General features: G+C 31.1%; 9 protein-coding genes and 1 pseudogene across 14 annotated transcripts; 6 read left to right on the forward strand and 4 right to left on the reverse strand.

The window, feature by feature from the left end:
* Positions 1–1,744: 1,744 nt before the first annotated feature.
* LOC149512006 (uncharacterized) lies at positions 1,745–3,144 on the forward strand (annotated as a pseudogene).
* A 591-nt stretch (positions 3,145–3,735) lies between these two features.
* On the forward strand, positions 3,736–8,035 carry LOC111316163 (agamous-like MADS-box protein AGL29). 3 transcript variants are annotated; one of them, XM_022918175.2, is made up of 2 exons: positions 3,736–4,012; positions 7,257–8,035. In XM_022918175.2, exon 2 carries the CDS (start codon positions 7,267–7,269, stop codon positions 7,867–7,869), a length of 603 nt encoding a protein of 200 aa, XP_022773910.1. In that variant the 5' UTR covers positions 3,736–4,012; positions 7,257–7,266; the 3' UTR covers positions 7,870–8,035. The 3 variants fall into 3 exon arrangements, with proteins under 3 accessions (XP_022773910.1, XP_022773911.1, XP_022773909.1); XM_022918176.2 differs by having other exon boundaries at positions 3,738–4,012; positions 7,260–8,035; XM_022918174.2 differs by having other exon boundaries at positions 3,739–4,012; positions 6,989–8,035.
* Positions 8,036–8,840: 805 nt separating this feature from the next.
* LOC111317030 (cytochrome c oxidase subunit 6a, mitochondrial-like) lies at positions 8,841–11,336 on the forward strand. Its single transcript, XM_022919333.2, has 4 exons — positions 8,841–9,037; positions 9,382–9,488; positions 9,613–9,655; positions 11,063–11,336. Exons 1-4 carry the CDS (start codon positions 8,923–8,925, stop codon positions 11,095–11,097), a joined length of 300 nt encoding a protein of 99 aa, XP_022775068.1. The 5' UTR covers positions 8,841–8,922; the 3' UTR covers positions 11,098–11,336.
* Positions 11,337–12,449: 1,113 nt separating this feature from the next.
* On the reverse strand, positions 12,450–16,069 carry LOC111317027 (uncharacterized). Of its 2 annotated transcripts, none has more exons than XM_022919330.2 (2): positions 15,695–16,069; positions 12,450–14,862 (listed from the first exon to the last, which is right to left on the reverse strand). In XM_022919330.2, exon 2 carries the CDS (start codon positions 14,839–14,841, stop codon positions 12,667–12,669), a length of 2,175 nt encoding a protein of 724 aa, XP_022775065.1. In that variant the 5' UTR covers positions 14,842–14,862; positions 15,695–16,069; the 3' UTR covers positions 12,450–12,666. The 2 variants fall into 2 exon arrangements, with proteins under 2 accessions (XP_022775065.1, XP_022775066.1); XM_022919331.2 differs by having other exon boundaries at positions 12,450–14,857; positions 15,695–15,930.
* A 97-nt stretch (positions 16,070–16,166) lies between these two features.
* Positions 16,167–19,447, forward strand: LOC149512007 (cysteine desulfurase, mitochondrial-like). The gene is made up of 2 exons (XM_089753325.1): positions 16,167–16,794; positions 18,700–19,447. The coding sequence occupies exons 1-2, from the start codon at positions 16,465–16,467 to the stop codon at positions 18,709–18,711; spliced, it is 342 nt and encodes a 113-aa protein (XP_089609451.1). The 5' UTR covers positions 16,167–16,464; the 3' UTR covers positions 18,712–19,447.
* LOC111317029 (cysteine desulfurase, mitochondrial-like) lies at positions 16,789–18,095 on the forward strand. The gene has a single exon (XM_089753324.1). It carries the CDS (start codon positions 17,209–17,211, stop codon positions 17,647–17,649), a length of 441 nt encoding a protein of 146 aa, XP_089609450.1. The 5' UTR covers positions 16,789–17,208; the 3' UTR covers positions 17,650–18,095.
* Positions 19,448–22,336: 2,889 nt separating the features above from the next.
* LOC111316164 (EPIDERMAL PATTERNING FACTOR-like protein 2) lies at positions 22,337–23,868 on the reverse strand. The gene is made up of 3 exons (XM_022918177.2): positions 23,075–23,868; positions 22,938–22,972; positions 22,337–22,862 (listed from the first exon to the last, which is right to left on the reverse strand). The coding sequence occupies exons 1-3, from the start codon at positions 23,175–23,177 to the stop codon at positions 22,614–22,616; spliced, it is 387 nt and encodes a 128-aa protein (XP_022773912.1). The 5' UTR covers positions 23,178–23,868; the 3' UTR covers positions 22,337–22,613.
* A 7,876-nt stretch (positions 23,869–31,744) lies between these two features.
* Positions 31,745–33,509, forward strand: LOC111316166 (putative xyloglucan endotransglucosylase/hydrolase protein 6). The gene is made up of 4 exons (XM_022918178.2): positions 31,745–31,989; positions 32,149–32,249; positions 32,353–32,549; positions 32,821–33,509. Exons 1-4 carry the CDS (start codon positions 31,815–31,817, stop codon positions 33,209–33,211), a joined length of 864 nt encoding a protein of 287 aa, XP_022773913.1. The 5' UTR covers positions 31,745–31,814; the 3' UTR covers positions 33,212–33,509.
* A 1,097-nt stretch (positions 33,510–34,606) lies between these two features.
* LOC111316167 (zinc ion binding protein) lies at positions 34,607–39,102 on the reverse strand. Of its 3 annotated transcripts, XM_022918180.2 has the most exons (12): positions 38,894–39,097; positions 38,588–38,659; positions 38,422–38,492; positions 37,526–37,604; positions 37,371–37,445; positions 37,133–37,247; positions 36,978–37,035; positions 36,820–36,891; positions 36,260–36,390; positions 36,066–36,189; positions 35,452–35,498; positions 34,607–35,143 (listed from the first exon to the last, which is right to left on the reverse strand). In XM_022918180.2, exons 1-11 carry the CDS (start codon positions 38,894–38,896, stop codon positions 35,495–35,497), a joined length of 804 nt encoding a protein of 267 aa, XP_022773915.1. In that variant the 5' UTR covers positions 38,897–39,097; the 3' UTR covers positions 34,607–35,143; positions 35,452–35,494. The 3 variants fall into 3 exon arrangements, with proteins under 3 accessions (XP_022773915.1, XP_022773914.1, XP_089609608.1); XM_022918179.2 differs by lacking the exon at positions 35,452–35,498 and having other exon boundaries at positions 38,894–39,102; XM_089753482.1 differs by lacking the exons at positions 34,607–35,143; positions 35,452–35,498 and adding an exon at positions 35,624–35,765 and having other exon boundaries at positions 38,894–39,068.
* A 10,707-nt stretch (positions 39,103–49,809) lies between these two features.
* LOC111317031 (homeobox-leucine zipper protein HAT22-like) lies at positions 49,810–51,799 on the reverse strand. The gene is made up of 3 exons (XM_022919336.2): positions 50,882–51,799; positions 50,686–50,765; positions 49,810–50,380 (listed from the first exon to the last, which is right to left on the reverse strand). The coding sequence occupies exons 1-3, from the start codon at positions 51,359–51,361 to the stop codon at positions 50,101–50,103; spliced, it is 840 nt and encodes a 279-aa protein (XP_022775071.1). The 5' UTR covers positions 51,362–51,799; the 3' UTR covers positions 49,810–50,100.
* Between the last annotated feature and the right edge of the window lie 18,519 nt (positions 51,800–70,318).

The following is a 70,318-nucleotide window of genomic DNA, read 5'->3' on the forward strand; positions in this document are numbered from 1 at the left end:
ACTCTTGTGAAGCATTATAAGTACAGAACCATGGGCCGTTGAATCATAAAATCGAGGCAGAGGGAAAGAATTATAAAAATTTAGCTAAGATTGCCAACATTTATATAACTTTGAGAAGTGTTGAAATGAACAAAAACTGTGTCATGTTCTGGTGCGACCAATTCTGCTCTTTATGTATGGTGGGTTATTTATTATTAAAATCAATCTGTTAGAAGACAATTAAAATTCGTTTAGGCAAGATAAGGATTGAAACCTTATATCTTTAAGTAGCTATCATAAGAAAAGCTGGTTCCCATAATTAATCACATGCTTAAAATATCTTTATTATTTTTTATCAAACGACATTATAATTAAAAATAAAATACAAACGATAAATTTTAAAATTTAAATTTATTAAATATTATATTTTAAAAATAATTACATGAATTAACCATATCGAATTCTTTAATTCTTAATCAACCTGCAATCTTTCATTGCATTTTATTTATTGTGTTACTATACTTTTAACTTCAAGTCCATACTAAATTTTGTTTCAATTTAGCTTTAAAAAAATATCAATCATTATAAAATTTAAGAGTGAGCAAAAGTCGGCTTAAATTGATTAAATCAATCGAAATCGAGTGAATTTAGTTAAATCGGTTCGATTTATTCGGTTTTAGTTATAATCAATTTTTTAAATCGATTAAATTAGTTAATTCGATCGGTTTTCGATTTTTAAAATTAATAACTGCACTAACCAAATTAACCGATTTTTTAATAATTAAAAATAAAAAAAAACTAAGATAAATATTTTTATTTATTTATTTTTGTAAATATTGTTAAAATTATTAAATTTTTTAGTAATTTAATTTGAATGATATTAGAATTTAAATTTTATTGAATTGAATTTATGGTTAAATAATTATTAATAATAGGAAGAAAAATGATAAAAAAATCAATTATTTAACCGAATCAAACCGATTTTGATCGGTTCGATTATGATCGGTTGGTTCGATTATTTATTAAATGAAAATCGATTAAATCGATTATTAATTTTTTCAAACCAAACTGATTGAACTGATTATTTACTCACCCTTAATAAAACTAAAGTCCCTTTTATCTAAATAATTATGTTTGCAACTTCCTTGCCAAAGTTGCCAATCAAATACTCACATTCATATTTGGAGACATAATCTCAATTGCACGAAAACTTATTAGGCTTAACAGAACTAGTTCAAGTGATTGTGATATTTATATATATATATATATATATATATATAGAAACCTTAAATTTGAATCGTAATATATATATACAAAAACAATGTTTTTGACCGTTTCTGTTTTCTAGGTAAGAAATAAAAGACTGAGACTGAGTACCTTATTTTAGTTTTTGTTGTATACAAATTAAAAAATAATAATTTATTTGAGTATTATAAAAATTTAATGGCTTATTTAAAAAAAATAATTTATGAACTTTTTAATATTTTAACCTTTTTCATCACCTAATTGAAGAAAAAACAAAAAAGTATATGCAATTGCAAGGTGATGATGGTTATATACATAGTGTTAGTGTTTATGAACATTGATTAAGAATAATTAAATTAATATTTAAAAAGGTTTTTTACATTTAATGTATTATTTTTATTAAAATTTTAAAAATAATGAATTAATTATATATATTTAAATGTCATTTTAATAGATAAAAGTTAACATTATTTATATATAAATATAATAAATAATATTATCAACAAAATCAACCGCGTGATTTATTAATAAAAGGTTAAATTTTTAATTTTAATGATAAAAACCCAAATTGGAGAGTGAAATTTGCTTGTACGAGTAACGAGAGTTCCCATTATTCTCATCCATCACATTCTTAATTCCATTTATTTCTCCCTTGAGTAACCCATCACTTGGCGCCTGCAGTTGCCACCCATGAGAGACGTTAACAATTCCTCTCAGCCAATTTTCAGTCAAACTCTTTCTCAATTCCCCTGATCATCTCCTTTAACCCCGCCCTTCGAAAATATCCAAACCTCTCAATTTCTTAAGCTTAATTTCAAAAATGGCTGCAACGGTAACAACAACGCAAACCCAACCTCCAAACCCTTTACTGAAAGCACCCAAAGGACCACCAAGAGAATCAAAGCTTGTTTATTTCTCTTTTGCTGCATATTCCAAAACCCTTATCGACCATCTTAATTCTCTTGATATTCCGATCCTTGCAGGCCTAACTGACCAGGAATTCTCTTCCATTGCAGCTTTGGCTTTGGTCAAAAACTTATTACAAAAAGCGCCTCTTTTGTTCCTACATGTATAAACTGTTATGTCCCTTCGACGCCAAACATGGCGGGAAACCCTGTTTTTTACGTTGATGGGGAAGAAGTTAGAATGTTGAACTTTGATATTACTAGATTTTTTCAAGAAGTTGAATTCTTGAGAAGAGGTGAGGTTTTTAAGGGTTTCATGAGGAAGAAAACCAATAGTGTTACTAACAACGTGCCAGCTTGGGCGGCGACTGCAGCGCGGATGATTGAGTTTTTGGACGGACTTCGCGGAAAGAGGGAGGGGTGTGGTGGCGCGTGCTGCAGTGGTCGTGTAAGGGTGAGGTGGAGGGGAACTCGAGGTTAGGTGGATGTTTGGAGGAAGTGTTTTGGAGATTGAGAGAGGGAGGGTGGAGAGAGGAGGAGGTGAGGTAGATGATGATGATGGACAGCTGCGATCATAAAGAGAACAAAGAGAAAAAGTGGGACCCAATTGGTGATGGACGGAGAGGGTGCGGCGTGGCACGTGAGGCTTTTGTCGCTTGTGTTATTACATGCCAGATGGACTAGGGAAGATGTGGTGTACTCGCTTGATTTCCACGATGTTATAGATAACGACGAGGATGATGACGATGATGAAAAGCCTTGTTTTGAACTTGGAACACTTGTTGCGTTGAGGATAATGATGATGATCAAGACAGCCGCGTCAAAAGGTTGATTCAAGTGCAGACACTTGAAGTATTGGGATCTCACTTCAGCTTACTCGTTTATCCTACACAAAGCAATGCAAATAAAGATGATGGTTATAAATAACAATTTTGTAGCATTGACCTTTTCTGAGTAGTCGAATTGTCGGACATTTTATTCTTTCCCTCACAAAATAATATTCATTATCCAAAGATTTAAATTATTTTGTAAATAAAATTTTTGCATGTGAATAAGGATACACATATTTTTTTATCAAATTAATATATAATTTTTATTAAAATATTAAATTATATTATTTTTATATTTTTTAATCATATAATTGTATCATATTTAAAATTTATATATATATATATATATAGCTGTAAAGTTTGGAACATGGGAATGATGACAATAAGTCGATTTTGTTGATCCTTTTGATTTTGTGGTCCAAAATGAGGAGAATTACTAGCTTGTGTGGTTGGCATGGGCTTAGTTAAAGCTATGACTTGAACATGTTATTGGGCTTTATTTACTAGCTTAGCTTGTGTGGTCGGTATGGAACCAAGGATAGATATATATTTCAAGCTCCATTTAAGAGTTAAACTTTAGGCCCACTTTTAAAATTGCACATGTCCTCATCCTCCGTCCTCCCTCTTGTGAGTAGGCCATGACTCAACACTAATGCCATGTTTGGAGAAGGTAAAAGGGGTGAAAAAATGTGGCGAGAAAAATATAAAAATATGGCGTAAATTTTACATTTTTTGTTCCCTTTCTTATTGTCCTTTTATTATGAAGGAAAAGAAAGGTAGGGACAGCAATTACACATGCATTATTTACAAAGCATTTTTCCTTTTTTTCCAAATAAACACGGCCCAACAAAATCTTTGTCTGGTATACAACAAAAACATACGAGCCTTTTCAAGTTAAAACTAACACCGGTCTGAAAACTTGGTTTTGGTGTGGCATGTTGTAGCTATCATGATTCTTTTTATGGGTTTTTTTTTTTTTTTTTTTTGGTTTGGGGGTTTCATGCAAGGCTTCTCTTTGCTGTGATGCACGTTGGAGATCACTGACAAAACGAGGTTTGGGATCTTTCAACTGGTTATGTCTGTTAACATTCAATTAGTTCTTTGCTGCCATATCATGACTTTGCATCATTTTTTTAACACTTGTCTTCAATTTATGTTTTCTTGGGTCTTGATAAGATTTTACTCTGATATTTGATTGTAGAAAATAATGGTACTCCAAAATTTTCAACAATAAGTTTGAGAAGGAATTTTGGAAGCAGTTGTTGTTTAAATGCAAGAACAGTTAGTTAATTATGGTCAGATTAGATATAGCAAGAGAGAAACTCATCATAAACTGAGGGGAATTAGAAATAACTCCCTACTGTTGATATCTCTATATGAATGGCTGACCATTTATTTGAGATGGTAGAGTTAAATTCAACTTTTGGTTTCAAAACCATAAATTTGGTTTCATTCTCTTGTTGCCTGATTCTGACTGCTAAATGACAGTGAAATGAAGACCACCTAGTTGGATTTTTTTGTTAATGAGAATATATTTTGATTCTTTGTATTTGTTATCATAATAGGTTGAGAATTAAATGTTAAAACTCATTTTGATATCTTCTTATCAAATGAACAGATACTGTGACTTGAGGCTTTAAAATAGGAAAAGGTTAAGGAAACTGCCTAATTGTATAAATTATATTTGGTAAACAAGTTCTCTTATTATTACTTTAATAAACAATCAAACATATAAGAGTAGCGTAGTTCCCATTCATGGAGCTGTAACATGTCAGACCCTAAGATAATGGTCAGGATTTGGTCAGTTTGTTCTAAATTTAAACTGAATAGGCTTAGATATTAACTAAATAATCCAGTTAATAATGTCTCAAATATGCAGCATATTCTAGTTGCGTAATTGTATAGACTGCATTTGCTATCTCTCTTTGTAATATGTTTCTCTGAATTTAGTCTACAATATTATTTCTTGGCAATGATGCATATACCTAATGGAGAAGTTGATATTGGGCTAGTTGAACATTTTGGCCATAAAAGATGAATATGTAGAAGTTATCCCAAGAATCATGCTAAGATTGAAATATAAACTACTCTTGAAATCAAGACATAAAAATATAAAATTTACTACCAAGCTAGTCTAGAATCATACTATCAAATATCTTAACAATAAGTGCACGCTTATGTGAAACTGATGGTAGCATTTTAGTTTTATCACGGTCTAGTGCTACCTAACCTTATCTATAAGCTTGTATTTAGAAATATTGAAATTTCTTATCCCATTTCAGCAGTAGATGTAACTGACTTCAAGCATTCAAATGTTTAATTAAGAGGAAAAGAGGGGGTTGGGGGAGGGGAGGGAAGGCATATAATGATATAAATATCCAAAGTTATTGAGATTGACAGATGTTCTGGAAGATTTTTTTTCTTCCTTCTATTAATTCTTAGTAAGGGTACTGCACATTATTCCCAAATATCTGTTTTTTTTTTTGTCTGTTCAATTTGTGCCTCATTTCCAACCAATTTTAAGAAGTGCAAGGAGGAAGAAATAATTTTTCCTTAGAATGAAATTATTGACTGCATTATGATTAGTCTGAACATTTGAAACCAGTTAGATCCTTGGTTTCTAATCTTAAGTTTTCTCAATACTAAATGACCTTGACATAATTTTTTTTCAAAAATATCTTAGCACTGTTATAAATATTGCAGTCTTTTTCTAAGTTGCAGTGCATGACACATGCTAGGAAGGTTAATGAAGTTTGTCTGATAGAAATTGTGGCAGAAATGACTTAAAAATGTTTGATGAGGAAGGCAAAAGGATTTACTATTAATTGTAAGATCTAGAGTTGCAGATGTTCAATTTGAGAATATAATAGCATATGTATGAGCAAAGGCTGTTACACTCATCCATTAAGCTTAGGCTGTAGAATAAATAACAGATACAAAATCTTTAGACACTTCTCAAACTCACAAGTGTAGCATCTGTTGCAAGGGCAGGAATTTTTTGCTTATGCATATGCTTTAAGTGGAAAAACAAGTTGTAAATCTTTAATATGTATTTTGTTCTGAGAAAATGCAAACAGAACTTTTAACTTGGTTGCAACCTCTGCAACCTCTCTACGCAAAAAGTTACTTGCTTTTTTTTTTTTTTTTGTAGTTGAATTAAGTGGTTTATTATCAAGCTTGATTAATATGAATAGAAAACTAGCAAGTTTCTGACTATTTACAACAACCACAGCTCCATTGAATTTTGATGTTATTGCTGTCATCTATCTCATCATTACTATTAAAAATGAACTAATCTTTTAAATATTATACATTAATAGTTTATTTTGCTGTTGGAGAAAATATTTCTGTGTGCACATGTGTTTGTATCATTAAATATTGCTTTGTTTATAAGAATCTGTTTTCTATTAGACTTGACCGGCTTAAGTCACACCATTTGCACCTATCCTCATGATAACTCCTGACCCTAAGAGGAAAGTTTTTGTAAACTAAGGAAAGGAATTTAATTATACTCAGATAAATTAGTTTCACGTTATTGTAGTCCTTCAAAATTCAGGTTTATGCTTTTGTGATTGACAATGAAATCTGCCATAACATTAGCATAATCAGTCTGATGAAAAGGATCGTTTGTCATGCTTGTGTCTGCATTTCAGATAGAAAAGTTACAATTAGTAATAATTTAATGTAACTAATAGAGGTCATAAATTACTACCTATCGTAATGTGGTAATTGTATTTTTCCCAATTCTTAAGTTTATATTATGTTACTTGCTTTTCTTGATGGAAAATCTCCAGCCAGGTTGCACTGTATATGAACTGTATGGTTCTAGTTGCACTTTTGGGTCCTAGGGTAATTTGAGTCAATTGGACAACCATACACCGAAGATTAATGAATCTTTTATCTTGATAAAAAGCTTTAAATTATGAAGTAATTGAGGGAATTTACATGTCTTGAAACGTTTAAGGCCGTTACATTTCTTCCTGTAGACAAATTTGGTATGCTTATTATATATTTTTGCGGCTATGGCAGGCATATCCTGGAATTTAACTTCCTTTTGCATCTAAAAGCTACCAGTCAGATTTGGTTTAAGTATGCCAACTAAGGATGTTCCAGAATTGTCATTTAGCAATAAGTAGCAGAAAAAAAATATTTATTTTGATTACGTGACCGCCAAGGTAATATATGGCAGGAAATAGAGGTGACCAAGCTTAGGCATCAAAGTCCTATAAATAAGGTGTATTTGTCCTCCAAACTTCACATGTCCATCTTCTAAAACTTTTCTTCATTGCTCTTCTAGTAGTTTCTCAATGGCAGGATTGTCAAGCAAGGGTCGCAGAAGGACTCAAATGTGGATGATTCAAGGAGCAGATGCTCGGCAGGTTGCTTTCTCCAAACGTCGATCTGGTCTTTTCAAGAAGGCCAGTGAACTCTGTACTTTATGTGCTGTTGAGACTGCCCTTGTCGTTTTCTATGCTCGTGACCAGGCTTTCTACTTTGGCCATCCCGGTGTTGGCACTGTTATGAATACACTTTCCAACTGTAGGAAGCCAAATTTTGATGCAATCCACCAGGCTGAGGCTGAGCAAGAGGCCAATCTACTTGAAAAACTGGAAGCTGAAAAAATTCAAGGTGAGCGAATCATCGAACGGTTTTGTATGGGGAGCCAAAAGCATGGCGAAGACTTTGTGAAAAGACTAGTTGATAAACTCAACTGGGAGCAGCTGCTGACATTGAAATCATTGATGGAGGAGTATAAGGAGAAGCTGAGGAAGCGTATGCAGGAACTTTCAGTCGAGCTTGCTGCTCCAACTCTAATATCGGCTGGAGAAAGTAATGCTTCTCTCAGTGGTTCCACTGAGGGTGATTCTTCTGCTGATCCTCATTACCATGTTATCAGTCATGAACATTGATTTTCCCCCAATCAGTCAGTGGGAGAGGGTTTGTCTGAGGAGTCTTTCCAAAGTTGCTTCAATTTTGTGAACTGATGTAGTCATTCCCTCTCTGTCTTTGTCTGTTGGCTTGAAGAATAGAAACAGAATAAATTGAAAATCAATAATAATAAACTGGTTTCTCCTATGTCTAGCATTTTTTATGTGACTTCAGAATGTGGGATGATGGAATATCTTCTTTTTTTTTTTTTGGTTATTGGTATGCTTCAATTCATCAAACTATAGCTTTGTGATTGGGTGAGAATCCATAACAATGCTGAGCATCTATAATCTACAAAAAAAAAAAAAATGGTGAGAAACAGTAACTGTTTGCAGATTTTGAGGATGAAATTTCTCTTTTCGCTGAATTAGCTTGTAGTGAAGGAGGGATTATCTTTGTAATGAATTTTCAGTGTTTGTTTGTTTGCATTTTGAAAAAAAAAAAAAATTGCATGCTAATTTGAAGTTAAGAATGTGAGGCTTGCATCTTGTTCTCACGCCAATTGCTCCCTTTAATTCACACAACTTAACTTAAATTTTCAAGGAAAATAATAAAATAAAAAGGAAGTGCCCAATTAACTTAAAAAGAATCACAATTTAATTCAAAACGTAATTTAATTGATTATGTAATTATTTATTAACTTAAAAAGAATCATAACTGATTTCGAAACAAAATTTAATTGATTATACAATTATTTTTTATAAGTACTATTAAATTTGTAAATATTTTTTTATTTTTAGACTGCCACCTCCTTTCATTTATTTCCTAATATGATATTTTTTAATATTTTTCTCCATCCTCACATTTATTTTAGGGAAAGAAATTTATGTATTTTTTCATGGTTTTTATAATTTATTCACCAAAAGAAAGGAATAGAGAAAAAAGGGAAAAAAACAAAAAAAAAAAGGGTAGCGGCAAGAGCCACGCATTTCGCACGTGCTTAACGCTTCTCCTCTAGTCGCTAGAGTTACAAAATAAGAAGAGTAAAATAAGCGTTTTCCCGTCGCATTTCAACAGAGGAAAATCGAACAAAAATGGCGATGGCGAGCGTACGATCTGGTCTCCTCCGAACTGCCCTTCGCGGCGGATCTCGTCCTTCTGCTCCTCCCAAGAGAGGTTTCGCTTCTTCTTCCCATCACGACGATGCTTGTATGCGACCTTTTCTCTGTCCTTTTATTTTTCGTTTCTTCTTACAAATTTTAAATTTTTGTATCCAGTTTCAATCAGTTTTCTTTTATTCATCTGTTTGATTGCTTATGGTTTGATTTTTTTCCGTTGTTTGGTATGTTAGGGTTTTATTGTTTAGTTTGCCCTTGAGATTTTGATGGATTCTATCTTAGAAATAGAAGAACTAAAACCGAATTTAGATTACAAAAAGAGAAGGTTGAAATTTGGAACCTCAGAAAATATTCTTATCGTTAAAAGTTCATATTGCTTTAAAAAAAAAATCAGAGCTAATTATTTTTTTAACATTAATTTATATATTTTTTCAGATGAAACGGCGAAATGGGAGAAGATTACATATTTAGGCATTGCTACCTGCACTGTATTAGCGATTTATAACCTATCAAAGGGTCATCCCCACCATGAAGAGCCTCCTGTGATCTTAAATTCTTTTTGTTTAATTTTATTTTTTTAAATAGTGTTTTTATTTGTAAAGCTATGTTTACATTATTTTTTCATAACCGATTGTTGGATGCGATATGTTGTGTGAATGTTTGCAGCCGTACCCATATCTGCATATTCGCAGCAAGGAGTTCCCATGGGGTATGTTATCCTAGTCGTTATGCATTTCAATTTACTTAGGTTCTATTTGAATGTTGTTTTTGGTGTTTAGATTTTTCTGTTTAGGCTTTATTGGGTCTTTCCATGGTAATTAATAACATAGCTGGATTTGTTTTCTTTTTCCCCCATTTGGTTAAAAGTCCATGAATGGAACCAGAACCAAATGGAATTCTATTGGCTTTGGTTATTGGGAAATAAATTCAATTCCTTTTGTTCAAATCAATTGCTTTTTTGAGCATCCAAAACACTATCTTAGGTGATTTATATGGAGACTTAAAAGTCGCCAGCTCATAGTGACGTTTTGCACGTTATATAATGTGGAAATGTGCTAACTGCCAACCAATTATGGTCGGCTTTTTTTAACTTAATTTGGATACTGGTGATTATTAGTTTTCCAAGTTCTACCCATAAAAAAATGGCTAAGTGTTTTTTCTTTTTCCTCTCTCTCTCTCTCTCCTCTCTTTGCAGTTCTATGCAAGTTAGAAGTGGAAATGGTGTATGTTGAATGTATACCTCCTAGTTTATGTTAGATTATACTTTACAAACTATAACACAAGTTGAAAATTTTCTCCTATATGGAACACTAGGTGAAATTCCCTTTCCGCCTATCTTACATTGGTAGTTTTTAGATATACAACTGAGCAATTTAAATTGTCTTACCATTCCTAAGTCCTTAATAAATAGCTAAGATTGGGATTCAACATAAGGCCTGGTTTGATATTCATTTCATTTAATGGTATTACAATTGCACCAGTGGCTTTAGCTGTCACTAAGTTTATCTTTCTTTAACTAACCTGAGTCCTTAGGATCCTATAAACCAGAGAATTTAAGTTTTTGTTTTGTTCCATTTTGTGTTTTCAAATTTCATAAAGTATTAATGGATGTCTTTCTATCATTTTTCTAGGTAATAGAAAATTTTTTTTTCATCAGAAGAAAATAGAAAGTTTAATTACTGCTACTTGCCGGGTGGGGAGTTTCACAATCTAATTGCATATGAACTGTCAAAAATCAACATAGTTCTTATTCATAAGTATAGTTCTTATTCTTAATTATTATGCCTAGGCAATTGCGTATGGAAAATAACTGGAGATTGTTTTAGCCTTGTTGATATCATTAGTTGCTGGGTTGTCCCTCCTTAAGTGAATCTCAGAAAATATTAGCATGGATTTTGTTCTTGTTATTGATGAGCCTATTTAAAAGAAACATGCTGATGAGTGATCAATAAATCTAGTTATAAAGTTTAGTGTTTATCATTTGTAATATCTAATGATGCTTTTCAATATTCGAAGTGGATGTATGTTTGGTCATGGGCGGTATAAATTAAGTTATTATTAACATTTCTTTATTGATTTATATTGGTGGATTCAATCATTTTATCATGGTATTCAGGTCCAGATGGTCTATTTGAGGTGAAGCATCACTAGGACAATGGACTGCCCGTTGGACACATATCGTTCCTGAGTTTAGCACATTTTCTTCATCTGTCAGACAGATCAATCAGATAATTGTGAATCTTTTCTTGGATGTTAATTTTAGCACTTCTATTTTTCTTTCTGGATTTCAAGACTTGCATCATTGCAAGTTCATCAGGCATTCTACATGGTTGTGTATACCATGCTCTGTTTCGAAATAAGATTAATGTATGGTTTGGCCGTTTTCTTTACACCTCATTTTCTTAGATATTGTTGTATTCAGGCTCACATAAACTATTTGGAAACAAAATTTTCTTTTTCAACTCCATTAAAGCATCAAATTACCATGGCTGCCAAAAGGGGTTGTATTTTGGAGATTTTCATCAATTTTTACTTCGTTAACCTAAATTATTGGTGAGATTAAAATGGGATGCTGGGGTGTCGGTAAATGTTGTCAGCATGATTGCCAAATGCCCTTGTGAAGTTGGCAATGTAGTTAGGCCGCTTTTCGGAAATACAAAAGGAGAATGATTCTAGAGTTGAGACTATCCACCGGAAAAGGAGGATAATTACTAAGACTATGACAAGAAAATGATTTGAGAGTAAAACACTAACCATTGAGATAGGGGGCTATTGGTAAGGTTAGGACAAACAACTCGAGACCTTTCTTATGCAAGTGATTATTATTTTCACGGTATAATGATTGATGGAAGGTCTTTTCATGTGCAATAATGGTTACTAAAGATTTAATTTCACTCGTGAATTTAGTGATTGTTATGTGAAAACACTGCAATTGTAACTCAGTGCATCAATTATTAATTGTCAACTCACTACAGATTATATGCATGTGACATTGCTTTTCTATCCAAGTTTTGGTTTTGAATATTTAACTAAAATTTAAGATGAAGACGAAAGACAACTAATGCTGAAACTAAAGCAACTAATATTGATTACCAAGGGACCCTTATACACCAGAGAAGTGAATATAGGATCGTTAGCATATCAGCTTGAGATATTCATAAATGGCAATAGCCAAGGGATAATCCGAGCGGATGTTGGGATGTCAAAGATTAAGGTTGAGAGTTGGGTTTTCAGATAGATTTTAGGTCTTGGGGCACTGTCAGGTTTACTGCTTTGCCAACCCCACGGGTCCTTGCAAGTTAAGATTCAAATTCATGGATTCGATAGAAGAAAAAGAAAAAAAAAAAAGAGCTGGTGTTCCATTTAAAGATGATGATTTGTGCTGCAACTAGACACACTTGCGGAAAAACTTAAATGGGATTTTCTCTTCCTTTTTAAACGGAATCCTTCAGAAAGATATTCTGTTGAATCAAACCTATGACTTTCGTTTTTGCCAGACGGTATAACACAATTTAAACCTTCATATTTGGCTTATGACAACTTGGAATGTCAATCATTATAAGTAGAAATCTACAAGTATAAGAATAATTTTGCAGCAGTAATTTCACAATAAAGCACAAGAAATACCCAGGAACTTACAGTTGCCTGATCATCTCAGGAAGAAGAAAACAAAATTAATGACAGTAATAATCATATAGTGAACAACAACCATCAGGAATTTCACTCTGCAGCTGCCTTCTCACCGTTATTCCCCTCGGTCATAGTAGCTGGCAAAAACCCCAAATCCTTTTGAGCTTCTTTCACTTCTCGAGGAGTAGAAGCATCAGAAGAAACATTGAGATTATTCTGGGTTGCATCAGTGTTTCCATCTGTATTTGATGATGTATCTGATGAATTTGAAGAATTGACTGATTCCTTTTGGTCTGAATTTACATCATAATTAGCATTTCTGTCGTTGTTCGTGTAGCTCTGAGGATAATTACTGTTCTCATTCTCACTCTGATTTCCATTCTTGTCATTGTAGCTCTGAGCAGCATTGTTGTCGTCATTCTGACCCGCATTTTCATTACTGTAGGTCTGAGCAGCATTGTTCTCATTCTGACTTGAGTTTTCATTGTTGCGGATGTTGCTCTGACCAGCATCCTTGGTCTCATTCTGACTTTCTTTCTCGTTATTGTCATTGTAGCTCTGAGCAGCATTATTCTCATTCTGACCTCCATTTTCGTTGTTGGTATAGCTCTGAGCAGCATTGCTCTCATTATGATCTGCATTTTCATTGTTGGTGTTGCTCTGAGCAGTATTTACATTTACATTCGAATTGTTGTCCTTTTGAGTAACATCTTCGTTTGCATTTGCATTGTCATTGGTGTTGCTCTGATTGTCAGTGCTGCTGTCATTCCCATTTGCATTTCCATCATTATTGGTATTGCCACTATCATTCTTATTCTGACCTGCACCAGCATTATCATTTGTGTTCGAGGATGTTTCACTCTTTTTGGCAATTGAAGAATCAGAAGAACTAACTTCTTCGTTCTGACCAGCATTTGAATTATCATTTGTGTTTAATGACAGAACATTATCTCGTGTCCCCTCCCCTGCAGAATTATTGTTGGATTCTTCACTCTGAACTCTGTTATCAGTTAGGCTTGAAACTGAATGTGCAGAATTGCTGTTAGATCCTGTCCATGCATTGGGGTTCTCAGTCTGTCCATTCGATTCAACAGATTCAGAGTTACTGGTAGAGCTTGTAGAACCTCCATTAGCTCCATCCCCATTCTCAGTTGAAGTTGGAGTTGAATTTGAATCCGATTGCTCGGCATTGCCACCTGAGTCAGATTGCTCAGATTGTTGTACTACATCACTTTCATTCTGAGTTGTATCGGGTGTTTTATGATCGGTCCCATTCTGGTGCTCATTCGATTCTGTAGATGTCACGAAATCAGGATTGGAATCTTCTTTTGACTCAGCCTGATTGTTCTCATTATCATTCTCTAGATTGTTTTCAGTTTTTTCATTTTCTTGCACATTTGACTCATCATGATGTGCTTCACTGCTATCTGTTTTGTTCTTCTGGTCAAATTCATTTGTATCTTTGTTTTCCAACTGCTCTGACTCATTGGAATTTTCTGAACCACTTGTCTCACTCCCAACAGCTACATTTTGGGTATCATGGGCTACTTCGCTGGAAGCATCATCCCCCTTGTAATGTTTTTCTCTTGCTTCTTCATTTTTCCTGTCAACTCCATCCCGGACCCGATCATCTGAAGTACCTGAATTCTCTATCTCACTTTCACTCTTTTCTGTCTCTTTCTTGCCGCTTCCCATTTCGTAAATCTCTTCCCCAATCTGTTTATTTTCCTTTTCATAACTCTCCCCGGTGTTTTCTTTCTCTTCATTATTGATCTCTTGTGTCTCCTCGCTAACATTCTCGTCACTCTCCATGTTTCCACTTTCCTTCACTTTAGTCTCCTTCTCTTCGCTATCATTGTTCCTACTTTCTTCATGTTCCTTCTCTCCATCTATTGAAACTTCTCTAATCTCAGTTTCGTGTTCACGTTTTTTGTTTTCATGCTCACGCATTGCATCATCATCCCCATTCGCTCTTGCTTCATTTTCAGTTTCCTCAGCCTTGTTCTCTTCTTCTTCTTCATTCTTGCTTTCTTCCTTCTCCTGCCTTGTATCCTCGACAGTTGTTTCCTCTGCTTGAGGAAGGTCCTTTCTCCCCAGCTTTATGACTTCATTCCCAGATTTCTCATCAACTGTTTGCTTCTCACTAGAGTGCCTAACTTGGTAAAGCAGCCAGAGGCAAACACCAACCAGAAGACATATTTGTAGAGCATGCTTTACCTTGAACCCTTTGGATCTTTGGTTCCGACAAGGTGAAAGCCTGAACATGATGAACTTCCTTCAACTAACCTGCCGGAAAGACACCACAAAACATCAGATTTCTTCAAAACATGTATAATTAGATATAGTTATATAACTCAACCTTACAAGGCTACAACATTTCATCAACAAGAAGTTCAATATAAAACAATAACAAATGAATGCGAAAAGCCAAACAGACAATGTTTCTATTCTTAAAACAAAATATATTCAATGAAAATCCAGATCATCCCATGAACTAAACCTCTAATGCTAGTTTTTACCATGAACAAAACACAAAATTCACAAGCTTTCACAAGTCATAAATGAATAAAGCATAGATATTCAATTCAACTTTCCGCTTTCCATAAGAGAATATAGCTGAACACACCAATACTAAAAATTATAACTGATCTCATCCGAAGGAAAGAGAGAACATAAAGAAGAAGAAGAAGAATGATGATAAAATATTGTTGAAGACATCAACGACACCATTTGAACAAGTAGAGATCAAACCTTAAAACTTACAATAACAAAAATCAGTGCATCAATGACACCAGAATCCAGTGCATTTAACTTTTTAACCAAGACATAAAATTCAACTCTTTTGTCTTTTTAGGTAAAAAGGACACAAAAAAACTTTAAAAAATAGATTAAAACTTTGAAAACTCCACTATTTGGCTCATTGAATCACTAATATCAAAGAACAATGAAACCCAATCACGTTTTTCATCCAGTTTTTCTATAAAAAAAAAAAAAAAGGTAAAAGTAGTATTAAAGAAATAAAATGCATTACAAGAAGCAGATCAACCACTTGCGTTTCAAAGAAAACCCATTTACAACACTTGAAAATTAAATTAAAACAGCTTTGATAGAGACTTACCCAGAATCCAAATGATCACAAAGAAACTAACAAAGGAAACTTTTTTATTTCTTAAAGTGGGAATTCCGAGAATGGTTATATTTCCAGGAATTTGGACTAAATAAAAAAAGAAAAGACTTGATTTCAAGATTTAAAGCTATGGTGTCGGTGGTGGGATCGGATCTGGTAATGGAAAAACAGTGTTTCAAACACGTACATATCGTGCTTCTTAATACGATCAATCTCAAGCAAATGAATCTCTGCAATTCTCATTCTTACTTTTTGTGTTCACTCTCCTAATAGCGCGTGACTGCATATAACAATTAAACCACGTCGTTTTATGAAAGTTGGCCGATTCAATCGCTATCGTTTCGGAAGATAACTCAACATCTGGAGGTGGTAAGTATTATAAACTCCTAATCGAAACATCATCATTAAACTAAAAGAATTCACTTCTGTGCTTAAGAATTAAGACGGCAGACAACTTGCCACGTGTCGACACGAGATATTGAAAGTGGGTGATCAGTAGTTTTATCAAAACCCCCTTAACCCGCACGGAAGCTTCTTTTTCTTCACTGTGACGCCGCAAGAAAAAGGGGTAAAAGGTCCCAAGAAGAAAGGAAAAAAATGGCCTCGAAGCTTCTTCGCCAAAGCCAAACCAAAACCAAACCAACAAACATTTACGCCGCTTCTACACCGCGGCCTCGGTGGTTTCCCCACCAGAGTATGAGGACCCAACAGGAATTACCATGAAAGGCGTGAAAATCGCGGGCCGTTCGCTTTAACGCGACATGCAAGCGACTTCACCAGTGGACCCTAGGGTTTTGGATTCGATGCTTCCGTTTTACCTCTCACGTTATGGCAATCCTCACTCCCGCACTCACCTCCACGGTTGGGAATCGGAAACCGCCGTTGAAACCGCCCGCTCACAAGTAGCCGCCCTTATTGGAGCTTCCCGGAAAGAAATCGGCTTGACTTCCGGCGCCACCGAATCGAACAACATCTCAATCAAAGGCTTCATGCATTTCTACAAAGACAAGAAGCGCCACACCATCACGACGCAAACGGAGCACAAATGCGTTTTGGATTCTCGCCGGCATCTTCAACAGGAAGGTTTTGAGGTAACTTATTTGCCTGTTGGGTATGATAGGCTTATTGATTTGGATAGATTAAGAAAAGAAATCCGTCCCGATACTGGGTTAGTTTCTGTTATGGCTGTTATAATGAAATTGGGGTTGTTCAATCGTTGCGGAAATTGGTAAAATTTGTAAAGAGTTTAATGTCCCTTTTCACAGTGATGCTGCTCGAGCTTTAGGGAAGATTAAGATTGATGTGGAGAAATGGAATGTTAGTTTAATGAGTTTAAGTGGGCATAAGATTTATGGACCTAAAGGAGTTGGGGCTTTGTATTTGAGAAGGCGGCCGCGGATGAGAGTTGAGCCGCAAATGAATGGAGGTGGGGAAGAGAGAGGGATAAGGAGTGGGACTGTGCCTACTCCCCTTGTTGTTGGGATGGGGGCTGCGTTGAGTTGGCGATGAAGGAAATGGAGTATGATGAGAAGAGAATTAAAGGTTTGCAAGAGAGGTTGTTGAATGGGATTAGGAAGAAGATTGATGGGGTGGTGGTGAATGGGAGTATGGATATGAGGTATGTTGGTAATTTGAACTTGTCCTTTGCATATGTGGAAGGGGAGAGTTCGTTGATGGGGTTGAAAGAAGTGGCAGTGTCTAGTGAGAGTGCTTGTACTAGTGCAAGTTTGGAGCCTTCTTATGTGTTGAGAGCATTGGGTGTGGGTGAGGATATGGCACTTACTTCAATTAGGTTTGGGATTGGGAGGTTTACTACAGAGGAGGAGATTGAGAGGGCAGTTGAGCTTACTGTGAAACAGGTTGAGAAATTGAGGGAAATGAGTCCGCTTTATGAGATGGTAAAGGAAGGGATTGATATTAAGCAGATTCAATGGGCGCAGCATTGATCATGTTTTGAATATTGGTGAGATTGTTTTGGATACGGATTGCATGTCAAACGAATATTGCCTGCCTGCTAGAGTTGATTAAGCAGAGCGGATATTGTGTCACTTAATCCTGGATTTCATCTGTTATCCTAGCAAAATTTTTTTGTGAGCTTTCATAGTTAATTTATATGGTTAGCAATTGGTATCATGAATATTGGGCTGGTGTTAGAGTAAACCTTACTCGTTCTCTTAAAAAATAAGCATGTCCTATTTTGATATAGGAACAATAAGGGGCGTTTTCGCATTAGTAGCAAAGTTGTTGAATAACGTGTTTTTAACCTTTGAGCTTACTCTGTTGTATAGGAAATAATAGCTAGTTTATGTTGTTTTTACCTGGTGAATGAAGAATTTGGATGATTTTGGTATTTAGTACTTATAATAATACTCCAATTCTGCTAGCAATGAAATGATTTCAAAGTCTTAGATCAAATCAAGCATTGCAGAGCTGCTCATGAGACCAAATATGTAAGGGAACATTGTTGTCCATTGGATTCACTCATTGAACCTTTTTGCAACGGTGTCTACTGCTTTGAATACATCAAAAAAGTTTTCTTAGTTTTGCATCTTCCTCTTTTCCTCAGCAATTAGGTGATTTGCTTTCACTACTAATGCATACTGCCTCTTGTTACCCATGTTTGGCAGTCTTGAATTAAATTTTGTGAGGTAAGGTGGAGACAATGCTTTTACTTACAATGTTCTGATACTGGTGTAGCTTAATACCAGTCTCTAGGATGAATAATTATAGTAGATTGGATCTTAATGGTCATTCTCCCAATATTGGTGTTATTTTAAATTGCGGGTATAACTAGGAGGATATTTTCCAGCTGATTGGGGAACCATTCGTTCTTCAATCTTGACGGGCTTAGTTTTATGCTGATCTTTATATGTGGACTTATCCTATTTCTTTATGTTCCTCACGTTTTATGGTGTTTTAACTTAAAAAGATAGATGTTTAAATGCTATGATTATTGGATATGGCTCAAGAATTTCATTTGTTCTCTCGTATTTCAGGAGATTACCTAAATATATTGCTCTTTTATTTTTTCTTATAAGAAGAGGGCACTACTGCTCAAATAGCTATTGGCTGATTGATAGAAGTGAAGAGTACGTCAATATCATTTGCTTTGCAAGTTTAGATTAATGGGTGGACCAAAAATCATTGTTACTATACCTGATAAACGGATGTTCCCTGTTCGAATAAATACAGCAAGCAATTGGTGCATGGTACAGTATGCCTTGTTTCTGTTAAATATTCAGCCCAATTTGTGGAATCTTATCTTCAATCAATCTTTCCCAAGGTCAATTTGGTTGAGAAAAAAAAAAACCCAATTTCAAATGGCCCCTGGAAAATGTCCTAACATAGAATTCTCTGTTTACTGGAGAATCCCATTCTGATTCCTGGAGCCTATCCACATCATCTGGGAATCGTAAGGGTGACTCGTGGCCCTGTTGCTGTTTCTGAAAAGTTTCAGTTATTTTGTCCATGAGTTAAGTGGGGATAGAGAAATTTCAATGCCTGCAGGCATACAAGCACAAAAAACTTGGTAGAAAAAGAGAGGTTTTGGGAATCAGCTCTTTCTTTTTTCTTTTTTTCTTTTTTTTTTTCTGTTGTCTTGCACCAAACATTCTCTTTAAGCTTTGGACTTTTTATTTTTAGGCTTTGAGAACATGGAGGAGATGGTGCCCCATGTCTCTGATGCACCAAATGTACCTTCATATTCTTTCTCAATGGATAAAAATTGCGGAGCTTTATGGATAACCCAAGACTGAAACAGATGGCATATGTTATTTGTCCCTATTCAGTTCAAAAAAGAATGGGATCACTTATTTCTATTTAAAATTGGATAGTTATTTGATAAATCATTTAAACTTTTTGGCAGAACTGTTAAGTTTTTTAATTATCTGAGAGAGTTATTTGTCAGCCAGGGATCATCAATGTTTTTACTAACAAAAACTGAAAGAATTATTAGCTATGACAGTTTAGAAATCATAGTTGTCCAACAGATCTAGGCTCAGCTGCTTGATTCATAGATGTGCTGCTGTAGCTTTGCTATATCAGTTTCTGTTTCTAACTTTGGATCTAAAATCCTGCAATTTCCGAAAATGAAAAATTTTCCTGTTTGTATAGTTCAGACTTCAGAGCCTGAAACTGAAGCGTAGGCAAAGGACCAAGGGCTTCAGTGACTGAATGCCTTCATTGCACAAAACAATTAGGTCTGATTATCCTTTCTTTTTATTGTATTCTTTAACTCAATAATTGATACTTGTTTCTTTATACAAAGAGCAAATAACAAAAAAAAAAAAAAATCTTACAAATTCAAGCAACTTCCGTTAATTATTTTGTGATATGTAGGGCATTTATAAACATAATGAAAAACTCTATCTCATGAAAAGGTCTATAATTACACAATCTATAGCAAAAGCTTTATAATTACACAATCTATAGCAAAAGCTAAAGAATAAAGTTAAGAATAAAACAAATGCTGTTGAATGGCGACAAATCCATTTGGTCTAACAGTTTTTGTCTTCCCATCATGACCACCCTGCAACTTTGTGCAGATTGTTAACACGTTATGAAACTTACAAAAATAATCAAAAATGGTTATTTTCAAAATTTTTAATACATTTAAGAAAAATACTAACAAAATTAACTATTAATAATACCCAACTGGTTGAATACAAAATCAAAATTAGAAAATCAACCATTCTGGATAAATATATACTGTAATTGAAGCAAACAATTTCTCGGAAGACAAATGCTACTATTATTAATGTGTTAGATATGAACTTGGTCCCAAGTCCAACTGTAGTGTGCGTGTGTGCGCCCTTTTTTTTACATGCTATTCTGAATTCTTAAACATGAAAAGATCAGAAATTTTATTTTTTACTGAGAAGTAAGGAGGTGAAAACTGACCAGATTGTATACAGTATACACCTTAAGTAGGCATGACCCCACGACTTTCGGTTCTAGCAGCTGTGTCTGCCTTTCTCTTAGCTGCTGTCGTTCAGGAATTTGTTAGCGAACTATTTATTTAATTGATTTAAACAACATAAATTCGTACGTATGGGAAGGTGGTCTTGTTTAGTCATGTCTACTTGAAAGATTCATGAGTTTTGTAGTACAATAATATGGCAAACTAGAGAAAGAGATAGACCATAGATGGAAATATGGCAATGAAATATCCCATCAACTTTCATCTTACATTTCTTTTTTAAAAGAATACAGTCTCCTTTCTTTTCTCTTCTATCTTTTCATTTCTTCTTACGTAAAAGCAGGTATCTTTCCTAATACATGTTCTTGAGGATTTACTCCTTCAAATGAAAGACCTTTTTTGCTTGATTTTTGCTCATAATTAGTTAGCTGGCATGGCATGGATTATTAATATTCTCATCTTTGAGAATTCATTGATTGAAGCCATGAGAAGCAAAAGCTTTTATCCTTCTGAAGGATTAGTAGTTCCCAAGTGAAAGATCTTTGGGAACTTAATTGGAAGCAATCTCAGCTTAATTAAATTCGTATATCGAAAACTTAATTTGATTAAGAGCCATATTTTGGCTTTGTTGATAAGACCACTTTTGACAATCCTGGTGATCTCTTAAAAGTGTTATCATGTATTTTCTTCCACGCCAAGAAATAATGGGAAGATGACCAAAAACAACCGGAATCTGCCATAGAGTTTGAGACTCGAGCTTAGAGCGCCCTGCTAGTGAGAAGTCAACTGTTTTTAAGCAGAAGGCATACGGGTTAAAAAAAAAAATCTCAAACAAAAATTTAATAATTATTTAAGTAATTAATATTTTATTACAATCAATTAAACCTTGAATTTCTATCCATTAAATTTTTAAACATTTAATTTTATTTAATTGAATTTTTATAGATATATTTTCATTCAATTAAACACTTAGTTGAACGGAAACAACTAATTATTTTTTCTCTAACAAAGGTTCAGTTAATGAAAATAAATATCTTAAGATTTAATTAATTAAAAAAATAAAATTTAGATGATTAATGAATTTTAATTCAAAAAATTTTTGACCCTTTTATCTAAATAGAATTATAAATCTACTTTTTTTACTATGATCACTTCAATTTCTGAATTTCTTATTTATATATTTTGGAAGGCAAAACAACAATTCTTGAGAAGATGGGAAATGAAGGCACAAATCCGATAATTTGTATATTAATATAATGTAAAATGTCGATAATTTATATATTTATATTATATTTTTTTATTTTATCAAATTTATATATATATATGTATATTTGTTAAAACTTAAAATTATATAATTTTTATATTCTTTTATCATCTTCATGTTGTTTCACCCTCTCCTCTTTGGATTATCTATAATGACTGGTGATGAAACTGTACAAGCCAAATCCTGACCCAAAAAAAAAACTGTACAAGCCGAATCATTGTCTACATTTTAAGCAAAACCTTTTTCTCTCTGGTTTTCCCTCATTTCTACACCCGACCCCTTGTAGCTTTTGGGAAACTTTTTCACTTCACAAAAATATGATTATACTCAGACGTCATAACGATTTGCCCAAGAAATCGTATCTCTGTGCTTATATACAAAATCGTATACGGGCACAAATGTACGGTCCAAGGAGAATCTGATGTACTAACTGAACTGATTATGATTATGATTAAGGATTAATACAATTATACAAGCTAGTAGTATATATAAGTACTGTTAAACATTTTGATAATCAAGAAATTACAACATATCTTGGAGCAGAAAAAAGAAGAATAGTACTAGTAAGAAGGTGCAGCATCATCGAATATCTGATTCTCACAAGCAAGAGAATAAAAGATTTGAGCAAAAAAAAAAATACTAATATTCTCTTACACAGATTTACATGGTCCAAAAAATGGTATTATTCAAGAACCTAAAATTCTGTTCTGGCAACTATATAATATATTTCAGGGGTTGAAGATGAAGTTCCCACACTTGCATTTCCAACTCATGGGCTTGTAGTTAGAGCTGTCATCTCCTCTTGTGTAGGCAACATCAGAGATTAATGTTGAAGAATTGCTGTTACCATTTCCGACTTGGGGATTTGTAGGCACTTGAATGGCTTCACAGGGCCCGCATGAGCTGCACCTTCTCTCACACTTTGGCGGCCTTGAACCTATCTGAGCTTTCAATATCGCCTTTTCTTCATTTACTTTCTATCCAAAGTAAGAAGACAAAAGAAACATTCTCAGCATCCATTGTATAATAATCAGAACAAACTGTAAGCTCACCTTGGAAAAGCTATCAGATTTGGGATTTGGTCTACCTGCAAAAACAAATAGGAACAAGAAAATTCACTTCGAAATTGTGCCAAGTAATTAAAACTTTTCAAAACTTATTGGTTGTGATGAAACAGATGATTGATTACCTTCAGCTTTGTATCTCACTTGGCTTGTGCTTAGAACCAAGAGAAAAAGAAGGGAAAAGTAGCAAGGTCTCCAGCAAAATATGAAACTGTGACTACAAACCATTTTTTTTTTATGAAGAGAAAAAAAAAAACAGAAGGAAGCCAAAGAGGGTAGGGAGAAGAGCTGAATAGAAAAAAGAAGGAAGTTTGGAAAGCAAATTGTGCAAAGTGGGATAAAGAGGTTGAAGTCACTTTCTTACAGACCAAGAAAGTGGCTTCGGTGAATAAATTGACAGCATAATATAAGCGATATCTCGCTATCTGTTGAAATGATGGAACGTGGAAGGACAAATAAGTTATGCAGAAATCAAAGAAAAAGAAGGAAAGGAAAAGAACCCAGAAAAGGGCAGAACCTTATTAACCTCGTTTCTTGAGCCCACTCCGACCCCCTTAAGCTACATGTCCAACCAAGATTTTCAAACACAGGCGAGTTTATTAGAATAAAGAGAAACAAACAAAACCGCGCAGCAGATAGCGGCAACGACAGAAAAGCCAGAAGCCTTTGAGAAGTGAAGGGAATTCAAAAAACAGAAAGACAACTAGGAACCAAAACGGCCAAAGAAACACCAGAAACGCCACCAAGTTCCCACAAACTGACATGAAATAACACCTGTGGGAAATTGGGTTTTAGCTTTCCTTTGATATATTACTATTAAAAATTACAATAGTTTTGTTCTTATTGGGGTTTTTTGTGGTGGGTGGTTGGTTTCTGAGCAGTTCCACCTCATTACTCCATATCTTTTTTTTTTTCCTCTTCTTTCACTGAGACAAGAGAGAACATATATACTCTCTTCTCGTATCTCTCTTGTCTTCAATCATGATTCTTTCAATCACGTGGGATGGGGCTCATGTCTTGTGCCCAATCGGATGTGGTTTTCTTCTTTTCCTTCCTTCTTTGATTGGTTTTTTCCTATTTCTTTTCTATAGTTTTTTTCTGGTCCCCATGAATAAACGAGCAATGTGAATGTCATGGTTATTTTTATTTCGGTTAAAATGTGTCATAGGCTTTTATTTTTTTTATTTTTAAAAATTTAATCTTATAATATTATTTAAAGAAATTTAATCCTTATAATATTATTTTTTAATAAATTTAATTTTTATAATATTATTTTTAAATAATTTAATTCATATATATTGTTAATAATTGAATTAAAATCTTTAAAAAAATAATACTACTAAATTCTTTTAAATAATATTAAAATAATTAAAATTTTTAAAATAAAAAAATATAGGAACCTACGATATATTTTAATCTTTTTATTTCTTTTGTCCATCAAGCAACTTCTTGGATTTACTTTTTTTTCCTTTTATAAGTGCTAATTATTTATAGATAATTATGAAACATTAGTTATTTTGTGTTTGGATTTATATTTATTTGGTAGAATAAAATAGTCCATAATTAAAAGTATTTCCCCATAATTAATGTCTATCACAGAATGTAGGAGGCTTATATGTGGTGTGTTCTATTGATGATGAATTGATGAAATTGTAATCATATTGTTTCATTTTACATTATTAATCAACATTAATAGGGTTTATTAAAAAAATAAAATTAATAAATGAGTAGAAATTCAACTTTTTACATTCACAAAAAAAAAATTGGTATATATAATTTTTTTTTCGTACTTATAAAACAGAAAAATGGATTGAAGTAAGAGAAAAATTTTAGGTGAGGTTCTTTAGGATAAATTCATATTTCTCCTTAAAATCAATTAAATTTAAAAATTAAAATTGATAAATTGATAAAATTCAATAATATATATATAATATGTAAAAAAAAATCATTAAAAATAATGTTTACCATAAAATTTGATCAAAATTTATTGAAGCATACAATTTTATCAGAATTTTAATAAAAATACTAAAATAAAGCATAAAAACATATTAAAATTATTTAAAATTTTATATATCTTACTTATATAATACTTAAATACTTAATTTTTTTAAATTAAGTTTTTTATTTAATCATTTTAAGAGTGAATTGATAACTTATTTTAAAGAATTTTACGTAAATCTCACCTTGAAGTTAGACTTTAACCTCCTTAATTACACAAAAATACTAATACTTCATTAGACTAATTTCGAAATATTTTAAAGTCTAATAACGTTGAAATGCAGGGTTCATCTCATGAAGTTTTTTATGCTATAGATTACTTCATACACAACTCCTTAATCTATAGGATTACGAAGTTTCTTTCAATACGTTTAAGGCCGTCCTCAGGTTTTGTTTAGATTTATTATTATTTTTTTATTTTTGGAAAGATTTTAAGGAAATAATTTTTCATATGATTTAATGCATTTAAAAATTTACTTTCAGATTGATAAAAAAAAATTCTACTTTTAGATTAGCCAAAAAAATATATTATGAAGAGAGAAAAGAATTGTGCATGTGTGACTATACAGAAGATATATATCTCACTTTCTTTTAAATTAATATTTTTTAAAATGTATAATAAAAGGTGTACATCACACTATTAACCTTGCTTATAAAATTAAAAAATTTTACTATTGATAATTTCTCTTACCAACGTAGCTTTTTTTTAGTGGATGCATTATCTTTTATAATTTTAATAAAATAAAACAAGGGCAGGGCTTCTTCTATGGATCATGTTTGGGTCCATTTCAGCCCAATTGAAAATGGGCTAAAAATGCCATCAATTGGTATGGGCCTACGCCCAAATTTTAACCTTTTAAGTTCTTTTGATTGCGTATTTTTCCAATTTGATGCAGAAACTATGATCAATGGCATCATCAGCTCAGCTCAATCTCAAATCCAAAATTAATGAACCGCCGGAGGTTAATCACAGATTAATCAATTTTAATTAACATATTTTACTTTCGTTTTCTCTATTAAACTCATCAAGCGCTTGAATCCTGGTTTTTCCTTTTATTTATGCAAGAAATTCAGATAAATAATCATTTCTGTCAACCTTTATTTGATTTTAGAGGAGATAAGTAGCGGTGGAATTGAGCATGTGTGGTGGAAATAAAAAAAGATTTTATTTTTTTAGATAATTTAAAATTTTGATTTATCAAATGAAGAAGATTTTGGTGTATTGTGAAAAGATTTAAATAAAAGATTGGGTAATGCTTAGTATCATTTACAAGATCAGCATAATGATTTAATTACTATGGTGATAAAATGACTAAAGTGATTTGATTACTGGTGATCTTAGATTACTATGATATAATATTATAAATCACTATTGATCTTAAATAATTTTATTTGGTATTATATTAAAAAATAAATCATAGAATATAAAATATCCAAAATAACCATACAAAAAAAAAGTAAAAAATTTATTGCTTATTGAATCGATAATTTATAAAACAGTTAAATTTTTTTATAAAAAACTATAAAACATAAATCGATTTTGATGAAAAATAATTTTTTAAAAAATCATTAAATAATTTTATTGTTTTTATAATCAATAAGTATTTATTTGATTATAATAAAAAATATTTTTTAAAACAAGTTATTAAAAAATATTTTTTTGAAACTTTTTACTATTCAGCTTTCTAAAAAAAGTTAAGTACATTTTTAATCAAGATAAATTAATCAAAAATTAATATTAAAAATTACTTTCTCATGGTAATAAAACTTTTCCATCCTTTAGATTAAAAATCATATTACATCTCATGGTAGAGATTTTATCACTCCAGTGATTTAAAATAACTGTTACATAAATTTTTTAAATTATTACTAAATAAAATGATATAATTATTGAATGCAAATTATCATAATTTTTAGATAGATCACTTCGTATCAAACACTTTCTTGATGAAGAAGATTTTGGTGTAAATTGATATACTTCTTGGTTTAATTACATGACTCTGAAGAATTTTGTAGAATTATTTTTACCAAGAAGAGAAAAGGGTATGCCTTACTGATTCATTCATTGGAATGAAGAGCATTGTACTTTTACATGACTTTGTCCTAATAACTCAAACGAATCAACCCATTCCTAGTTTGAAAACTAAGACTGATTTTATTTTATTTTTTGTTTAAATTATGCCTGATTTGATTTCTCTTCAAAAAAATTTTCAATTAAGTACTCTTTTATGTGTGATCGAGCTGCATTTTTTATATTCCACAACATTCTGATTGTGACGGTGTCAAAGCATATCATCAGTCCTATCATTATCCCACCAAACCCCTAAAGTAATAAATAAGTGTCCAGTAATTAGATAATTAAAAATTAATAAATCCTCTCTATAATTTTTTGTAGGAAATAGATTATGCAAGAAAAAAGAAACTTATAAAAAATATAGATTTTTGTTTCTATTAAAAAATATGATTTTTTTTTTTGAAAATTTTAATCCATCTTTAATGCTTCAATTTTTATATACTTTTAATTCATCTTAAGAGGTTATTATTAGCTTAAGTCATCTTGAACTTCCAATTTTAAAGATCTTATTAGCGTACATGTTATCTAAATTAATACCGAAAGATCTTGTATTTGATAATACTCCTAATTAATTAGTGATCCAAATAAATAAATAAAAAGGTTAAAATGGTGTGATTTGCATAAGCCACATGATTTAAATAAACCTAATGAATTAGTTAGCAAAATTAACAATAATTAATTAAGAGAAATTCACTTATTTAGGTTAAGAATGATTAACATTGCCATGAATTGATAGACAAGAAAAAAAAAAAAACTGAAATTAAACATTGGATGACTCACAGGGAAAAACCTTATACCGTGAGTCATTTGTTAATTAATTAATTAATATAAATGTAAATAAAATAAAATAAAACACAGAACAATCGTTTAAGACAATATATATCTAATCATCCAAAGGTATTTATTGTACGTACATCATGATAATGCCAATACAATTACAACATAATTATCCTTTCTTTCAATAAATAAATAAATAAATGGTGGAGATCTTTTTGTTATCCATTAGCACGTGGGTAACCATTTTGTCATGTCTCCATTTTAATTGGAAAATAACATATAGGGGGAAGACATATTGGCCAATGCAATAAGGCAAGCATTCAAATCAAGCCACCGTTCATAATATAATAGAAGCTATGAGGTTCTTCTATTATTTTCTTGTCGGACAATGCCAGTGATCTTCCTTCGGCTCTCATTATTTTAGGTTCATATGAAATTGGAATATATTTGATTTCAAAATTGATGGTCTTGAATTTGAATTTTGTTATATAAATTGTAATATGGTAATTCAATCATTTGATTATTCAACAAAAATAAATATTTATAAAAATTGTTACATATATATTTTTGAGTGACCGAACAATAAAAAATAAAAAGATATTTCTCTTATAACTATAACAAGTAATTAAGAAGTATTATTAATAGATTATCAAGTCTAAATGTCGGTAAAACTTATGAACTGATACTTGAATGCAACCATGCATCGATCAATTACTACCATTGAAAAATGTAGACTGGCCGATGTTGACATCATACCTTTCAAATTGATCAATTAAGATTCGCAAAATGCATGCCTTCCACTCTTACGTGCATTTGTTGGGTGCCTGGACCCCCAGCAACCTAATTCTATCTATATCTTCTTAAATGCTAATTCCATCACTTATGTAAACTACAGTGAAGTAACGATATACAATTAAGACCTTGTCAAACTATTTCTATATAAGAAAAATTACCGAATCGGTAAAAACAGGGAGGGAGCAGCCAATCTCAATTCATTCTATTATTTACCAGCTATAATTTGTTAAAATTGAACAAATTTAACCTATCTAGGTATACTAAAGATAATTCTTTTGGATTGATTTAAATCTTAGGATGGACGAATAAGGTTAATGTGCTAGGAAATTAAATGACTATATTTTATACAATCCAAAATTATATATATAATCCACGAGAAGTTAGTCCAATCAGTAAGGGAAAGAGCTCTCTTCTTTTGTCAATCAAATTTCAATCCTTGTGGGGGAGAATTTTAATAAGAGTAAAATTCTAAATGTATCAAATCAATATGAGAGAATATATCTTTAAAATCGTTCAAAAAAAATTAAATTTAAACAAAATTTGAAAGGTATTATAAAAAAAATTATGTATACAGAAAATCATGGTCTAAAAAATAATTGACTCATGATTGTGGTTAACTTATCGATTATTATTATTATTATTATTATTATTATTATTATTATTATGTGAGTTAAGGTCAAGGGCATTTCCAAACAGCTACATGTACTTGAATTTCAAATTATGACATTAAACTTTTGCATGTAATCATTATCAGAAAGGTCCAAATTAAATTATGTGATAACGAAAAGGGAAGATGAGAACCTTAATTGCCATTACCTGCCTGTAATATACCTCTTCTTGTTGTTGCTTTGTCAAATCCAGAATGCATGCTCAATTACCGGCAAAAAACAAAGATATTAAACCTTCTGTCTAACCAAGGTTTTATCTCGAAATAATTGAACCGGTATTTCCATAATCAAGTGATAGTTAGATTCATTGCATTATTGGAGCAGAACTGGCAAAACTAATTTGCATTATTTGATTTGTCATTAATGTTTTAGAAGATTGACCTTAGTTTTGAGTTTGACAATGAAATTTTTTTATGAGCTTCGTTTGGAAGAGCTTGATAATATTTTTGTGCCATCAAATTTATTGTCTTTATATTTGTATGCATTTTTCTTCTTATTTTACTTCATGAGCATTTCTTGAAGCTTTCAATTAGCTAGCTAGGGTTACAACTTACAAATTCATAACCTTGTATATTGCTTTAAAAAAAACCTTGGAAGAAGTTAAAAAAAAAAAAAAAAACCATGTACAAGAGAGAGATAGTCAAGGATATTAATTAGCTTTATTTTCAAACCATCACCTAGTTTTCTTAATTTTAAAAACGTTAGGTTATATATTTCAAGGGGTAAGACTTAAATAAAAAATTAATTGCAATTCGTGAAATTTTTTATTAAAAATATTCAAATCAAAATTTATAAATTGATAGAGTTTAATGAAGATATCAATAATATATAAAAACAATTATTAAAAGTATAGTCCATAATAAAAATTTGATTATTATTTATTAGTTGATGAAAATTCTATCAAAATTTTTAGTAAAAATACCTAGTAAAAAATATATCAAAATTTATTTAATTTTTTCAAATTTTATATATTTGATTTATATAACAAAAACTTTCAATCAATAATTTTAAATTTTATTTTATTATTTTTAATAAAAATTTTTTCAAACTTCCCCTAAAAAATTTTATCTAAATCTCTCCCTATTTTAAAAGGCATACCATGTAATAATATAATGCAGGTGTTTGTAGGGCAGCAAATCGTGGTTTTTTTTTTTTAATTAAAAAAAAAAAAAGCTGCCTAGCTTTAATTAGGAACCTGATCATTTTGAAGAACTACTTCATATTTTAAATTTTAGCAAATTAAATCTAGCATCATACAATAAATTAATTATTCATTTTAATGAAACAAATTAAGAAGCCAAATTTATTGCAGAAACAGTAAATATTTTAACCATAAAACCATGTAACAGGTGCAACTGACCATCAAATTAAATTAATTTTCTCATAAATAAGTACAAGACTTACCCTCCAACTAATTGCAGGGCTTTTCCTATTAAAAATCCGCTATGCTCCGAAGGTTTAATTCTCATGGTTTCATTGTTCTTTTATTGGTTATTATGGCATATTCAAGAACACTCTTACAAAAGCATCGTCAGTTGAGGTCGTCCATGCCGCGTGGCAACGTGTGAATATTAAAGTTTTAATGAACTTCCAATGCCAAAAAGTTTTTTTAATCGCATTTTTTAAAATTATTCTCTTATCACGCTGCGTGCCTGTCGTTTTACGACTAGATTTTCATAAACCGCAACCATAAAACGATAAAAAGAAAAAAAAAATTTCTTACCATGCAATTAAAAGAAAGATGAGAACCCAAAAAATTGATGGTGGAGCATGAACCGGGCGGATCCGACCAATCGGCCGTTCGATTTCAGTCACCATCTGTCGGGTGTCCATAGATATATAATTAGAGAAGGATGATTGGATGAGAATAGCTATGGCTTTAAGTCCAAGGCTAGCTGACCAAAATTTTTATGCACAGCTTGGTATAGCTTCAGTGCTTGTCTAGATTTTATGTATGTTGGGTTCATGCCAAATCGATTTCATTAGTTAGAAGAATACAGTGACATCATAATATTGGCAAATGATACAGGATAGGTACGATTATTGATCATGATTAATCATAAGGAAGAAAGCTAGCTAATAAGGAAAATAAGGTAATTGGGTTTGGGAATGAAAACACAGGATGTGATGATAAGGAAAAATTATGGACTAGAAGCATAAGTTATGAATTAGATGAAGTTGAATCTTGAACTTAATTTGGTTGATTAATGCGACTAGTTTTAAGAAGTGATATTAATCGTTAAATTTTGATATTAAATCTTAGACTTCATCACGTATCCTCATATTGCCTCTTCCTTTGTACCAAAAGAAATTACATCAGGTTCTTAAAGGCAAAATAGAAACAGTTGGGTAGGGCCTAATGACGGCTTGCCATTAGCTGGATGGAAAGCTAATCTGGTAATGGCACTTTCCATTTGACTGCAGTAGTTTACATCAACCCCCTCTCTTTAGTCTCCCACCTATATATACACTGCACTTCCATTTCATCTCTAAATCAAACTTGAGAATAATAATTCTCTTATCTTTCTTTTTCCTTGTTAATGCCTGATTACCATGGCTTTAAGAAATGCTTTTCTTTTTCTTTTCTCTTATATTCTTACAGCTTTCCTCTCTGTTTCGGGGCGACCAGCCACTTTTCTTGAAGATTTTAGAGTCACTTGGTCCGATTCTCATATTAGACAAATCGATGGAGGGAGGGCCATCCAACTTGTTCTAGACCAAAATTCAGGTTACACTTTTCGTGGGTCACTTACTATATTTTATGCAAAACTTTTTCTTTTAGAAATCTTACACTGGATAATATTCATGATCAACTAATACTATATGTTACCCTTAATAATCTTTCTTATTCAATTCTTTTTCTTTCTTTTTTTTTTTTTTTGGCCAGGCTGTGGATTTGCTTCCAAAAGGCAGTATTTGTTCGGACGTGTCAGCATGAAGATCAAGCTCATCACTGGTGACTCTGCCGGAACGGTCACGGCCTTTTATGTAGGCTATATAATCTTCAATTAATACTTCTCTATTTTTAAAAACTGAAAATAAGTAATTATTTAACGGTACTGATTGGTTTTCATTTTAATTCGGATTGCAGATGAATTCTGATACAGATACTGTGAGAGATGAGCTAGATTTCGAGTTCTTGGGAAACCGAAGCGGGCAGCCTTATACTGTCCAAACCAATATCTATGCTCATGGAAAGGGTGACAGGGAACAAAGGGTTAACCTGTGGTTTGATCCCGCTGCAGATTTCCATACTTATACAATCATGTGGAACCATCGTCAGATTGTGTAAGTTCAACAGCTATAGAAATCAGAAACATAGCCGATACTTGCATATGGTAGTAGTGGAATGAGAGGAGGAAAGCGACAGAAAAAAAGAAAAAAAGATCTCTCAACTTATTATATCAACATTTTATAAGACGCTATAAAGTTTTACATATAAAGTCAAGCATGATTAGTTGGGATGATTTTAATTAATGATATCCAAGTATTAGTTGTATTAAATTGACAAATGGTTATTATTAATGGGTTGTGAAATTTTAGTGGGGTGTTTTTACAGGTTCTATGTTGATGAAGTGCCAATCAGAGTTTACAAGAACAATGAAGCTAGAAATATCCCATATCCAAAGCTCCAGCCTATGGGAGTGTATTCCACACTGTGGGAAGCTGATGATTGGGCAACAAGGGGAGGCCTGGAGAAAATTGATTGGAGCAAAGCTCCTTTCTTAGCTTACTACAAGGACTTTGACATTGAAGGATGTCCCGTGCCAGGGCCAGCAGACTGTGCCTCAAACCCTAGGAACTGGTGGGAGGGCACTGCTTATCAATCCCTCAATGCCATGGAAGCCAGAAGATACAGGTGGGTTCGTATGAATCATATGATCTACGATTACTGTACCGACAAGTCCCGTTACCCGGTTACCCCGCCAGAGTGCATGGCCGGCATCTGAAATCCTATCCAAAGTTCCATATCCAACTCCACTGCCCAGAATATTAATATACCATACGTTTCATGTCATACTTTACGTACATGCCTCCCTTCGTATAAGAGAGCCATGCAAAAATTGGGATTATAAAGTGAAATAAGTTATTCTTGTGTGCATATAATTGTGAAGTGAAAGGTGGGATTCCAGGAATGGGCAAAGTCAATTTCTATTTGTAGACATGTATTATTGTCTGTCTTTGGTGCATATTATTTTGTGCCAATAAAAGCTTTCATCAAAAGGATAATTTATTAATTTTCTTTTATGTTTTTATTTTTTTTTCATTATTGTACCATCCAATTCTCAATTTTCAAGTATGTGTTCTTAATATTGATGCAAAACAACAAAATATATTTATTGGAAGGAAATGACAGGACGCTGGAAATTCACTAGTGTTTGAAATATTTGCTTTGAATTGATATGTCAACAAAATATATTTATTGGAAGGAAATGACAGAACGTTTGAAATTCACTAGTGTTTGAGATATTTGCTTTGAATTGATATGTCAATGTCCTCCCCCCCTTGATGTAATGTTTTTCACTTCAATGTTTGGCCAGTATTGGATTCATTTGGTCCCGGAAATGCATAAAAGCAGGTTCTTGGTTAGGCATGTGCACCACATTCAGAGTCCCAGGCTGAAGGTTAGTCATCGATCTCGATCATATTATTTGTTTGGAAGGTGCTCATTTCTATGTGAGGTCGAAATTATGGCCTTTATGTTTGTCATTAATTCGAGAAAGAGAGGATTCCATACTTGAAAGAGCTGGCCAAAGATATAGCTGCTGATTGAGTTTTGCGTTAATGACACACGGATCAAGCAAGAAAAAAAAAAAATCGAGTGCCGTTGGTCAAGAAGATGAAAAAAAATGGGTAGAGAAAAAGACGAGTTAAATCCCCACCCTTTGGTCATTCAAGGAGTCATTTGAGCTGCTAACATCCTCAAGTAAATAAACAACTTGGGCAGTGCCAACTATATTCATTTTTTAGGTGTATTTACTAGGACTTACAGTTTAGGGTCCCAGCCCGTATAAATCATGATACGACCCCCCAATCGACTGCCTCGGGGCTGCCATTAAAACTAGAGAGCAGGGACCATCCTGTGAAGCAGCAATATCTTCAGCAACTCCATTCCATTCTATCAGATTTTAACATGCTTTCAAAAAAATCAAGTGCAGAGATGGAAATTGTTCTCCAAAACGTGTCTCAGTTCCCATAAAAGAATCCCCAATGTGAATTAGTCATATGCGCACTTGACTTAGGCGCCTAAGTTTCCACCGAGAGCTGTCAGGCAGTCGATATGCAGAGAAAATGTGAAAAAAAAAAAAAAAAAAACTGCTTAATATGCCCAAAAAAAACACTCGTTTGAATGAATTGGCAACAAAGCCAAAGAACTGAATTAATTGGCAACAAAGAATCTAAATTCCAGGAAGGACCACAAATCAAATGAAACACTTCTTATCAAAGTCAATAGGGCCTAACATAAGGTCAGGACTAAACATAATGACGGGGAAGCCACCAATAATTGTTGGTCACAAGTCACAGTAAATGAAACAGTAGCGTACAAGCGGGCATAAATATACATTGGATGCTGTGTTAGTCTTATTTTAATGCTTTTGATTTCAGCAAAGGTTAGACCTTTTAGCAAAATGGAAAGGATTTTCAGAGGCTGCGTGCACAAAAGCTTTAATCTTTCAGCGTCTACAGTGTATGACTTCAGAAGTTTTGCTGCTATGGCGGTTAAGAAATTTATAGGCCTCTTCTCCTCAATGAAAGGTTCTCTGGACAGGATGAATCAGCTCGGGATCTTTTATTAGGACTAATTAGATCCCTAATTCTTGATTTTGACTGCAATTGGCTCTGAACAGTACGGGCAATGCCCAAACAGAACATTGAATGACCTGCAACACAAGCATTCACAACCATAAGTCAAGCAACCAAGTCGCCATGATGGTATGATATGAGATGAAAAAGACCCCTAGTGCTAGTTTAGCCTTTCAACACCATTGAAGATCAGTTTTAGATAATATTTTTGCAAAAACTAATTGCAGATAATCTCACACATCAAAATGTTTAGATAAATTTGGACTTGTTTGAGCATTTGGAAGGGCGAAAACATATAATAACATAATATGACTCTGCTTATCAGCTAATTAAAATCAGGGGTAGGCACAAGCAATGAAGTACATCCAAAGCCAATCCAACTTACAATGTATGAAAACACGATACCCTGAATCATGTAACTGAAAGAGTCATCTGTAAAACGACACCAAAGAAAAAGCAAAAATGCTCTATGTCATCAACTTATCAAACCTTAACACCATTCAACCTAACTGGTGAAAGTAGCTCCACGAATTTATCAGACAATGTTTTGGATTATGTATTTGTGCCTTTAAAAGCTTGGTAAACATAGTAGATGCATCCAAATCCCAGAATATATCCACATTACATCCATCTTATATTGCCCCTTCAACTTTCATGTAGGTCCCTTGATCAGAGGTAGTGCCAAGTACCTAGTTGAAACTGAAGAATATGAGGTCAGTAACAGTGGATATGAGGTCAGTAACGGAGGATCCTACCTCTATGCAAGGGCACTATGTGTACTAGATTAATAAGACAAAAACAAGGACATGAACAAGGATTAAGTGACCCAACTTGTTTGCATGATTGATCATACGGGTATTGGTAGCCATATGACAGAAGCAGGAAATTCCACAAGCAATCAATGTTCAACTGATCACAACACATAGCGAATAGGAAATAAAATTACACTCCCACATGAACTAGATTAAAAGATACAAGCACACTAAGAGCTCGACATACTGCCTTGTTGTTGTGATAGAACGCAACCAGTCCACTAGGCACGTGCTGTGGAAAGCCTTACTGCAACTGTTATTCTCGCAAGTGTAATCAGTTGCATTTCCACTATTAGGTCCAAGCTCATCGCCTACATGAACATTTGATGGTCAAGTCTGCAAACAATAGTTCAGAAACATCTAAAGCATGTAAAGCATTACCAATGGGGAGATATTGAGCATAACAGATTCCACATTCAACTAGATGATTGTTTTCCTCTTCATCGACAGGCCTTGGTAATTCAGTCTTCAGAAGACACTCAAGATTTTCTGAAAAGGGTTTATCCCTTATCCTACACAATTAATCAGAATATGTAAATATAATAACTATATCAATTAAATGCAATTTTTATAAAAAATATTAACTTCTTCAAAAGAGGTTCAACAATTCTACTATTACAGCACTTGAGAGAGAGAGAGAGAGAAAGTGAAAGGGAAAGGAATAGCTCTCTCTTTTAAAACACAAGAAATAAAAATTACTACAATGGAATGAAACCTATTCCTTATCCAACATGATTTTATAAGCTTCCAGCCTAGTAGTACGAAATTAGATGGAAGCCTTCAAGAATTTAATTGAGCTATACTCTGTTAGTAGATAAGGAATTAACAGATTGCATGCAGAAAATTATGCGAATGTATCTGTAATTTTTTCTCCACTGTTAACCACACATTCACTTCACAATTGCAAAAGCTAAAACCTAAGATGAGAGTCAAGGGCATACCATCTACTGATATTTCTTTTCCATGTCTTTTTCAAAGAGTTCACAATAGTACCCGAACCCATAAAACGGCACCTACCACAACTCAAAAATTCGTTACTAATACTGAACAAAAAGCAACTTGCTAGCAGCTTTTAATACAATTTCATATGAATTCTTACTCTGGCAATGATCTAGGGTCATTGATATCAATGGACAATATGATGGAGCAATCATTTCCTGAGGAGCAAATAGTTAAACCATGTGTGCAACAATAACAGAGGGGGGCAAGAACAAACTAGCATACATAAGAAGATGTGATGAAATAATGGCTTACCTATGTGAATTTGGCGATAAGACATGGCACGTGATGCCTGCTTTGAATCAACAATCTGAAGAGACCTGTCAATCTGATCCAAAGTAGACCAGAATCCTTGAAGCTTCTCCAGATGCTGGATGCAAAGGGAAAACTCCTAAGTACTACTATTACCAAATAGTTAAATAGGCCTTAGCACCAAAAAGTGATTTGAAGCAAAATGGAACTGTATGTGGTTCAGAAACGTTGAAACAAGTACCTCCTCAAACTGTTGTACCAACTTTTTCAGTCTTGAGTTCATCGACCATTCTAAATTGAAGATATAGGGGGCATCCTGAGGACAGAACAGAGTAAGTATAAAAGACATCTAGGCCTCCATTGGAAGAATTAGGACCAAAAAGATTGATGACAAACCACTGAAACCATTGGTGGAACTCTAGGATAGGCTTTATCCAACTGAATTTCCATGACATGTGCTCTTCCCTTCTTATCTCTAGCACCGAAATGTGTAAGAAGGATAAGCAACTAGTAATAAATACGATACGGACATCAAATATAAGATAAAAAGATCAAGTTTTACAATATCAATACTGAAATTCCAACAATAGAAATATCTTGAAAAGTCATATAGAGATCATATGGTGTATTCACGATTTTATGACACCAATATCAATTATTTGTCAATTTCGAGAAAATATATCCAAGTCTTCAAGATATAGATACAGCCATTGATGTGTCAAGCACATATTAAAGATATAAAAAATACATGATTATAACATTGATAACAATAAAGGAGTACAAAACAGCTAGTAATTACAGGTTCATTACATAACATTTTTCACTATCTTAAGAAAATCAATATTCCATTTGTTTTCAAAAACTCAAAGGACTATCATGACTTATAACAGGCAATTGCACTAGCACTTGCCCACAAAAGCTATGCTTAATCACTCAGCACTCACCTGATTCCAGATTCAGCAACTGCAAATGGACTTTACTCTTTCAGTTAAACTGAAAATCCAATTTAGATTCCCTAACTCTCATAAGTTAAATAACACCCTCCAACAAGGAATTTAAACTGTTCCCGTCAATTGTGCTCTGAAGCCCTAATTATCTACTTAAACCAAAGAAATCATGGAATTAATAGCACACTTTAACACCATTTCTACTTGTAAGTCCATCTATTATTTATTTGACACGATTAATTCCAGACATTATGACATAGATCATAATCCAAAAAACCAAAAGCTTTTCCATTCCTCTAGAAATTGATATTGAGTAGATAGTGAATATAATCAAAAGTTACTTACAGAACACGGAAGCTAAGGAAAGTTAGATCTCCGCCCAACCTCACCAAATGCTCCCATCCAACCTCTTCTATCTGTATAAATAAAATAACATCACGGTAAATCAAACAAAACCCATAAAATGCTTTACATTAGAACAAATAAAAAGAAAAAAAAATGTATAAGTGACCTCTGAGTAAACGGCGTGGTAAAATGAGGACAACTTAGCCAACTCTTTACATCTAGCCTCTTCATTAACTTCCTGTACGCAGAAAAAGGGTACAAAAATTTGAAGCAAAAATTTTAACAAAATTTAAAAGTCCGTTATTTCTAGAAATCCAAAATATCAATTATCTTATTTCTACATCTTGTGTAAACACCACAAAGTATAGGAGCCCAAATTCGTTCAGACATTTTCACAAACACTTCGTCAGAAATTATGAAGATGGAGTAAAAAAAGCAGAAATAAGAATAAGCTGAAAGAAAATGAAATTACCATCTGCCTCTTTCTCTAGGAAGAAGAAAGAATGTAAGACGCTGCGCTATTGTTTGGCTAAGGTGCTGTTATGGTGACGAGTACTTAAGCAGCGTTTGTAGCGGCGGTTGCAGGCGTTTCTGCTTTGTCTCCTCTTTGGTACCTTTTGCCGTTTGGTTTTGTGTCTGGTTTGAGCGGGAAAGTATTAGATTACTACTACTAGTAATAGTACCACAGTTTTCTTCAGAACGGTGCGTATTATAAAAGCGTGTGTGCATTCATGTATATTTTTTTTAACTATAAACTCGTGTATTTTTAATGTACATTATATATGGAATAAATTACTTCTACATCCTCAAAGTTGGAAGTGAATATGGTTTAGGTTTTTAAATTTTAAAAATTAATATATTGGTCCCTTGATCGTAATGAAACGATCTTTTTATCAATAAATCCGTTAGTTGAATAATTAAATGCTAAAATTATTAAAAATATATGATAAAATATTTTTTTACTTAATATTAGTAATTTTAATAATTATATAAAAATAAAATTACTTTTTTACCCTTAAATTTTTAATAATTTTTTATTCAATTTTAGGATAGAAAAAATAACTTTGTATCTTAAAAATAAAATTACTTTTTTTTCTTTAAATTTATTTATAGTTTGTTTAAAACACACATCTAGATTATAAATCATCATAAAATATTTCATCGTGTATTTGTCATTTATTTTATAATATTTTGTTATCATAAAATATTTCTTCAAGTTTTTTAGTTATAAAATATTAATATACAATTTTTAATAAAGTATTATAAATTTCAAACCACCACTTATTAATTAAAAATAATAAATTTAATTATTTGACAACTAAAGATTTTCATAAACCGAGCCAAATTTCAAACTACCACTTATTAAAAGTCTTGTTTAATACTTAGTTTGACTCACCCATTAAAAACTCGAATAGAACTATTTTACTATTAAAAATTAAAATATTTAAAATATTAAATATTTTAATATTTTTAAATATATTTTAAAATACAAATTAAATAAAATATTTTATTAACAAAATAATAATTTAATCAAGTAGAATTTAAGTTTTAAAAATAATATTTAAAACTTAATTCAGATCGAGCTTCACTTGTAGCTTTTATTAACAACTTAATTTATGAATAAATTTAATTACAACTTAATAAATTTTTTTAAAAAAATTATTAATTAATTTAAAAATTAGCATCACAAAAATTATAATAATAAAAATACATAAAAATTAATATCAAAAAAATAAATTTTATCAAACTTTTATTTTTTTATAATCATTTTATCTCTTAACTTTAAACTTATAATATTATCTATCTATTATCCTACTTTGTAATTTTTTTTTATCTTTTTAATTAGACCAACGATTTGACAAAAGCAATGATTGTTTCATTACCACTGGCAAAGTATAGGGGTTAATATTTTAATTTTTAAAATTTAAAAAATAAAACTATAAGCACTTCAAACTTTAGGACAATGGAAATAATTTACCCTTTTATATAAAACAAATAAGACTAAAATAATAAAAGTCATTGAATTTTATCATTTTACTTAGATAGTTTCTTATATTTTTATTATACCTAAATAAATTTTTAATATTTAATTTGTATATAAATAAACCATTAACCTTTAATTTGTATTTAAATAAGTTCTTAACATAAATTAATATTTAGTTTGAAATAAGAATTTATTATGATAGAAATCAAATAATAAGGGTTTGTTTGAATATAATAAAAGTATAAAGATTTATATAAAAAAATTGTTCAAGGATTTTTCAAGTATTTTAGCCAATTATTAAATTCAAATTCATATTAGATTTTAATCATTTATTCCTTATTATTTGCTTTTGAATAATTAGTAACTTTTTTGAGTCGATGTCATAAGTTGACAGACAAATACAAAATTACTTTTAATTACTCGAATTGGAGGAGAAAACTTGATTCCCATCAAAATTTAATTAGCTTACTCGAGATTCACTTAAATTTAATTAAAAAAATTTTGGTTAAAATATTAAAATAATTTTTTTGAACTATTCCATTTTTTAAAATAAACTATTATATTTTTATTATACTCACATAAGCTTTTATTTTATTTTTTATTTATACTCATATAAACTCTTACTTCAAACGAAAGATTAATTAATGTTAAGGGTTTATTTAAGTAAAAATTAAAAGTTAAATACTTATTTGTATATAAATTAAAAATTAATGGCTTAGTTAGATAAAAATTAAAAATTAAGAATTTATTTGGATACAACAAAAGTATAAAAATTTATTTAAATAAAATAATAAAGTTTAAGAGTTTTTTTTATTATTTTAATCAAAATATTTTTACTTAAAAATTTATTCAAATTCAATATATATATATATATATATAAAAGATGGATCTACTTATCAAGAGTAAAACTAATTTAGTTCCATATCCTTCTATATTTTACTAATTTAATCGTTGAATTTTATATTCTATTCACTACATGTATGTTAATTTTATACGTTTATTAAATATATTTAAATATATCATATACGAAACAAATGCTATATTATCGTCTTTGTCCTCATCTCTTGTCCATTTAATATTTTAAATTTATATACATCGTCATTTTTATCCCCAAATTTTGATATGTATATCTATTTTTATTTAAATAAAATATCGAAGTCTTCATTAAATACAAGTAAATTGACATGCTTGACTATACAATACTTATAAGCAATAATAAGTAGTATAATATTTGTCCCAGCTAGCTATGCGACTGGTCAGGTTGATAAGGATTAACATCTAAGTAATACCCTGACAAAACGAAATGAGACATGTCAAAAGAAACATCAGAAAGGCCCCAACCAAAACCAGACAAGCATATAATGAAATATTCATAACATATTTGTTTTTACGCATTTGCATGCAAACAAATATTAATTAATTATAATTCACATACTGTTAATTATTTAATAATTTGCAAAGCTTCTTATCTCTCTATTGTCTATAAGCACGCGTGAATTGATGAAATAATTAGCAGATAAGATAAAATAATATAAATTCTCTAGTTTAGTAGTTAGCTTAGGTTTGTTTGCTCTTTGTTTTCATCATCGGCATGCTTCATTGATGAGAAGAAAAGTGCATGGCATCCGCATGTAATTTTATATAATTAATTATATAGTTACCTTAAATATTTAAAAATTAAAAACAAACCCTACTTTGATGAGAATTGAGCAACTAATTATGGTGGTGTGGTCTCACCAGCTCAGGAATATTTTAGTTTTTGTCTGATTATTGGATATAACTTTTTAATTTATTATTAAAAATAACTAACGTATATAGTTCTCATTGTTGAAATTACTTGAATATTCTTGTGTTTTTATTAAATATGAAAATTATATTGTGTGAACTAAAATCCATGTTAATATATATTAAAATTATAAACTTTAAAAAATATCATAGTTGTTTATGGTTTTCTAAGTTTAATGACCAGATATTTACTGGAAGACTGATTGTATGCATAACTGACTTGGAAGCTAAGATAATTTTTAATAGAAAGAAGGTTAAAGATTAAGGAAAGTAAGATTTTGGGATGCATTTTTAATATTAAGTCTGTAAAATATTATATATAAGAGAAGGTAAAAAGAATAAGAGGAAGAATATAAGGGAGCAGATAGAGTAAAGGGTTTAAAATGAGATATATGTGGTATGATTTTATTTTTTATATTTAATTTATGTTGATGTGATCATTTATTTAATTTTAATTAAATATTTAATTAGTTGAAGTGATTACCAAATTAAACAGATACTGTATTAACGGATTAGATATTGATTGGATAATTAAAATATAACAATAATAATTTTTATACATATGAAGTTATAAGAGAAAGCAAGAATTCGTGTATTGAACCTTAATTCTTTAAATTATAATGATGATTAATAAACACTAAGTCAAATCTTAAATAGTGTTTTAAATTAAGCACATATATATATATATAAATATATCAAATATAAATTCTAACCTTTCTTCAAACACGAATGAGATTTATCTAGTTATAAAAGCAAATGGCTTGAGTTTGTATAGTTAATTGAAGTCATATTTTGAAATCGTATCCTTGTCATCATTTCAATTCGAAGGGAAGGTTTGCAGTAGATTAAAATGGGATTAGCTCAACGAAGAAACCAACTTTGGTCAAAAAAAAAAAAACAAAGAAAGCAACAAACGGATAATTACTTTACCCAGTTTCATTCGTAGGGACATTATGATTGATGTACGAAAATAATATAATAATTGAATAAAGACACGCCATGCTTATCATAAGCATGCTACAACAACCCAAAAAAAAACAAAGACAACTCATGCAACCACATGTCGGACCAGCACTACATTTTAAAACATAATAATAATAATAATAATAATAATAATAATAATAATAACAATAATAGTATAAGCATCTTTCCAATTTTTTTTTTTTGGTCATTTTCGTTTTGACAAACCATCTAATTTGTTGCTAGAATAAATTAATATTCATATTTCAATGAGCAACATCTGCAAGAAATTGAAAAAAAAATTAAAGTTGAAGCTGTCTTGGAACTTAATTTCTTGCTTCTCTACCTGTTATGCAGAGGATTTGCTCCTGTAGGGATACCTCTCTTGTCCTCAAAAGTGTTATTGCAAAAATTTTTGCAGAATGAATCAATCTGAGAGAATTTGTAAAGTTCACGAGCGGCCGCGGCTACGGCTCCCAAATTTGCAAGAATCAGCAGAACCACTAGAAATGTAAATGCACCCATACTCATCACCATTCAACAAAACTTGAGCTCAGTTGTCAGCTGATTAAAACCCGATGAACCATGGCTTGACCACAACAAAATGTCTGGAAAAGATCTTCAGTAACCATATTAATAGCTGCCGAAGGAAGCTTCTGATTCTTGATGAAGGTAGACTGGCATACTACAAGAAAAAAAAAAAAAGCAGCTTGAAATCTTGTTTTAGATCCCTGAAGGAATATTGAATGAACCTATTTAACTATCAGGAAATTTAAGCAAAATGAGTTATCAGAAGAAGCCTGAATTTGGGTGATCCACGGATGTTTTGAATCTACTTTTCAATGTCTGGTTCGTCTTGTCCACAAGTTTTTTGGGACAGTAGTTACTGTTGTACTTGGCTACCATTTAACCTTGAATGGAAAGCCAGTGGACAGATTCTAAAGAACCATATCTTTCTTATCCTACTGGACCTACTCCAGTTTTTTAATTTGTCCGACAAGCTCTGAGCTCCCAACAGTTACACCAATCTCAAGAACAGATGGTATCTTTACAGAAAGCACCTGAAACACACGCCTGAATAATTAAATTTATCAACCATAGCCTTGTTTTAAGTTGTTATATTATATTATATTTATTATATTATATATAAGCTTTATCCTTTTGCTCTTTTCATTTTTAATGTTACATATACTTTCATCTAATGCTGGTTTTATGATTTGTTCTAATTTATTGCTGGTTTTAATGTTACACACACTTCTATCTCTAAGAAATGATTTGTTCTAACTTATCCATTTGGACCTCTTTTAAATCAATCTTCAACAGATAAGGTTTCCGTTTATATATTCATGCTCAAAAAAATTATCATTGTACCATCTCCTTCAGTCTTCTTCTTATACAAGATCGACGATAATATATATTTATATATTTCAATTAATAAATACTCACTTCTCGTTGTGACATGTGAAAGATATGTATTGTTCAATAAACAATTATATTAAGGAGTATCTTAAAAGTATTTTTAAGAGAAAAAATATTTAAATTAAATATAATGATTGACTAATAATTTCATAATTTTCTAAGGATTTATTGAAAAAGAAAGTATATGTATTTAAAAGCCTTAAAATTATTTTCATTAAAAAAGAAAATTGCTACATGTGAAACAACTTACAAACAGAATAAGATTTATCACTTGTCATATTTTATGTGCTTGAATGTTGCCAATGCTATCAATTTTAAACATAAGTTGAGACATTAAAGAAAATAAAATAATTAAAAAGAAAAAGTGATATATGCTCTTTTTATATCCAAATAAACTAGTTTCGAGCCATGGCCCAAGTTTTAAGTGTCAAGCCCGTTTGATGATGGGAAAAAGAAGAATTGGGCGGCATGACCTTGTGATTCTTGCTAAGCCGAAACCAAATCCACTAATATTTTCCTTTCTATTAGAAATACTTTATTAGATGTTTTCCAAAATTCGTAAAATGCCTATATATACGAAACAAAGTAGAAATTCTGTGTATAAACAAGGGAAGACATTAGAAATGGAGGGGCAAAAAAGAAAAAAAAAAAAAGAGAGTCAAGAAGCACATGCATGGGGCTTTCAGAGCTTACTGGTCATAATTCAAAAGATTTTATCAGCTTAATTATTGGTTCTTTCTAAAAGCTATGTTTGATATTTTGACCAAGAATCGTGTTAGGAATCTACCCCAAATCTAATTTCCTTTAAACATCCTTTTTCCAAACCATTATTTTTTCTTTTCATTTACATTGCAACTTTCCTTTTTACATTGGGCCAAAATAGTTTGAAAAACCAAAAAAACCAGTCAAAGAAGAAATTTCCTGGCCCCATAGTAGGTTCCAACTTACATGACGGTGATATCATTCCTGTCCTAATACTAAATCCATGCCATGATTTAGTGTTTTGAATTGTCTAACCTCAATTCTCACCCATTTAACTATTTCGATTACCAGAAAACAAAGCTGAAAAAGCTAAAAAGATTACGGGGACCCATCAAAGATAATTGGATAAATAGAAAGCGTTTCAGGCGTGAATTCCTGATTAGATCTGATTGAAACTATCTATTAAGACTACAGAACCATAAAAGGTCTTAGTCGAAGGTTTGACAAACTGCCTTATCAAGTTTTCTTTCTTTTGTTTACACTATTTTTTTTTTTTTTGTTTAATTATCTTTTAATGGGGGGATTGTCGTCCTTTTGGGGCCATCCTAATGTTATTCATATGTGATTTGGTTTCCCTTTGGATAATGGCTTTGATAAATATGAAACATGGCAACGCCACAGTTCCCTACCAGTCTTCTCGCTGTCATGTGCTTGATGGGGTCAGCTTGTTGAACTAAATTTTACAGGGACCCCATATTCATGACTTGATTTGGAATGTTCACATGCCATGCTGATCTCTATTTGATTTTGATTTTCTCATTTCCTCAGTGCATGTTTTCCATTCTTAATGCAAGAAAAATTGGGTTAAGTTTGAACGACTGAGTTAGCTTCTCTGATTAACTTCTTTTACGGTTTATGTGGAACATGAAAATTTCATTGACAGTTGACACAAACACTCCTGCCCATATTGAATGTGATATAATTGTAAAGAATATATTTAGACAAAGAAAAATTATAGCACTATCATGATTAAATTTTGAAAATTTATCAATTTGAGACAAAAATGCAGCCGACATCATAGAACAACATGTGATACAAGGTCTACAAAAAGCTTATTAATGAATTACATGACCAAAAGATACATTTTCTCTGGCAGCTAACATGTGATTTTTCAAGGTTTTACAGCTTTCAAGCTCGAAACACAGTTAAGAAACGGGAAACACAAATTTAACAGTCTTGTAAAATTGTCCACATAGCTTCCATTTTCAAACGACGACAGCTTTCAGTCTGTAATCTTCTACAACAATCATACGTGTATATAATTGAAAAATGGCTAGTCATCATGTGTTTTTTTTCTTTATGGTGTCCTTAATTCCCTTTGATAGTAAGAGAAATGACCCCTTGAAAGTGCCCAAAAAGGAAGAGATAGTCCTCAAAAGATACCTTATTACATCAACAACAAAGGATTTTATTTTATTTTTTTTAGTTGGGAAAACAGTAGTAATCTTTTTGCTGTGAAAACCAATGACTACCAATAAAAAACATGGGCCAAACTTACGTATTCCAATCATCTCTTGTTTAAGATTCGCCACTTATTTTAGAAAAGAAGTCATAGAATGATAATAGAAAAAGAAATTACATGTATTTATATTTAAATTCCAAATTTATTAAATGTTATCATGATTGCATGAATTAATTAAATTTCGGATTTAAGATATGCCACTATAGTTTTAAGTATAATTTTTTTAGTTAAAACGATTGTAAATTTACAAAATAAGTAAGTTTGAAAGAGAACACAATGGAAATAGATACCTGCCGACGAACTTACTACATTTAAAATAGTTAGATGGAGCCTTTCAAAAGCAAATCCCTTCATGTCTTGAAGAAAGGAAACAAACCACATGTTGTTGATATCATTGGGTTTTGATTTCTCATCTCTAGAGTTAATTTAAGTAAGAAAGGCAACAAATCACATGTTGTTGATTGGGTTTTGATTTCTTATCTCTAGAATTAATTGAAGTAGGATATCATTGTAGAAGCAACATGGACCTTCTCCCATTTCCTTTCGACTTTATTTTGCAATCTTATACTCCATAAATAGGAATTTCACTAAGTTTGGCAGTAAGTCATTTTAGCCTTCAAATATAATTTTTGCTTTTTTTAAATTTGAATTAGTCAAAAATTAAACCATAATCACTGAAATTAAAAGTTCAAACACTCAACAACTGATCTTTATTTAAAAGAGCTGATCCATCCCAATTTTCACCGAGGAGTCATAGTCTAGCTAGTTTAATCAATAATATCATAAGCTAATCCCTGCCTAACTCTAATTAAGATCTGGCCCTAATTAATCAAATCAACTACTAAATCAGTTTATGGTTAAAGTCATTTATATATTCAAAAGTCCAATCCAAGTCCAAAAAGCTACACAATTCATCATTTGACACCTTTTTTTTTTCCAAGTAACCAGACTAAATATAAATAATTTGATCTTGACAAAGTCTTTTGTTTTTTGAAAATGGCTGATAAAAGCTTGATTGGTGCAGGCAAGAAATTGCAATCAAACTATCCATAATTGGAGGGAAGTCTCATTCAATAAAAAAACAACACGTAAGTTCATATATATATATATATATATATATATCCTTTGCTGTTTCATTATAACCGGATCTTGTTTGCATTAAAAACCAGCTTAGTTGCTATCAAACCTTAATAGACGGAAAAAAATACAAATGAAATAATGCAAAGATCTGTCCCATAATGCCATATATAACTCTTTGGTATAAAAAAATTGGGTTCATGGACCGACAAATTAGCCAACACAAGACAAATGTCTTTTTTGGTGTTTCCTTTGGGGTATAATTACGTTGGCACACACGTAAGGCAAAACCTTTAATTATGTAAAAGTGGAGATTATTATTTAATTATTATTAATTGAAAAACTTTTTATTAATTTAAAGGAGATATGTCAATTTTACCACTCTAGAATTTGTTCTTTCTCCACTTGTATATTCATCACCCCATACAAGAAAAGAGCCAAAAGTAGTAGGCATAACAAATAATAATCCTTTAGCAAACGTCAATGAATAATGAATAATTATATTTTATGTTTGAAGTTCAAAAGAGGGTTGGAGAGTTCATAAAATGATGATGGCAATGGTAAAAAATTGGTGACGAAAATGATGATGATAATGATGATGATGAGAATGAGGGGGCGAGAGTAGTTTCCTGGAAAGTCACCCTCTTTTCCAGGAAAGTGCTCTCATCATTTTATTGGTCCAACCAAAATTTCAGGCCATCAATTGAAAGAACGAAAGAAAAAAAAATAGTATTTTTTTTAATAAAATGATCAGAAATTTCTTATCATTCATGTTACTGTCCACACCAATCACGATAGCTTGCCTATAACGTATACATGTATTACTTGCAAAGTTGCAAGAACCCCATGACTCAAGACCCTCCACTTGATTAATAATGAAACCTAATAGGTTCCATTATTCTAAGGTGGAATATCTAGCTTTTGGGATTAGATTTGGAATTTTAATCAAAAGGGAATTTGAGAATTGAGGGGCAGGAGAAGAAGCTAAGGGAAAGGAGGGGGGGTCTTTAAGGGTCGTATGTCTGACCCCCATGGAAAATCTCCATAATGAGATTGTGAGAAAAAAAAGGAAAGGGGTGAGCCCTTGGGACATCACGTGGTGTATGACCCACCAGTTCCCTTAAAGAGAGGGCATCTCTCGAGATTATGGGTAGCCCTACAATTTTTCCTCTTTTTTTTTTTTTGCTTTTGAGTGAATCATCCATTCCATTCTTTGTCTACACGCCTCTCACCACCCATTTTTTATTTTTCTTGGCTATCTCTTGCTTTGTAGCCTTTCTCTGCTCTCCTCTCATGTATGAAGACAACCGAATTAAAGACAGATACACGTGAGCTAACCTCCTTCTCCCCACACCCTTTTCCTCTCTCACTTAATCATAACCTCCAACTGATTTATCATTATCACAATTTCTTCTTCATTTGAGACACCCAAAAAGGTGGACACTATTACACCATGAAAGTGGGATGACCCATTTGTACTATTCATTCAAGAATTACTTAATTTTTTATACTACAAATCTATTCAACAAAGATACATAGATAGATATTTATTTATTACTACTAGGAATTTTTTTATTGTAATAGCAGAAACTTGCTAGAATTTTTTTTTTTTGACAAGTGTGTAAGAAGAAGTTTATGAGCAAGTGTGTATGTAAAACACATGGTTGATTTTCAACTTACATGTCCAACAAGATTTCTAACTTCTTAGTATTTGAAAAAGCTTAAAAGGAAAGACAATGTAAACAACCATTATTTTCTTCTATTTTTTATCAAGAACCTTGTACAAATATTGGGGAGATTTTTTCTAGATATTGAAAAAAAAAAAAGTCAAATTGTGTCATCACTCATCAGACAAATTTTAAATCATCTTTTTTTTAATCACTTTCATCCATATCCATATCCATGTGATCAAAGCTATCAATAAAAATTTAAGGGGAAATGATCAAAAAACAAGAAGTCTATCATTAGACAAGGAACAAAAGAATCAATAATAAATACTAACAGCAATCCCTTCATAGATACTATATCTTTCTAATTATTATCATTTACAAACATATATTTAAAAAGATGAGGAGATTGATCAGTAATTATACTATTGATTTTTTTCTACAAAGTAATTAATTACACTAATTTTAATTCACTAAAAGCCCTTTAACCAAAAAATAGAGGGGTTGTGGGTCTATTTTTGTTTTCCTTTCTTTTGCTACTAAGTTTGATCTAACAAACTTAATCAACATGCTGCAGAAGGATTGGTGAAGGGATTATAGAAATGAGGCTTTGAAGCCATTGAAAATGGGTTCTTGGAATTGCCATCGCCAACGCCACCAATTCTTTCGCAAGATGGGCACATGGTGAGAGTAGCTGCTGGCATGTGCATGTAAAAGGGTTGAGCCAGTTTCAGTGCCTTGAGTTCTTGTAGCTCCCTTTGTAGTCTCCTGTTCTCCTCTGTCAGGGTCTCACAACACTTCTTCAAGAACTCACAGTCCACCTCTGTTTGCTTAAGCTTTGTTCTGTTCGAGAAGAAAGCAAAAATTTTCATGATTTGTTCGATAATTAAAAAGTAAAGGCAAAAACTTTCTACATATATCAACGAAAGCCTGCTGCTTTGAAGTACATGTTCCTTGTGCTTTATGCACAGGTTTACTTTGAGCTGAAAATGTTGTTGATAATGTTTCTTTTGGGGTACAAAGAAGCTTTTTCTTTTCGTGCGTCTTTTGGGAAATTTTCCCAGTTATGTTACTGTTTAATTTGTTGTAAAAAAACATTTCTGGATTATGGTTTTAATCGTAAGGATCATAAAAGATGATCAGTTTACCTGGCTCTCCTGTTCTGAAACCATACTTCAACTTGTCTAGGCCTCAGGTTTAACTGCCTTGCTAAAGCTTGCTTTTGCTTCTGTTAGCATAAAATGAAAAGATTAATCAGTAAATTACTATGATAAAACAACTAATTGATCAAACTGATTGAGATAAATATATCAGATAAAAGAATTGGAGAGGGAGACAGCTTACAGGATTGAGAGTGCTATGCTGTTTGAAGCTTTCCTCGAGAAGAGCAGATTGTTCTTTGGAGAGCCTAAGTTTCTTTCTTGCATTAACACCGTCTTCATCTTCATCACTGATTCTAGAGGAATTCTTCTCTACCTCTACTTCTTCGCTGCTAAGGTCTCTCTCCCTCTTGACCCTACCACTAGAAAACGAAGAAATAGCACTATGAGAAGAAGCTTGACGATACAAATCACCGGCGACAGGTTCCTCATGGCGATGAAGATAACCATCAATCTTTTTGCTAGCAGTAACTTGGTAACTCTCACCCGAAAGCCCCAGCGTCAGGAATGGTTCAAAACTAGTCGCTGCCGTAGCTGTTTGTTCAAACTTGAGACATGATGAATTCTTGGGCGTTTGATTGTTGGCCTTAGATGGAGTTTCCAGGGTCGAGGAGAAGCCTAACCTTAGAACAAGGCCTGTATTACACGCATCATCAAGACCCATAAAGCTGAAATTTTTTGTTTACCAATGAAGTTGGTCAGTTTATTTTAATATGTATGCGAGCTGAAGAAGGAAATAAATGAAAGAGAGAAAGAGAGAGGGGAAGAAGAAAGGGGGAGCGGTTTGAAAGATATGAGGGTGCAAAAGGGTCTTAAGAAGGGAAGAGAATGACTAAGACTTTTTAAAGGGGAGAGTTGAGTGGGTGGGTGGCTATGATTATTAATCAAAGGAATTAATTGAGTATAGAAACGAATCTGGGTATGAGAAATTATGAATGCTCCTCCTCCTCTCTCTCTCTCTCTATACAAAGGTTGACCATTTGCACCCCACCACAATTATCTCCATTATATTAACAAATAAACAAGGCAATCTCGCTCTCTCTCTCTCTCTCTCTCTCTCTCTCTCTCTCTCTCTCTCTCTCTCTCTCTCTCTCAAAGCTATAGAAATCCCACAATTCACATGGCGATGGTAAACACATCAAGAGAATGATCCGTCAGCACTTCACCATCCGTTAACGTACCAAATTTAACTATTACGACTACTCTACTATCACTTTTTCTTTTTTTCCAACAGTGGCTGCTTTTTGTGTACGTATATTGTTTTACTTTACATGCTTCAAAATTATTAGCCAACTTTTGCTTTGTTTTTTTACTTATTTCCCAAACATCCTTAATTGTATTTTTCTTCTTTTTATTTATTATTTTTTGTTCAATCTTTCCCAAACTATATATGGGCTATGTTTTTGAATCCATTCAAAGATCACTTATGCTATAAAATTTCTTTTCACAGAAGAAAAGGTTGATAATGTATAGTGATAGTTGCATTAATTTGGGTAATTATTAAAACCGGCTGCCTTAATTTGAAAATTATGATATCAAGAGAGGACAATACATTATTGGATATGAACAAGTTCCCTTTACAACAGACCACATGAACTGTCTCCCACTCCATGCCTGGTTGAACTGGTTAGAGATTGGTATCATGTCACCTTGCTTACCAAATATTGCGCTTGATCCATTCTTTTTTTTTTTTTTAAATAAAGAAGCTGGTGGGCAGTTTTTCCCTTGCTTATTATGAATGTGGAGATTAGAAAAGGATACCCACTATCTCTTATAGCTTGAATGATCATGTGTGGTAGTTTCTTTGTTTTCTTGTTTGTTGTACAGGGAAAAGAAAAGAAAAGAAAGGAAAAGTAGGTAGACACCATTGGGGAGTTTCAAAGAGTTTATAATGGTGCCAGAATATGATCCATGAGCAAGAATCCGGATCTTTGCTTAACTAGAAAGTTGATGTGGAAAGTTTGGGGCCTACTGCTACTGCCCTCCAGTCCTCTCCAATACATTGTTTAAGCACTTCCCAATAATGCTTTGTCGGCTATACTGATTAGAAGTTAGGTCACCCATTAAACATGATTAAAACTCTAAAATAATACAAAACAAAACAAATCCATATATCACGAGATCAACCTTTTGTTAGTTGTTACTGGCTAAACACCCCCCCAAAAAAAACATTTTTTTAAAAATAATTGACATAAAAATTATGGGAATTTTGCTTTCATTCAGGGACTTTGATGGTGTCCCCTGGACCAGCCATTTATCAGAAAGGTGCGGTGCACTTGTTTTCTCTATAGTTTAATATTTTTTTTAAAAAAAATTAATTTTCAGCTTATCAGATTTAACACTTTGGATCAAAAAGTTGTAATAATATTATTATTTTAACTAACCAATAGGAATTTGGCAAGCTATTCTGTTCTCTGATTCGTCAGTTAGATTATGCTTTTTCTTTGTTGATATTCGGATTAGGCTGAATTTTGGTGTGTCCGTATGTGTACGGTGACTGCGTATATTTTAAAAGCCGAGTCAGCCGACGCTAATGAAAGATCCGCCGTTTTGCATTAATAAGATATTTTGTCGAATTTATAGATTCAGTTTTTTTTTTCTCCAAAAATCAATAAAATTGAATAATAAATTAACAAAATTCAATATTAATCCATATTACAGTGCCAAAATTCACCTTTATCTCTTAATTTTATAATGTATGATTTATTTTGTATTTTAAAATATTTTTATTAATTTTTTAATTTTTTAATATGCATAAATATATCTTATTAGCAGTGTTTGAAATAATTTTTATATATATGCTAAAAAAAAAAAAGAAACATGCATGTTTTAAGTATTTTGCTTTAGAAAACTAAAAGGAAATAGCCAACCTAACAACCAAATAACACTTTAGTCTATTCATGAATTACCATTATCCACAATGGAAAAAGGAGAGGAAAATTCTTTGAAAAAATATAGATTAGAGTATAAGCAATCCTTGAATGGGTGCAACAACATAGACCATATTATTAATTTATCATTGCTTGGAAAGAGCTAGTCAACAAAAAGAAAGTCATAGAAATAAAAAAGAAGGTGGACAGGAAAAAGAACAGTTGAATTCTTAGGTCTCAATTTGGTTTTGTGTATAAATCTTGAATGAAGGAATTTTAAAAAAAAAACATTAGGTGTTTTTTTTTTTATATTTCCATTTCTTTTTTATATACAAATTTAAGTAAAAAATTATTGTTTCAGTTATAAATCATAATTTGAACTCATGGTGACTCAAATTGATCTTGAGTTTCAATATTCATTAGCATCCTAATGACATATGAAATGAAGATTTGAATATTAAAAAAATATTTATCTTTTGGGTATAAAAATGATTCTAGAAAAAAGAAGAATTAATTGGCTCATTTTCCTATTGAATGAATGAATTCAAAAAGAAAAAGAAAAAGGAAAAAAAAGAGGAATGGTCTGGTTGGCATTTGCCATGCATTTTCCCTTCACACACTATAAAGCTTAATTATCCAACCAACTACAATAGCTTCCATCCATGGGCTTAGGCCCCTGCCAAGCTAGGTACACTTTCTCATACATTATTGATGCATAGGAAAAATGAAAATATTACTACATTAATTATGATGTGTTTGAAAAGGAAAAATAAAATAGAAAATTCATGCAATTTTTTTGAAAGGGAAATTGTATATACATTCAAATTAGATAGATTTTTTTTTTTGAATCATTAAATGTAATCTAAGCTCTCAACCTATTTAATTAATAGTTTCTTTTTTTTTATAAATATAATTTTAAATTATACGATGAGAGATATATAGAGATAACACATGATTGGATGGCACTTTCTTTTTTTTAAAAAAAAAAAATAGAGATTCAACGCCCACGAATGGACTCACATGTTACATAAAAACAAAGATAATAATTTACAAAAAAAAAAATAAAAAAAGTATGCATGGGTTGAATTTTTAAATTCCAAAAACTTGTTTGACATATGTACATGTTTTATATAATAACGATATATTAAAAAATAAAGAAAATTTTGTAATAATTAAATGAACACGAGACAACATTATAACCATGTTAATAAAATTTAAAATTTTAAAATTAGGAAATGTTTTTAATAAAATATGTGGTAGACCCTTTTTTTTTAACTTAAAATTTTACTTTTTAAAATGATCTTAATATAATTTAAACTCAAATTGTAATCCTAATATAAATCTCAACTTTTCAAAATAAAGAAAGTGGAAAAGAAAGTGGGAATAAAGCCTAATTTCATAGAGTAAAAGATACGTGTAATGGAATTTGGAAAATGTGATCTATCCATAGATTGAATGGCTGAATACCAAAAGCAATCAGATTATTAGCCATTATTTTTGGACCTTAGTAGGTAGACATTGACTTTGACAAAGTTGAGAAAAAAGATAAACAATTATCTATAATAATTTATAAATTAATTAACCAATTAATTAAAAGTGGTATCCCCCAGCCCAACCTTCACTTTGGAGGGGTATGATTGTAAATAATTACACATTCATTATTTTTTTTTTTATAAAAAATCCACTACTTTACTTTAAAAATTAATCAGCATGACCCAAAATCCCATCTATCCGCTAGGTTCAATTTTTTTTTTAGTACAAGTAAAATATTTTTTTTATCGTGTGATCTATTTGATTTAGGTGCTCAAAATAAGAAAAAATAATTATTTAAGTATAATAAAAATAAAAAATTTTATTTAAATAAATTAATAGAATATATGATTTTTTATTATTTTAGCTTAATTTTAATAATTAAAATTTAAATCATAATAAAATTAAATAAAAAATAAAAATTGACATTTAATTAATTATCAGATTAAAGTTGACACATGGCTTGTTGAGATATATTGAGATTTTAAGGGACAAGTCGGGACCACCAATGATTTGATATCATGGGCATGATGATTATGGAGCGTAAAAGATGGCAAGTAAGAATTTGGGAATTTTTTTAAAAAATTTTCCATTGCAATTATTGTATGCTATAGAGTTTCTACATGTTACCATAAGAATTCTCACCACTCTTATTAAATATTAAATATATATTTGACTTAAATATAAAAAACTCTTCAATAAAAATTAAATAATTATTCAAATTTTATTATTATCAATTGATACCTCAATTATATATTTTTATTCAATTAAGTCTTTAAATATGTATTTTTTATTCAATTAAATTCTTTAATATTTATTTTTAATTCCACACAATTAAATATTTAATTAAACGAAACTAGGCATTGATGATTAATTAATTTTTATTTAATTAAAATTCAATAAATTAAATAGATATTTAAAAACTTAATTAATTATAATAAAACAATACATATTTAAATGATTATTTTATTTTAATTGAAAAACTTTGTTATATTTATGCTTATATATTTTATAAGATAAGAATGTTTAGTCGCATAATGAATAACACAAAAATAAATTTCCCACCATCTCGAAGATTTTAACTTGAAATCTAACTTATGTAATATCTCTCTTAACTTAAATAAGTAGTAAGTGTTATAAAAGAGTTTAGATGTTATTATCAAGAAAAATCAGGATATTAAGAATATTTTTATTCCCTCATACTAATTTTTTGTTCATTTTTTTTATGTCTCAAAATAATATTTTTTTAATATTTAGAATTCTTACTTTTTATGGTTTAAAATTATTTTTATAGTTTTTTTTTTTATTTTTGACATTAAAAATCATGAAACTTTAATATTATAAAAAAATTTTAATTTTAATATTAATATATAAATATCAAAATGTTTTTCTTAAATTTTGTAAAAATCAATACAACTCGATCAATTTAAGACATAAGGAGTATAAAATTATAAGTATAAAAAAATTATAATTATAATCAAGTATTATATCATATATTAAAAATAATTAAATCAATTGATAAATTAAAACATAATTAAAAATAATTAAATCAATTAATAAATTAAAACATAATTAGATAAATCCAATATAAAATTGAATCAAATTTATATACAGTAAGATTTAAACTTAAAATCTTAAAATTATAAAGCATCTTTTTTACCGTTAAACCGAAACTTATTTGATAATAAAATTTTTTTTCACATATGATTTAAAAGTAAAGGATATAAAGAGTATTTGAAAAAATAATTTGATAAAAAAATATGTGATTTTTTAGGGATATAATTGAAAGAAAAAGGGATTCCAACTTGAGTCTAATTATTATTATTCTTTGGCATTTGGGATTTGAAAAATTCCCCTTTATTATAGTACAAAAGTATTATCCCACCGTGTGGAAAAGGAGTAGGAAGCATTTTTGCTTTTAACTTATCCCACGTTTTTTCTATTGGAAAAAAATGGTTATGATATAACGTGGAATATTACCTCAACCGGAAAAAGCAAAAATAAAATAATAAAAAGGGAAGAATCATTTGATGATGAGGGGCAAAGAGTTGGGGCTGAGTTTGTAAATTTTGAAAAAAAAAAAAGAGTTTAATTTTTTATAAAGATAGAATCATTTGGCATTGGAAAACAAAACTATCAATTTTTTAAAATTTTACATTATTTTTATATTTATTTAATTAAAAATAATATGAACATACTAATCAGGACTTGAATAGTGATAAGAAATAAGTGCTAAAATCTTAAGATTTTAGATTTAAGTTTTATTGTGTGTGAATTTGATTGTTTAATTAAATTATAATTTATTAATTGATTATTTAATAATATAATAATTAATTATATAAATGTAATATTTAATTATAAATGTAATTTTCAAAAATAAAATAATACATACGTAAATTCCATGGCAATTGAACTAATATAATACTTTTTGTTTGATTTTGAAAATTTTTTATTTCCTTTGTCAAAGTAAAAACAAATCCACCGACTTTAACTAAAGCAAAAGCTTTGGCTTGCCCCACTAGAACACTCTTTCTCTTCTCTCTTTTGGTTTTCTCTAAATGACTTGTTGGGGTGAAAGCTTTCAGAAGCAAAGATCATTGCTTGCGTTTAAAAGTAGTGAAATGGGAGACCCATGTCACACCCCACAATGGTGACTTCCTTGTTGTTGTTCAATCAAAGAACGAGATAAACGATACCCCACAATATTAAACACTTGGAGGGGAACCCCAAATTTTGACTTGTTGGTTGGAAGGGACTAATGACCTTTGAGGGAGGCAGAAACAGTTGAGAAATTACCGGCGGCTGCATTGTGGCGCAAAGTTAAGGCAATATGGCCCCATGGTCAACAGATCACAGATGGAGAGCCTCATTGGCTTACATATGGGCAGATTTGTTGGTGGGGTGGAACATGGCTACAATGATGCTGTGATTGTGGGTGCCAGAGGCCACAGTTAAGCCACATGGGCATGGGCATATCCACTTGGCCGGGGCCATGGCATGATATCTATGAATATGATTAAGTTCTTGGAGCCGGAATTATGCCTTCCATGTGAAAAATTATTCTTCGTGTCATAATTGTGTCACTCAGTTTAAGTGGGGTTTGACAATATTACAGATTTCAAGCCAAACAAAAAACCTCCCCTATCTTTTCAGACGGCAATAGAATTATCATCATCATTATCAATGGGAAGCAGTTTTGGTCAATTCAATTTTAATAAATAATGTCATATCATTACTAAAAATAATGTGAACATGATCTTAGCTAAAGATGTTAAATTGTTTTTTTTAATCAAGTGTTTGTCATTTTATGGCACATTCCGCACTTTTTTAAAAATTTCAAATTCATTTTTTTACTTACTATTTCCAATTTTTTTTATTTTTTATTTTTGTTAAAAAAAAAAAAAAAACCAGAAATACACACAAGTGTCAATCAAATAGAGTTAAAAATTCATCATTTTACTCTATTCCTTTGTTTGGGCCTTTGGGGCAGACAGCCTTATGCTTTCGCCCACCAAAGTTGATCATGAATATATGCAGATAATCAGTCCAAAAAATCTTCACCTAATTGTCATTTTCATAGATGCCACATTAATTAGAACAGAATTCATGTGCAAGTTTCTCATTGATCATTGAGATGCATTTCACTATAATCCCCGCATATAGTATTGAAACAACCAACAAAAATCATTTTCACAAGTGTAGACATCCTATTTAATCTAAGGTCTATATTAATCGGGTTCAATTTAATTTCAATCACAAAAGCTCAAAATCAATTGGGCTCGGGTTTATCCAAAGTCCAATAGTTCTTTTTTTATGATTTGTTTTATTTTTGTTTTATTTGTCTATATATATATATATGATTTATTCTATTATCTTTTCTTTATTTGTTAATTCTTTTTAATTTATTTGATTATTTCAAAACAAAAATAATAAAAGATCAAAAGAAAAAAATTAAAAAGATTGGCTTTGTTGAATTGATAATCTTCAATTTCAAATTGCTGAGTTTGATTTAATCTGAAATTCTCCAAACTTGCCCTATAATTACACACAAAATCAAGGAGAAAAGACACGGATCAAAAAGCAAAATTATTGAGAAAGTAACAAAGAAACACATAGCAATCACTAGAAAACAAGAGGAGAATGAGTAGCCAATTTAGACATCACCCTCACCCTTCATTGCTATCCCACTATCATCACCAGTCAGGGAAACTAAAAGGCCAAACACTACCATTCCTTTTTCCATTTCAGTTTTTTTTTTTTTCATGATAGGAAATGTAGGGGAAACTAGATACAATCGACCTAGATAGAATTCCTTAAATACAATAAGTTTCAATATTTTAGCCAACGAGATTCAGTCGCAATACACAGATACAATAGAAAAATGTAAATGAAAAATTCATGTTTCAATAGACTTAAAACATTTTAAATCAAACTTTCCTGCTATACTGCTCTTTAAGCCATTTATCGTGCATCACCACCAACAACACATAAAATAGTCCCCAATAAGTGCACTAAGGTGAAATCAGTACAAGCCAAAAAGCCCAAGACCAAAAGCCATCAAAGAGACAATCAAGCTTAACTTCTTGCAAAACCTAAAAAACACCACAAATTACACAGAAAACAAACACAAAGCATCAAGAAATCAATAGCTTTCAAAACAAAAAGCATCAAGAAACCAAATATATGATCAGATCAGGGGTCTCGGGTTCAAGATTTTTGAAAAACTTCCAATAATTCATAGAGATAGGAAAAACAACAAGGAAGAAAATGGAATGCCAATGACAGAAGTGGCAGCAACAGTGGCAACACTTAGGTGGTCGATGACAGTTATTGGGATTTTTTGTGATTAAACCTACGAGGAAGAAAAGTGTTGTGAGGATGACAACATACTGAAAAATACGTTTGATCAGATGACATAAAGAGGTTGAAACTGTTGCGCCTGAAGCAATAATCACAACAATATATAAGCAATAGACAACAATCAATAATAAAAAAACATAAAAAAATAAAGCACACATCAAGATTTACGTGAAAAATCTTTCAGTATAAAGAGAAAAAAACTACGGACCATCAAAAAAATCTTCACTATCAAATAATAGGTATACAAAGTTTTTCTCTAACTAAAACTAGAGCTAATCAACAACTAGAGAAATAATAAGAGAAATCTCACCAAATAAGTGACTCAACAAATACACTCTGGATTTGTTCCTAGAGAGCTTCAAACTCGATTTTCACCGTTCAGAATGTAGAACTCTGAATCATAAACCTCTTGACAAGGTTCTAACTCAATCGGACCACGGATCGACTTCCGTTCAACCAACTCTCCCTTCTTTTTTTTTTTTACTTTTTTTGGCTTTTTTCTTTCTCTATTTGGTTTTTGACACCCCCTTAAAACAACCTCACATTTTTTTTATTAACTAGCTAGGGCTCTGTGTAAAATAAAAAATCAAGACCCATGGCCTTTACTTGGTCTAAAACCACTTACATGGGGCTAAACCTCATTTTCCTAACAATCTCCCCTTCCAGCCCCATTAGAAGGAGATTCATCACCATAACAGTTTCATTTGAAACTTACCTTGGCTAAGGACCTCATTTCGACCAAGTTACTGCAAAGCTCAAGCTTTTTCCTAAGAAGTATCTTAGTCAACATATCTGCTACATTCTTATCAATATGAACTTTTTTCAATAGCATCTACTGTTCTTCAATCACTAAACGTAACCAATGATATCTAACATCAATGTGCTTTATTTTAACATGGTACATGATATTTTTACTCAAATCTAAAGCACTCTGACTATCACAAAATATCACATACTCTTTTTGATTTAACATCAATTTAAAAAGAAAATATTTCATCTAAAGCATTTCTTTACATGCTTCAGTTGCTACAATATACTTAGCCTCTATAGTTGAAAAAGTAATACACTTCTGTAACTTAGATTACCAAGATACAACTCTTCATACAAAAGTGAACAAATACCCTGAAGTAGATTTCCTACCATCAGGATCGTTTGCCATGTCAGTATCATAAACCCTTCTAGAACTGGTTGTGAAACTTCATAAGTCAAGCATATTTTTGAGGTACCCTTCAAATATCTAAAAATATATTTTACTGCTTTTCAGTGAACCTTCTCCGGATTAGAAAAAAATTTGTTCACTATACCAACTGCATGAGCAATGTCAGGCTTTATACAAACTATAAGATACATTAAAGAACCGATTGCAGAAGAATAAGGAATACTAGACATAGCTAATTGCTCTTTCTTAGACACTGGATAAAATTTTTTACTTAGATAAAAATGATTGACAAGTGGACTGCTAACTGATTTAGCATGTTGCATGTTGAATCTATCAAGCACTCGTTCAACATACTTTTCCTGTGATAACCATAGCTTTTCAGCTTTCCTATCTTAGATATTGTCCATACCAAGAATCTGCTTTGTTGGACCTAAATCTTTCATATCAAAAAACTTAGACAATTATTCTTTCAACCTACAAACCATACTAGCATCTTGTCCTACAATCAACATAATATCAACATATAATAATAAGATAATGAAGTTACCATTAGAAAATTATTTAACATACACACAAAAATTGCTGCTGTTCTTTTATAGCTATGACTCATCATAAAAGAATCAAACTTCTTGTATCACTGTTACGGAGCTTGTTTCAAGCCATACAAGCTTTTTTTCAATTTGTAAACTAAGTGCTCTTTCTCTTTCACTTCAAAACCCTCAGGCTGATTCATATAAATGTCCTCCTATAAATCACCATGCAAAAATGTAATTTTAACATCAAGTTGCTCAAGCTCAAGATTCAAACTAGTTGCTAATCTCAGTACCACTCGAATAGAACTCATCTTTACAACTGGAGCAAAGATCTCATCAAAATTGATGCCTGATTTCTGAGAAAAATCTTTTACTATCAATCGAGTTTTGTACCTCACTAGGTTGTCACCATCTTTTTTTAACTTGAACACCTATTTATTCTTTAATGGCCTCTTTTCTTTTGAAAGTTTAACAAGATCATAAGTATCATTCTTTCATAATGACTCTATCTTTTCTTTCATTACTTTTAACCAATACTTTTTATCCGAAATAACCTGTACATCTTGAAAGCTTTCTAGCTCCCCTTCATTGATAACTAAAATAAAATTTAAACTTGGATACTTGATAGATGGTCTGCGCTCTCTAATAGATCTCTTGGGCTAAGACTCTGCATCACTTGATGTCGAAGGTAGCTCCCATTGCTCAATACTTTCAGGTAGAGAGGATTGCTCTTCCTGCTCAAAACTAATTGCATCTGACTTATCACCAACTGTGGCTAGCTCATTCATATCCTTAAGTTCTGTTTCTTACTCATTTTCACCATCTATGGCTCTTTCCTGTGAAATCCTTATCGGTGTTGAAACATTACACTCACCAGTAACCCGTGTAGTCTTTTCATTTTTCTCAAGGTCTACTATGATTTCTTTTTTTATGAAAGATCATATCTCTGCTTCTAACTGTCTTTCTCTTTACTGGATCTCATACCCTGCAGCCAAATTCCTCATTATCATATCCTACAAACACACACTATGTGACTTTACTGTCAAGCTTTGATCTTTACTCTTTTGGCACATGCATGAATGCTTTACACTAAAAAACTTTCAAGTGAGAGTATGAAGTATTTTTCTCTATCCACACTCTTTCTGAAATATCAAAGCCCAAAAGAATTGATGGTGACCTGTTAAGTAAATAACAAGCTATGTTGATTGCTTCACCTTAGAATGGTTTTGGTAATTTTGCTATCTTCAACATACATCTAACTTTTTTCACAATTCATTCTTTCAGCTATACCATTATGCTACGGTGTTTCAGGTTCTGTCATCTCATGCCTGATCCCATGTTTTGAACAATACTCTTCAAAGCCTTTAGATGTGTATTCTCCACCATTATCAGTTCAAATACACTTCAAAGGTAAAACCCTGTCATCCTTTCAACCATGGCATGAAATTTTTAAAAATACTACAGTACCTGACTTTTGTATTTCAACATATGCATCCAAGTCTTACATGAAGCATTATCAATAAAAGTAACAAAATATCTGCTACCACCTAATGACTCAACCTCAATAGGACCACATACATCAGAATAAATTAATTCCAATCTATTTTTTTTCTAAGAACTTTTACGAAAAGAAACTCTATGATGCTTACCAAACAAAAAATAATCACATGAATCGAGAGACATACATTTGGTCAAAAGAATAAGAGACTGCCTTGTCAAAACTTATAACCCCTTTTCACTCATGTGTGTTAGCCTTCTGTGCCATAAGTTTACTGAAGCATCATCTTCAACGGCATTTACCTATTTACCGTTCAATTGTATCCATGTCTTATACATTGTGCAGCATAGTTTTCTCCTTACAACTACCATAGATCCTTTGAGAAACTTCCACTGTCCATTCTTTTATTGACTTTCATATCCCTCTTTATCAAGGACATTAATAGTAAACAAGTTCATTCTCATATCTGAAATGTGTCTGACATCTTTTAAAGTCAACATGCAGCTTATACTAATTTGTACAATAATATCACTAATCCTAACAATCTACGACACACTCTTATTTTTCATCTTGGTACAACCAAAGTCTCTTACTTTATAAGTTGTAAATAACTCTCTCTTAGAAACACAATGATATATTGCTCTTGTGTCAACTATTCACTCAATGTCGGGATTACTAACATGATTACAATCACCATGTGTACAAATCAAAGTAACTGAATCATTAGTTGAATTCACTACTGTAACATTACCATCATCTGAACTCTTATCTTTTTCATCTTTTTGCTCTTGTTTCAAGATTTTACAGTTTCATTTTACATGACTTACCTTACCACAATAGAAATATTTTACTTTACCTCTAGACTTAGATCTATGTTTAGACTTACCATAACCTTTTGAGTCTTGACTCTGTCGATGTTTTTACCTCTGTTCTCTGTGACTAGTGCTTGATTTTCAGGGTCTACATCTTTTCATCTTGCTTTTTAATTAAACATACTGTCCTTTACTATCTTCAATGTCACCTTATAATCAGGAGTTGGATTAAGAATAATCATAACTAAAGTATTTCAATTGTTTGACAATGAACCCAAAAGAAATAACACATTCATTTCATCATCCATCTTAAGCTCCATAGTAGTCATCCGATTAAATATATCTTAAAAATCATTCAAGTACTCTATAATAGATCATTTATCCCTGTACCGTAAAGTTGTAAGCTTTTAAACAAGTATAACTTTATTCATACCTATTTTTCTCTCATACAATCTGCCAATTTTTTTCAAACAATGTGAGCATCTGACTCCTGCGCTACATGATGAAACACGTTGATATCAACTTATTTTTTGATTGTAGCCAGCGTCTTTCTACCTAGCTTCTTTCAGCTTTCATCTTTCATATCTGCTGGTTTAGTCGAATCATCCAATACTGGCTCATACAAATATTTACAGTATAGATGATCCTTTATCATAGGTTTTCAAATTAAATAATTTGATGCTGTCAATTTTATCATAGAACCTGTATCACCCTTCATGATTTCAAACATAATTTACTTCTATTCTGGATTACTTCTGTATCGATGTCTCAAAATAACTCTCGCTCTGATACCACTTGTTGCGCCTGAAGTAATAATCATAACAATACAGAAGTAATAGACAATCAATAATAAAAAAACATAAGAAAAATAAAGCACACACCAACATTTACGTGAAAAACCCTCCAGTGTAGAGGGAAAAAAACTATAGACCATCAAAAAAATCTTTACTATCAAATAATAGGTATACAAAGTTCTTCTTTAACTAAAACTAGAGCTAATCAACAACTAGAGAAATAATTGAAGAAATTTCACCAAATAAGTGACTCAACAAATACACCCTGGATTTGTTTCTAGGGAGTTTTAAACCTGATTGTCACCGTTCAGAATGTAAAACTCTGAATCATAAACCTCTTGACAAGGTTTCAACTCAATCGGATCATAGATCGACTTTCGTTCAACCAACTCTCTTTTCTTCTTTTTTTCTCTACTTTTTTGGCTTTTCTTCTTTCTCTACTTAGTTTTTGACACCCCCTTAAAACAACCCCACTTCTTTTTTATTAAGTAGCTAGGATTTTATGTAAAATGAAAGATCAAGGCCCATGGCCTTTACTTGGTCCAAAATCACTTACATAGGGCTGGACCCTATTTTTCTAACAGAAACAGTGGAGGAAAGTCACGGCTTGTAACTTTAAATTTGGGGCATTTAAAAAGGATTTTCAAAAGCTCAAGCCTATATCCGAGATGAAAAAGTGAAGAGGAAGCGAATGTGAAATTTTGGGCTGCATTGGTGATCAAACTGCGATTGTGCATGACGATGACACTATTGATCGAAATATAAAAAATAGGATTATTGTTTATCTGTTTCTTGTAGATGGGGAGGAAAATAAAGTTAAAGAGGAAAGCTGAATAGAAGAAATGAAAGAAAAAGTAAATTTAGCTTTTATAACGAGCATGAAACATTGTGTTTCAACTAAGTGAAAAAAATCCGTGTGTCAACCCGATTTTGGATCTGGAGCCCGCATTTGAGAACCATCTATTTCACAAAATTCAACGTTGAGCCGTGAAATTGTACCATTAAGCTAAGCCAAGTTCGAGCCATTCTAGTTGATTTCTGCTCTTAAAGTCGAGTCATTTGCCAAGCCAAATCGAGTCATTTTATATATATATATATATTTATTTTATTTATTTATTTATTAAATATTTTTGCATGATTAAGCTTTTAGAAAAAAATTTATTAAGAAGTTATCCTAAATTAAAATATAAAATAAAACTTTAAATAAAATCTTGGAAATAAATTATAATCATCCGACGAAAAAGTTTTTATAAATTATAAATGGCTAATTTCTAAAAAATTTATAGGTAAGAAATTTTTTTAAATTTAATTCAAATATTAGAATAATTTAGACAAAATTTCAATAAAAGAAATTGTATCCTTTTTTGAATAAAAATTAAAAATATAACTTAAAAAAAATTTTGTATGAAAATATTTGATAATTACCCAAGGATGAAATTTCAAAAAAAAAATCACAAATAACTAAACTTTTATGAGATTTCTAGGTGAAAAGTTTTTCCTAAATTCAACCCAAATTATGAAAGAATTTAGATGAAACTTTAGAAAAATAATTGTTATAATCTTATTTTTTAAGATGATGGATTGAATTTTAGGAAAAATATTTCTAAATTAGGCCCAAGTGGTAAAAAATTTAGAAATGAAATTAAAAAAAAAAAAGCTCTAAGGATGAAATTCTTAGTAATCATAAATTGATGATTATCTAAGAAATTTTTAAATGAGAAAATATTTTAAAGTGAGAAAATATTTCTAATTTGGGCCCAAATGGTGAAAGGATTAAATATATTTTTAATAAAATAAAATTTTAACAAAAATAAATAAATGATTAAGTTTTTCCTACGATAAAGTGTCTTTAAAAAAACAAATAAAATTCTTGAAAACTTTTGAAGTGAGAAAGTATTTTTAAGAATTTTGTCAGATTGATAATCGTAAAAATTATTTTTAATATTTAAATATTAAAATTTAAAATCGTTAAAACCATATACCTTTAAGATAATTTAAAATAAAATGGTATCGTCCTTTGGATAGGCGTGTGGAAGTGCTATAACCTTTTCTATATGTAACTGAACTTCTAAACTTTATTCTCATTAGTATACCAAAGCTTATTCCTTAAGGACCCTTAATCAAGCTTAAGTTATTTGAAAAGGGATATATTCACTTGGATGACCAATCACACTTTAATAAAATATTAATGGCAACTCTTTAAGTTGTGTATAGCTATAAGTTTACGGATCTATAATAGTTTGTAACTCCACTGAAGACTCTGAGACTCAAGCCATTAATTATTTTTGAATTATCCTAATTTTTGGTTTGGTTGGTCTTAAATTGCTTATCATTTTTTACATTTATTTTCATTTTTTTATTCTTTGACTTGGCTTGTGAAAATTACGAATAAAGATATATGTATTATTTTCCACATACTATCACATGCATGTGTATTACATGAGCTCTATATTTAGGCTTTGTACTTTTTAGGAAAGAGTAAAGTATGTACGCTATCGTGAGATGATAATCTTTGTAATGACTAGTGAAATACTCCCACTTAAATTGAATCATTTTCATTGGTAGCTTGTGATAGGTGAGGATTTGAATGTCTTATTAGTCTGTAATAAACAATGATGTAAGAATAATTTAGGAACCTTTAGATTTAACCCAAACCACATGTTTTAGGTTAAAGTCCTATTTACCCATCATTAGAATGTAACCCTAGTTAAGACATATAAGTGGACCTTTTGAGCTTCGTTTATATCAACTTTATGAAAAATGTTACTTGATCTTTATTTATTGTTATGTTATTGTATGTTGTATATTGTATTCTAATCCAGCATCACTAACATATGTATTTATCCATGTAGCATAATGTGATAAACATCAGTACATGTATTTATGCATTATTGTGCATACATTCATGTGTTTATGTATTATAGTTTGTTGTGTCAAGCATTCAAAGCATTCATTCATTCTTGCATATAGATATTATAATATCTAGATCCAAGGACCTATCGCTAAATATTAACTTGAGGAGTCGTCACCAATCTTTTTTGTTTAGGTGCGATTGACCACATAAGAAATCTATCATTTCAAAGAACACCTAAGCTTGACTAAGGGTCCCTAAAAGAATATGTTCAGGTCTATTAACCAGAACAAAGTTTAGGAGTTCGGTTACGAGTGATGCCTATCGAAAGATGGTACCAGCTCAATTTTATGTTATCCGATAAGCCTTAAAAATTTTACCAAGTAATTATTATTGAAAATTATTCTTAATTAACTCCAATACTTTTGGCAAAGAATTAAGAAAATTCCCTCACTTCAAGAGTATACAAGAAAACTATTATTTCACTTACAAAGGCTACATTGTCAGATTATTTAACACTAAAATTTTTTTCAAGAAAAGAAAAGAAAAATAAAATAAAATAAATAAGGAATAATGATTCAACTTTTGATATAAACCCTTTTATTTTCATTTTATAAAAAAAACTCGTTGCTTTTACATAAGAAAAAATGATACTTTTAACTTTTTCTTAAAGCATTTGGAGGTTTTTATTTTAAGAAAAATTGATATTTTCAACTTTTCCTTAAAATATTTTTTATTCTGAAATTTTAATTTTAAGAAAAATTGATACTTTCAATTTTTCCTTAAAAATGTTTTTCTTGATAATTTTTATTTTTAAGAAAAATTGGTACTTCCAACTTTTCCTCAAAATATTTTTTTTTTTGAAATTTTAATTTCAAGAAAAATTGATACTTTCAACTTTTCTTCAAAATACTTTTTGAAAAATTTTATTTTAGAAATTTTATTTTCAAGAAAAATTGATACTTTCAATTTTTCCTTAAAAATATATTTTTGAAAATTTTATTTTCAAGGAAAATTGATACTTTCAACTTTTCCTCAAAAACACCTTTTTTAAAAAATTTTTTTTTATTTTTTTGGTTTGGAAATAAACATTAATTATTGTTATTGAAACTTTATCTAAATTATTTTACCATTTGGGCTAAATTTAGACAAAATTTCACACCTAAAAATTTTATAAAAATTTACCATTTGAAATTTCTATAAATTCCATCATTGGATAATTAATATTTATTCCCAAAATTTTATTTTTATTATGTTTTATTTAATTTAATAGAAAAGAAAAAAATACTAAAGGAAAAAAAACAAATGCATAAATAAAATACTTAAATAAGATAAATAAGAAAATACCAAAAAAAAAAATCTAAAAACGGCTTGGCTGCAGAAACAAAAAGTGGCTCGTGGGCTCGACTGAGAAGATGCGGCTCGGTTCAGCCCGACTCTAGGGATTAGTTGGCACGCGAGTTAGCAAATTGGATTGCGATCAGGTTGGGTTGGCCCAAGGAGAAACGCGCGGATCCTAGGGATTTATTAACGCTAAAACAGTGTCATTTTGCAAGAGTATAAAAGGCTGACACCCGATCTTCCTTCATATTTTCCTTTCTTTTTCTCTCTCTTACTTTTTTTTTCCTTTTTCTCTCTAAAAAAAATTTAGATTTCGGTTAAATGTTCTATCAGAATCTGGAAAAACACGTCGAAAATTGGAAACTCTCACCGAAAAATTCAAAGTTAGCCAAAAAATTAGCCGAAAAATTGATCAAATTTTGGAATTTTTCTAAAAATTTTTCAAAAAGAAAACCAAAATTTTGAAAATTTCCTAAAAAATATAAAACTATTTTTTCCTCTAGAACCTTTCTTTTGCTTTTGTTTTCTTCTGTTTCCTCTCTGTTCTGATATGTGTTTCAGCATTTATTTATAGGGATTGATCATAAGAGTTTCTGATCATTCTCAATTCCATTTGTGATTGGAATTCAATCTTTGAATCTAATTCAAACTCTACCACCCCCAAATTCACGATAAAAATGTTTCTTCTAGAATAAAAAATCATATAAAATAAATAAATAAATAAATAATGAAAATAAAAATAAAAAATGGGCCCATCTTACCCCATTTGGACTAGACCCAATTGATCCGGGCTTGAACCATATTGGGTGTCTACAGTTGCCCATCTTTGCACATTCTCTATGAAATAGGAATTGTGCAAAAACGCAGACACCCATTCAAGACTTAACTCGACACTTTTTTTTTTACTTTTTTTTATTTTTTTTGTTAAAATTTTGATCAAAACTCCTTTAAGCAAAGGCTCAACGACTTTGAAAAACATAAATGCTCTTCTAAATAGAGGTTCAACAACTTTAGAAAATAAATTACTCCTCTAAATAGAGGTAATAAAACTTTGAAAAAATAAATGGCTCATCTGAATAGAGGTAACAAAACTTTGAAAAAATAAATGAAGCTCCTCTAAACAAAGGCTCAACGACTTTGAAAAATAAATAAAGCTCATTTAATCAAAAGTTTAACAACTTCGAAAAAATAAACAAAGCTCCTCTAATCAGAGGCTTAACAACTTTTGAAAAAAATAAACAAAGCTTCTTGACAATCAATTCTAGAGGAGTCAAAGATCATGTTTAAAGAAATTTTAGGAGATTATGCCCAAAGGTCTTACAAATCGATCCTGATACCAATAGATATCCTTTTTCAAGGATTAGAATCTTACA

Source organism: Durio zibethinus, chromosome 24 (assembly GCF_047325235.1).
Source record: "Durio zibethinus cultivar Kanyao isolate XHJ-2024 chromosome 24, ASM4732523v1, whole genome shotgun sequence".
NCBI classification, from domain to species: domain Eukaryota; kingdom Viridiplantae; phylum Streptophyta; class Magnoliopsida; order Malvales; family Malvaceae; genus Durio; species Durio zibethinus.

Bases quoted from the DNA above. Each gene is read 5' to 3' on its own strand.
- LOC111316166 (XM_022918178.2), top strand. From the start codon at position 31,815: ATGGCTTTAAGAAATGCTTTTCTTTTTCTTTTCTCTTATATTCTTACA. The intron at 31,990-32,148 runs GTTACACTTTTC...TTTTTTGGCCAG, and splicing joins TGTTCTAGACCAAAATTCAG to GCTGTGGATTTGCTTCCAAA. The intron at 32,550-32,820 runs GTAAGTTCAACA...GTGTTTTTACAG, and splicing joins TGGAACCATCGTCAGATTGT to GTTCTATGTTGATGAAGTGC.
- LOC111316163 (XM_022918175.2), top strand. From the start codon at position 7,267: ATGGCAGGATTGTCAAGCAAGGGTCGCAGAAGGACTCAAATGTGGATG.
- LOC111316167 (XM_022918179.2), bottom strand. The intron at 37,446-37,525 runs GTTTGTCATCAA...TTCTGTCCTCAG, and splicing joins TTCCACCAATGGTTTCAGTG to GATGCCCCCTATATCTTCAA. The intron at 37,036-37,132 runs GTAAGCCATTAT...TTTGCTCCTCAG, and splicing joins TTATCGCCAAATTCACATAG to GAAATGATTGCTCCATCATA.
- LOC111317030 (XM_022919333.2), top strand. From the start codon at position 8,923: ATGGCGATGGCGAGCGTACGATCTGGTCTCCTCCGAACTGCCCTTCGC. The intron at 9,038-9,381 runs GTATGCGACCTT...ATATTTTTTCAG, and splicing joins TTCCCATCACGACGATGCTT to ATGAAACGGCGAAATGGGAG. The intron at 9,489-9,612 runs GTGATCTTAAAT...GAATGTTTGCAG, and splicing joins CCCACCATGAAGAGCCTCCT to CCGTACCCATATCTGCATAT.
- LOC111317031 (XM_022919336.2), bottom strand. From the start codon at position 51,361: ATGGGTCTTGATGATGCGTGTAATACAGGCCTTGTTCTAAGGTTAGGC. The intron at 50,766-50,881 runs GTAAGCTGTCTC...TTATGCTAACAG, and splicing joins AGCATAGCACTCTCAATCCT to AAGCAAAAGCAAGCTTTAGC. The intron at 50,381-50,685 runs GTAAACTGATCA...CTTCTCGAACAG, and splicing joins TTTCAGAACAGGAGAGCCAG to AACAAAGCTTAAGCAAACAG.
- LOC111317029 (XM_089753324.1), top strand. From the start codon at position 17,209: ATGAAGGAAATGGAGTATGATGAGAAGAGAATTAAAGGTTTGCAAGAG.
- LOC149512007 (XM_089753325.1), top strand. From the start codon at position 16,465: ATGCAAGCGACTTCACCAGTGGACCCTAGGGTTTTGGATTCGATGCTT.
- LOC111317027 (XM_022919330.2), bottom strand. From the start codon at position 14,841: ATGTTCAGGCTTTCACCTTGTCGGAACCAAAGATCCAAAGGGTTCAAG.
- LOC111316164 (XM_022918177.2), bottom strand. From the start codon at position 23,177: ATGGTTTGTAGTCACAGTTTCATATTTTGCTGGAGACCTTGCTACTTT. The intron at 22,973-23,074 runs GTAATCAATCAT...TTGTTTTTGCAG, and splicing joins AGTGAGATACAAAGCTGAAG to GTAGACCAAATCCCAAATCT. The intron at 22,863-22,937 runs GTGAGCTTACAG...TACTTTGGATAG, and splicing joins AATCTGATAGCTTTTCCAAG to AAAGTAAATGAAGAAAAGGC.